Raw genomic sequence first — 72,089 nt, 5'->3', positions numbered from 1 at the left:
TCATCCAATTGCCATCCAAGGCGTAAGAAGAAATGGCACCCTTTTCACATTGGCCTATTATAGCGCCGCAACCTGACCTGCCCTGGTGGAGACCTGTGCCCCGAGGGGCACTGTATCTAGTTAATTCTCATTCATTCACACAGACCTTCACTGATACACATCGGGAAAGCATCACGCAGTAAACATGAACCACAGGCCAATTATAGGCAAGAGTGTAGAAGTGTAGAGAAGTGTAGTAAGTACAGAAGGTCATCTGCATTTGGATTTGACTTGTTTACAAAGCCGTAAAATGGCAAACAGAATAAAAAATTGTAATCATTATGTTCCAATGTCAAATACAATTATTTCTGAGACAATTATTCATCAACTTGTTGGAAAAAAATCATAATTGTGACTGCTGCTCTAATCATAATCCGATCAAACTGAAGGTGAAAGCCGTCTCTCCTGGCATGGAGGAGCGGGACTGACTTTCCTCCTAAAAAGTGCAGTGGAATTGTTCTGGCACACAAGCCGACGGCCATGGACAGAGTTTGCTGATTAAAGGAGACATCCCATCCCTCCCACTGACCAGTGCCAACCTCTGTGCACTGAGTTCTCCTACCATTCACTGTCATCAGCGTAATGCCACATGGCGCTGTCCAGCAGGTGCACACACACGGCAGGCTCTCTCATGAGTCATAGCATTACAGCATCCTGACTGATAACCAGCGAAAAACAACAACTTTATCTACAACTCCCAGCGACTTGTTCCGGGGATTATGATTCAGTGGCTGTGCCTGCCGAATCGATCAGCGGCAAAAGATAAACCATTTCAGAGACCGATGGAAGTTGTGAATGATTAGACAGAGAGGAGAGAGAGATATTGGGAGGCCCGAGGATTGAAATCCTGCCGAATCCTCCAGCAAAAAATGACCAATTACTGCAGTGCTCTGTTTTAAAACAGACATTCGTATGATTTATAATGTGAAAGGAGGCCCCTGGAGAAAGGCCAAGGCTTATACAATTAGACCAGCCTATTCGAGCCCAACCTTCTTCTCAGAACACTTGGCCACTTTTAAGTACATCAGTCAGAGAGAAATTTGCTCCACTTTAGTTTAGTGGGATAATTATTCATGCGCTGTCATAATTGCATCCGAGCATGCAGCCTCGACCTCACCACACTGCTTAAGCACACTTCAGCCATTTTAATTTAAATTTCACATTCTGGGTGACGGTTGGCATGCTAACCATTATGTACCAAAAAAAAAACATTTGATAGTGCAATTAGGATTATTCGCTTCCGCTTTTTGTGCATTCGAGAAAATAATTATCACTTTTGAAAAAGTTTTTGCCTCGGAATTAAACTTCCTCCACTCGATGCAAATGCCACACAGGCAACGGGGATGTGCTGTAATGAGTAGGACAGATTAATGTTCACGTTGAATTCGATTTTACATTCCACAGTATGAATTATAAGCGAAATGTGTAGGCCTATTGAATGCTGGAAATTGTAAGCTGTGAAATACATTTCCGCAACAAGAACAATTTAAGTTTCTAAACAAAACATTTCTAATACATTCCATTTCTACTGTAAATGGCCTACAGCTATATGCACTATATGTATATAATTCTGTTATGTTGATGTTATACATGACAAATTGACACATGAGTTAATGTCCTCAACTTCATTCAGTCTTTAAACACTTAACAAAGGAAACTAAACAACGGGCGATGTCTTTAAATCCTAAAGATCTCTGATGATGAAGAAAAGGAATAGACCTGTGGAAGGATCACAAAGAGGGGACCCCCTTCCAGGGGAGAGTGGGTTAAACCTGTGGAAGGATCACAAAGAGGGGACCCCCTTCCAGGGGAGAGTGGGTTAAACCTGTGGAAGGATCACAAAGAGGGGACCCCCTTCCAGGGGAGAGTGGGTTAAACCTGTGGAAGGATCACAAAGAGGGGACCCCCTTCCAGGGGAGAGTGGGTTAAACCTGTGGAAGGATCACAAAGAGGGGACCCCCTTCCAGGGGAGAGTGGGTTAACAACAACTAGGGGAGGCTGAACAAACAGCCATAAAGGACACATACATCTATACCTATATAGGCTGGGTGCTGGATAAAGATAGTCATAATAGAAGAAAAGATCCGCACACTTGATGCTCCCAAAAATTCTTTACTGAATGGTAACGTTTCGGGCCGCAGCCCTTCCTCAGACCTTCTTAACAACAACAACACTGAATACTAATGGGGAAGTGACAGTAAGTCTAAACAAATACTCCATAATATGATATAGCCTACTTCATACTGATAATAAAAACACATTATCCCCTAAATCGTTTTGGAAGTGCAACTTTTTTTTGCAGATGCACAAATATGATTTTGTTTTCTTACATTTACATTTTTTAAGGGGTACCACGGAAATACCAAGTCCGTTCTGCCACCCCAGCTGCACAGCTCAGACACCGAATGAATGAGAAAATGTATCCAGACCCCAGGAGAAGGAACAGGAGATGGGGGGAAAAATATATATATAATATTCTGATTCACATTATAACCTTCATTATGCTCCCAAAAGTCATCAAACTTTGACTGTCAGCTCAAATGCTGAAGGTTTCCATTAGTGTCCCGTATCACGGAGAAAAACCCGAGACCCACCGCCAACTGTGAGGCCGTTATGTTTATGTCAGTCACTCAAATCCAAAATGAATTAGGTCCTGCTAATCAGCAGATCTCATGCGATGCCAAACACATGCATAATGTTCTCCTCACAGACGTCAAGCTCAGGCAAAACAAAGTGAATGAGTTTATAGAGAGACAAGTGCACAGGCCTTTAGTGTGAAGACTGCATTATTTCTCTCTTGTCAGCAGAGGCTATTTAGAGACGGGGGAGGGTGGTGGGTGGTGGGGAGACCTTCAGGAGGACCTTCAGTCCACCAACTGAGACTGATGACAACCTTCATCAAAATATCAACAGCCGTTCTCTCTCTGGATACATTATGTAGCTTGTTGTTGGCTGTCATGTCTTGTGTACAATGTAAACTATAGCATAAAATAATACTGTGTGAGTGGGCACAGCAAACTGTTTCACGAAAATGTCACTGCTCGGTATGAGTAGCCTACCTACTATGCCGTGATAACAGATTATTACAGCATGATTTTAGATTTGGGGGAAAAAAACAGAAAGGTCATTTAGGATTTAGAAAGTGGTTTAGAACAGTGGCTCTCAAAAATAGCAGATTACAAGCTCACAACGCGTTACTTCGTCACAGTTTGTACATCTGCTATTTTAATAGCAGATGGGGGGGGAGGATATTGTTTGAAAACTACTGATTTAGAATGCATTTGTAGAATCCGCCTCAGGTCTTAAAAGGGTTACACAGCTATGGTTGAGCAAGACCTTGAGCTTTATTATGACATTCGCTTCTTATAATAAATTAATTGAAATCACACTGTGCATTGCTGGCCCTCTCTCGAACAGTCCCTCACACCGTTTTTAACTCAACCAATAAACTCTGAAACCACTGGTGCATTGAAATCGCACACCAGACAGACAGGGCTTCACATTCCACAGCACACCCACTTTTTGGGGCCGAACAGAATTGAACATCTCAGTTACGTGCTGTATGACTCGCCATCCTTCTCCTGCACGGTTCAGTTGGCCAGTGATAATAGGTCGGCAGAAAGACATTTCTCCGGGCCAACCTGAAGTCACCTGGCGTGAGCGGTCGCAATGATGAAGATGGAATTGCCAAGCGACGAACCGTAGGTTCTGAGAGGATTCTGATATGCACCTAAAACTGTCACTCATTACAGCATGTTGTGAGTGATGGAAATTGTTGTGCATGACTACAATTCTGAGGTACTGACCTTGAGTTTTTATTTTATTTTATTAATACTTTACACTTGTACTCCACTACATCTCAGAGGAAACTAGAAAAAGTGCCCTTCTGGGCACAGGTCTCTACCAGGAGGATAGGAGTGTGTGTGTGTGATGTTTGGCAAAATGTTTAGGAGCAATATAAACGTGTGTGTGTGTGTGTGTGTGTGTGTGTGTGTGTGTGTGTGTGTGTGTGTGTCGCGGCTTGGCCTGTTGTAGCGCCACCATGAGGCTGATTTGAAAACTGTCAAGTAGCATTTCTTCCAAAGCCTAGTGGGAATATGCATGCACAGTTTCACCACAATCGGACGCTGCGTTGAGTAGTTGTGGCGATTTGTACAAAACGGGTACAAAGCGGGCTACTCCTGAAAGGTTTAGAAGCCAATTGTAGCAAATGAGGGTGGATTATGAGAAATCAAACAAACCCGTCTTGATTGGCGCTATAAAGAGCAATGTGAAAAATTCCAGACAAAGGTTTTTCCTTGGCCTCTAGGGAGTTGGCATACAAAGTTATCCACAGATCCGTGCAGTTAGAGGTAAAAACACTTTTCGGCCAGTTATAGCGCCACCATGAGGCTGAGTTGAAAATGTTCATGTGGCATTTCTTCCTCGGCCTAGTGGGAATGTGCGTGCACAATTTCACGGAAATCACACGATTCTACAAGTCAAATAAATGCACCATGTCTCTGTACGTGTGTACTGCAATGCACGTAACTCAAGAACCGTTCGCCCCACGACTTCAAATTCGACACGCGTGTTCCACACCCCCACAGGGAGTGTAGTTCCCGATGTTGAGTCGGTCGAACCCACAGTTGTCCAGAACCGCCACAAAAGGGCTCTGGGCCCTGCACAGGCTCCATATCTGGCCTGCTTTGACACAGAACTCAATATGTACGCGTGTACGTAATCCACGTAACTCGAGAACCGTTCGTGAGACACACGTGTTCCACACCCAGGCTCCATATCTGGCCTGTTTTGACATCACAGAACTCCATATATAGGAATAAAGGACACAGAGAGACAGATACAGAAATGTCCATATATGTTCATAAAAGGACAGATGGGTGGAACCCTCACAGGGTGAGACGGGTACAACGGGTATTGCATAGCAGGGTGGGGCATGGAGCTCCAACTTCCATCGTTACTGACTCTGTGCTCTACAGCCGGGTACTGGTCTAGTTGCAATAATTGCTCCGACGTGGAGACTAGACGCCAGGATTCCCATTGTGCCACCAACGAGTTTGTCAGTCATCAAGTAAAATGGTAATTGGATAAAAGGGTTCAGCTCCCTTTAGGTTCATGAGAAATATTGGCACGACAATTAAACTGCCATTAAATTGTCATTTGCCAATTGTCAGCTGTCATTCATTAAATGAGCATTACGGCAATAACAGCGCATGCCACCTTCAATGTTATTTGTGTCATCTATCGTTTCACACAGACCTTTCAAGTTTACTTATGAATAATAATGGTATTAAGCTTCAAAGCTCGAATCCGTGCAACTAGTTTCAAAGGTTAGATATCAGTGGGCTGTGTAACGTGTGTTGCAAATTGCAACGAAAGCTTATGTATATCATTTTCAAATATAGCAGAAAGATATAGCTCGCTGTGGACCGACCCCCACAATGACCCATCTGTCTGTGAATGAGTGAGCATACACGCGTACGTACCCCTATTCCTTGCAAACACACAAAAAAACATACAGACATTGAGACATTCATCACGTATTGCCCCAGGAATGCTATTCAAAGTAAATGTTAAAAAGTCACACAGTGCAGGAGTCAGAGGTAGAGCCTCTTGTTGTTGATGCTGTTGCAGTTTTTTATGCCACTGTGTGTGCTCCCCTTGAAATGCACTTCAGTATCATCTGAGAAACCTGGCCATTGTAAACTAAATGTCAAGTAGCTTCAGGAAGGCCAGCATCATGTTGAGCTACAAGTATTATATGTACATTGCCTCTGAGGCAACACCATTATGTGGAGCACTTCAGTTTGATATTCCCTGCTTTGCACATTGTAACGCAAGGAATGCTCACAGTGCCTCTGATCAGTGGTGGAAGCAGCAGTGTACAACACACAATGTGACAGGTTGTGTAGATCAAGAAGTGAAATATCCCACGCCCCAAAATGTTGCTGCTTATGAGTAAGTGACAAATATAAACCCCTTCTTGATGGAAACTGTGTGGCCAGAAGTAGGGCTAAAACATTTCCCCATCACCGGCCATTAAAATGATAGAGCATGTGGGGTCGGGATATCAAACGCAGAGGCCAACTCTGTTTATACCAAATGGTAAGGTGTTTCTGACGGGCACCGACTGTTATCACCTAGAAATAATGTGGTACTACTCATACACAGGAACTGTAATGCCTTGAAGCACTGGCTCGCACACTTCAATGGCTTTCAAAGTGAACGGGATTATTTCCGGAAAATCATATTCATAAATCACGTTGTGATTTTAAAAATGACTCCGCTTATGAGCTGCATGGCCCAGCTGCTTTGGTGAGGGTGGCTTGAGCGCTCCTGTGCTGAAGCCAGACAATAACCCACTAAGACCTGAGGCCAATTCTACAAATGTTTTCGAAATCCTAAAAAACGTATGTTGCTATATCAGTGATACTCAAACCCTTTTAATGTCAAGGACCCCAAAAAATTGCATATTTGGCCACCGTCCCACCATCTAAACATGTTTTGTTCCAGGGACCGCAGAAGCATTTAGATTTCAGTAAAAGAAATGTCTGCTCAAAAATATAGTGTATATCTATTCAAAGATTTGCAAAAATATTCATGACTTTTCAAAAAAATAGCAGCTCTACAACGTGACGATATAAGCTATTTCATATCTGCACACTCCCGGTCTTAATGGGATAAGGGCCCCGGCATCAAAGTGCAAGTGAGATAAATGATTCATGAGCAGCTGCTGCCGCTTGGCCGTCCTCCTGTAACGCGGCTGGAGGGTAGAAGACACTTCCTGTGGTCAGGTCAGAGACGGAGGCATGCCAAAATATTTTTGCAACATCCATCCATTAACTGCCATGCTACACTACCGTCAACCTCCTGAATGTCAATTTAAACCAGCCTGAACCCTGTAGCACTAGCAGTGCATGGTTCTCAAACCTTTTTCAAATCAACGACCCCAAATTGATATTTATTTGGCAAGCGGAAAAACAGTGTAGACCCCTGGAGGACCCCGGTCAATGAAGTATAAATGGTTGACATTTTCATCTGAAGGACTCCCTAATTCAGGAAGAATTGTTTTTACGATTGACCGGGACCTAAATTAGTGAAAAGGGTTTGATTTGATTATTTTTTTATTCATAAGATACTTTAGAAAAATGTCAAATTGTTTTTAATTAATGCAAAGCCGGAACTTTCTTTGTTGGTGGTGAAAACACAAATAAAAGGGGAAATTTAGACGCAACCCATACAAATTCTGAATTAGTGCCCAAATTAACATGTATTAGTGCCCTAATTGATATAGTATTTGGCAGGGATTGTTTGACCGAGACACCCATAAAGAGAAGGACTTGACTGTGTAGTTGGTGGAACAGCATGGATGGATGGGTGGTGAAAGCATAATGTTTGGTATGCATCCATAAATGTCTTATGTTATGACCGCGTGCAGATCCATTTGTACACCCTCAGAAAAAAGGCAATGTTGCACGTCGATATTTGTGTGTGTTTGTGAGTACACACGTGGGTATGTGTGTGGATTAGCAATGTGTAGCTGCTCTAATGTATCGTATACTTGAGTGGATGTGGATGGATAGAGTAAACAGGTCAGTCTCCTTGGGGTGGAAACAATAGGCCATAAATCTTTCGGAAAAGAAGGTAATGGTGCCAGATATTTCAGAAAACTATAAAGGTCAGGTTCTAGTCCCCCAGCAGCTGCTGTTAATGCCACTCCCTCCAAACACGCACCACCGGAGACATTCATATTTCTCCCTCTGCAAAGCGTGTTGATTGCATTCCGTGTCTCGGCAGTCGTTTCGCAGGCACCGTCTCAGAAGTTGACAAAGTGATGCTGTCAGTTCTCTGCCGGGGACTTGATGTTGCACCCTGGCTCTTTTCCAGGGCAGTAAGTGCAATAGGTGAGAGCACATACAGCACACCAGTTCATTGACAGATGCACTTACTTAGAGCCTGTTGCCGTGCCAATTGACGATGGCTGTGAAACAAATCCTAGAACGCAGTCAATATCACTTTGATAAGGAACAGGCCTACTACCTGTGGTTTACTTATGAAGGCTGATCTGACAGAATACAGATGGCCCATGGTGTAGGAGCAGTACTAATGTTTCAGAAAGTAGGCCTAGAATTAATAGAACTAGTCCATACCCGTTAGGGCCCGGGATATGACATACTCAAAGTGTGTGCAGAGTTTGGGTTGTGTTGTTTGTACACTAAATACATGCATTGCATTTGTATTACTGAACATCCCAAAGTAGTAGTAGCAAATATTAGCGCCATTCAGGTGTATGATTTTCCAGCTTATCACAGCGCAGAATGACACACCTTCCAGCCAATCACAGTGCAGAACTAGAAAAAGTGCCCTTCTGGGCACAGGTCTCCACCAGGAGGATAGGAGTGTGTTTGTGATCTTTGGCAAAATGTTTAGGAGCATTATAAACGTGTGTGTGTGTGTGACGCGGCTTGGCCTGTTGTAGCGCCACCATGAGGCTGATTTGAAAACTGTCAAGTGGCATTTCTTCCAAAGCCTAGTGGGAATATGCATGCAGTTTCACCACAATCGGACGCTGTGTTGAGTAGTTGTGGCGATATGTACAAAACGGGTACTAAGCGGCCTACTCCTGAAAAGTTCAGAAGCCAATCGTAGCCAATGAGGGTGGATTATGAGAAATCAAACAAACCCGGCTTGATCACATGACTATGAAGAGCATGTGTACCGATTTGCGTGAAATTTGGCTAAAATCTGAAGGAGTAATATCAGAAAATGTGTTTTACATATGTCGGCCTCCTGGTGGCGCTATAAAGAGCAGATGTGAAAAATTCCAGGCAAAGGTTTTTCCTTGGCCTCTAGGGAGTTGGCATACAAAGTTATCCACAGATCCGTGCAGTTAGAGGTAAAAGCACTTTTCGGCCAGTTATAGCACCACCATGAGGCCGAGTTGAAAATGTTCATGTGGCATTTCTTCCTCTGCCTAGTGGGAATGTGTGTGCACAATTTCACGGAAATCACACGATGTGTTCATGATTTGCAGCATTTTGTTTGAGACTGAGCACTCCTGCGAACTTTGGAAGCCAATCTTAGCCAATCAGGATGGAGTCTGAGAAATCTAAAAGACCCGTTTCGTTGAATGGCTCTAGAGAGACTGTGTACCAATTTGCGTGATGTTTGGACAAAATCTGTAGGTGTACTGTCCAAAACCTTGTTTTGCACAAAGCGGCCTCCTGGTGGCGCTATAACAGGCCGTTCTGGATAATTTGGGGTAGAGGTTCATCGTTGGCATCCAGGGAGTGTGTGTGCAAAATGTGGCATCGACCGGGTTAACGGTGCCGGAGATTAGCTGTTCACAGACGGAAGGACGGACGGACAGACGGACGGACACACGGACGGACGGACGGAGTGCAAAACATACTCTCTCCCCAAGCCTTCGGCCTGGTGGAGACAATGACACTTTCCAGCCAATTACAGTGCACAATTTCTGAGGGCGCATTCTGAGAACACATTCTGAGGACGCAATCTCTAGAATTAGTAGTCATTAGATCATGCCCTTCTTTCAGAAGTGGACCTACACATTAGGCAAAATAGGCAAAGGGGCCCCAAGAGCCAGGGGCCCTGTGAGGGGTCTTTGATGGGGTTCCAGGGGGTCCCCCCAGCAAAATAACTTTTAGCATGAAAATCAATTTAACCATTTTCATGTTGTGCACTTATAGACAGAGCATATAAAACAATCGAAACATTTAAACACAAATCTTGTATAGGGGTTTCTGGCACAAATTATTTTCAGATTGAGATCCACGGCCAAATACATAATTAATCTGGGGGTCCTTGAAATGAAAACCACTTGAGGTGAGACCCACTGTTCTATTCCATACACCACTCCACGAGATGAGGATGTCACATGCCAGGTTAAGCAAGTTAATAGCACTGAATACATACATACAGTTGGTGAAAAGATTCCAGTCAGAAGCATAAAACAAAGCTATAAAAGCAGCACACAAAAAATAAGTAAAAATGTAAATAAAACTACCAACATTCTTCACTGCTCTGCTGATATTACCACAAACAAGGTATGTTAGCAAAATAACAAAACAAGGTCTTGGACTGAAACCCTGAAGTGTTTGTTTATTGGTGTGTGCCGATAAGAAAAGTGGAAGTGTGAGTACTTTGTCCTCGATTGATTTGAAATGTGTTTTGATTTGAAATGTACTGTATGTTAGCAGTGCCGTAATATCTAGTGCGGGTGGTGCCCAAAAGGTAGATCGCGATCTACCAGTAGATCACAAAGGCTGTGCAGGTAGATCACATGACATGCCCCTAAAGAGTATTTCATTTAAATATATTGAAGAAAAAAAGAAAAAAAAAACATTTCTCCCTCTCTATTTCCCATTCCAAGTGCATTTGTCTTATACTGTACAGAATGTAACACGAACTCTACTATTCCGAAGCCCCCTCAGGTACATATTTAAACTATTTTCAGCAATGGTATAATAATTGATTTGGTGGGTAGATCTTGCCGAGCTGGTCATTTTGAAAGTAGCTCTCAAGTCAAAAAGTGTGGGCACCCCTGGGGTGTAGGATGGGTGACAAATTCCAAATGTACTTTGTCAATGAATTTAGCTTTCTCTCTCCATTCTGTCATAAACTATAGTAAAACCAAACCAATATGTAATGTCAATGTTTAATTAGTTCCAAATGGGAAAAGAGTCAGTAACGCTTGGAGAGCTTCAACAAACTTTAATACCGTAATATAGCCAGTGCACATTTTGCCTGACAAAGCCATCATCAGGGTTACAGACCATTTAAAAAAAACTGTTTGATGTTACCGGAATCGATAAGCATAACCAGAATCTGTATCGGACTTGTAAAAATCCTAACGAGGCCATCCCTAGCCTCAGTAATACCTGATTTATACAAAAATATAGCCAACCTACAAGCTCACAACATGTCGCAGACAAATTGTGAGCTTTAGTCGACATTTACATTGATAAAATTAACACTAGTAAAGAAGCACAATGAAGAAAAGAGACAAGTCCAGGTGTCCTTCTGGATACAGTCGTTGTTGGATAAGTTCTTGTACCCATTATGGTGTGCAGGCTCTACCCTTTCTAAACTTCTGGATTTACCACACAAGTTTATATTCAGAGGTGTGGGAACCCAAAATGTGCAGACTTGAGACGTGGGGGGCAAAACTGGTCGGGCACTACCACAGGGTACTACCCACATCATTCACAGTAGCAGGGTACTATACCCACAGCATTCACAGTAGCAGGGTACTAGCCACATCATTCACAGTAGCAGGGTACTATACCCACATCATTCACAGTAGCAGGGTACTATACCCACAGCATTCACAGTAGCAGGGTACTATACCCACAGCATTCACAGTAGCAGGGTACTATACCCACATCATTCACAGTAGCAGGGTAGTACCCACATCATTCACAGTAGCAGGGTACTATACCCACATCATTCACAGTAGCAGGGTACTATACCCACATCATTCACAGTAGCAGGGTACTATACCCACATCATTCACAGTAGCAGGGTACTATACCCACATCATTCACAGTAGCAGGGTACTATACCCACATCATTCACAGTAGCAGGGTACTACCCACATCATTCACAGTAGAAGGGTACTATACCCACATCATTCACAGTAGCAGGGTACTACCCACATCATTCACAGTAGCAGGGTACTATACCCACATCATTCACAGTAGCAGGGTACTACCCACATCATTCACAGTAGAAGGGTACTATACCCACATCATTCACAGTAGCAGGGTACTACCCACATCATTCACAGTAGCAGGGTACTATACCCACATAATTCACAGTAGCAGGGTACTATACCCACATCATTCACAGTAGCAGGGTACTATACCCACATCATTCACAGTAGCAGGGTACTACCCACATCATTCACAGTAGCAGGGTACTATACCCACATCATTCACAGTAGCAGGGTACTATACCCACATCATTCACAGTAGCAGGGTACTACCCACATCATTCACAGTAGCAGGGTACTATACCCACATCATTCACAGTAGCAGAGTACTATACCCACATCATTCACAGTAGCAGGGTACTATACCCACATCATTCACAGTAGCAGGGTACTACCCACATCATTCACAGTATCAGGGTAGTACCCACATCATTCACAGTAGCAGGGTAGTACCCACATCATTCACAGTAGCAGGGTACTATACCCACATCATTCACAGTAGCAGGGTACTACCCACATCATTCACAGTAGCAGGGTACTACCCACATCATTCACAGTAGCAGGGTACTATACCCACATCATTCACAGTAGCAAAGTACTATACCCACATCATTCACAGTAGCAGGGTACTACCCACATCATTCACAGTAGCAGGGTACTACCCACATCATTCACAGTAGCAGGGTACTACCCACATCATTCACAGTAGCAGGGTACTACCCACATCATTCACAGTAGCAGGGTACTATACCCACATCATTCACAGTAGCAGGGTACTATACCCACATCATTCACAGTAGCAGGGTACTATACCCACATCATTCACAGTAGCAGGGTACTACCCACATCATTCACAGTAGCAGGGTACTATACCCACATCATTCACAGTAGCAGGGTACTATACCCACATCATTCACAGTAGCAGGGTACTACCCACATCATTCACAGTAGCAGGGTACTATACCCACATCATTCACAGTAGCAGAGTACTATACCCACATCATTCACAGTAGCAGGGTACTATACCCACATCATTCACAGTAGCAGGGTACTACCCACATCATTCACAGTATCAGGGTACTACCCACATCATTCACAGTAGCAGGGTAGTACCCACATCATTCACAGTAGCAGGGTACTATACCCACATCATTCACAGTAGCAGGGTACTATACCCACATCATTCACAGTAGCAGGGTACTATACCCACATCATTCACAGTAGCAGGGTACTATACCCACATCATTCACAGTAGCAGGGTACTACCCACATCATTCACAGTAGCAGGGTACTGCCCACATCATTCACAGTAGCAGGGTAGTACCCACATCATTCACAGTAGCAGGGTACTGCCCACATCATTCACAGTAGCAGGGTACTACCCACATCATTCACAGTAGCAGGGTACTACCCACATCATTCACAGTAGCAGGGTATTATACCCACATCATTCACAGTAGCAGGGTACTACCCACATCATTCACAGTAGCAGGGTACTATACCCACATCATTCACAGTAGCAGGGTACTACCCACATCATTCACAGTAGCAGGGTACTATACCCACATCATTCACAGTAGCAGGGTACTACCCACATCATTCACAGTAGAAGGGTAGTACCCACATCATTCACAGTAGCAGGGTACTACCCACATCATTCACAGTAGCAGGGTACTACCCACATCATTCACAGTAGCAGGGTACTACCCACATCATTCACAGTAGCAGGGTACTATACCCACATCATTCACAGTAGCAGGGTACTACCCACATCATTCACAGTAGCAGGGTACTATACCCACATCATTCACAGTAGCAGGGTACTACCCACATCATTCACAGTAGCAGGGTACTACCCACATCATTCACAGTAGCAGGGTACTAGGTAAGGTAAGGTAAGGTAATTGTATTTATAAAGCGCCTTTCAAAACAGTTACAAGGTGCTGTACAATAAAAATAATAGGAATAAAACAAGAACATCACAATCAAAGATAAACCAACAATGAACTAAAAAACAGAGCAGCAAAGACAGTACCTAGAAATAGATAAAAACAGAATACATAGAAATCAACAAAAGATTGAGACAATCACTGGAGCAAACCAAAATGTTTGCGGTACAAATGAGTTTTAAGTAGCTTCTTAAAAATCTCAACAGACACTGCATTTCTCAAGTAGAGTGGTAAGTCATTCCACAGCGTAGGAGCAACAAATGAGTAAGCTCGATCTCCTTTGGTTCGCAGCTTAGTGGCGGGGATAATGAGAAGACCTTTGTCTGAAGACCTAAGGTGTCTCATATTTACCTTAGGGTGCACCAGTTCACTTAAATAAATTGGGCCCAGCCCATGGAGAGATTTATAAGTAATTAATACAATTTTAAATTGAATTCTAGAGTCGATTGGTAACCAGTGCAAGGCCGCAAGCACAGGAGTAATGTGTGACCTTCTTTGTGTGTTGGTTAACAGTCTAGCAGCCGCATTCTGCACTAGTTGGAGGCGGTGTATAGAGGAGCGACTCAAAGTTGTAAACAAAGAATTACAATAGTCTAAGCGGGACGAAATAAAAGCGTGGATAAGTTGTTCCAGGTCTTGTGGTGTTAATAACGTCTTAATTTTGGCAATGTTTCTCAATTGGAAAAAACATGTTTGTACAACCTTTTTTACTACCCACATCATTCACAGTAGCAGGTATACTATACCCACATCATTCACAGTAGCAGGGTACTATACCCACATCATTCACAGTAGCAGGGTACTAGCCACATCATTCACAGTAGCAGGGTACTATACCCACATCATTCACAGTAGCAGGGTACTATACCCACATCATTCACAGTAGCAGGGTACTAGCCACATCATTCACAGTAGCAGGGTACTAGCCACATCATTCACAGTAGCAGGGTACTACCCACATCATTCAGGGTATTATCTACTTAAAAAAACTGAAGGCATAGAAGAACTCATTGTATTTGCATATATTATACAGGAACACATACATGTTCTCTTTGTTCATAAATAATTCTTACTGCACAGGATGCAACACACACATGAAAGACATGCATCGATTCATTTTTCATTTATTTAGCAGGGACAATACACATTAATTAACATGGCTATTCTGTGATATACTGTAAATATGGCAGAAGAACTTAGGCAAAAAGAACATATATTTATCCCCGCTTTGCAGCGGTTCGAATAGTGGCCCCGATCGATATAATCACAATATACCATGGCCTCTCTTGACGAATAGTTTAATTACAGCGTCAAATGCCTTCTGGGGGTCTATACAAAAGCTTACAATGTGTCATGAAGTGACGCGTTGTAGAGCTTGTAGATCTGCTATTTATGCAAAATAATTGCAATTATCTCAAATAATAGTGATTAGGCGATTATGTAATAACTGTGACCGGCCTACCAATGACCCTCTCGACCAAATGATTGATCTGTTCCAGGCTGAACCTGTCCATGGCAGCTGAGTCAGTGAAGCAGATGGTACTTTGGGCCGTCATTTTCTGCGAGGGGGTTGTAATTTCTTCTGCTGTCGCAGGAAGAACATCTCCTGACGGGCCCTCCAGGTGATGAAGGTGATCATTTTCTTCTTCCTCCCACTTGGAAGTCCTGTGACGTTTTTGTTCGTCAACTGGTGATTCACAGAGAGTGAAGGAGGCATAGACAGCAGCTACAGTTACTTCAGGTCCCTGTAAAATGACCGTCATCAAGCGATCTGTTTTGAGCAAGAGGACCACACAATATAGTCCTATACTTTTTCCTTGAAATGTTCTAAATGCAATGTTATTGCTTTTCAAATAAACTCAAACAAAAATGTATTAATGAATTACCAATTACTGCAATTTGTTACATTGAAATTAGTTCCAATTTTTAAATATGCAAATTAGCTCCCAATCTCAAATATGAGGATTGAGCAGGTGGCGTCTTCATGTATTCATTTTAGAGAAGTAGCCTACTAATTATTGATAATAATCCATTCCATTGCAGCTGGCTGCTACCAAACAGAGTGAGTGCACGCACGCACGCACGCACCAAGGTGACCAGACAGAAGTACAGAAGTAGAGAACCAATGCAGCAGAGCCGAGATAACAAGGTATTAGTTTACTAAATATGGAGGGTTTAAGTTGTTAAAACGTCCCACAAGACTCCAGATGTTGTATACAGACAGTAGCACCTCAATCTGGTCTTATAGAAAGTTTGGTTACACAAGTAGCCTACACACTCTGGGCCCATCACTGTAAATACAGGATTGTTCTGGTCACTCTCCTTTGCTTGCTGTAAGGACGTGATACACAAAAAGTATCCCTCACACACTTAACTTGTGGTGTGAAAGAAATGCAGGAGCAACCAGCAACGAAAGCATTGAATGTTAGTCAAGGCATTAAGGGCACAGTAGAGTATAATTACATCATGTCGAGATCAATAAACGGGAGGGGAAAAAAGCAATGTGCTTCTACAGTATTGCCACCTCTGCGCTTGGCTGCTCTATATGAGATTTAATGCATTCTGTCTTTCTCACCTCAGACTGGCGCTCTGCCCAGTACGCACATTATTACCCAGGGCCCTCTCAGGTGGTTGCTAATTGTAGAATATATATCTTTGACTTGGCAACTTCCAGGACAAAAGTTTGAATGCTATATACAGCCCAAAAGCATATCACATGGCTGCCAACAAAATGCTCAAAGGAGTATGACATGTCAACTTTGTCATTACGATGCATTACTACTGTACACTACATATCAAGTCACATTATTGTGATGAGTTGGAGCAACATCTGTGCAATGGAATCCGGTTTACAATTACAACACTCGCGGAAGACCCGACCACACTGGGAATTTGAAAGTTACTGTCTCACTCATATCATTTTTTTAAATGAATGATAAAGTATGGTTTGCTTCTAGGGCTTCTACTGGTTATACCAAGTGAAGTGAAGTGCAGCCCTCAATGTGGTTGCAGCCAATAGCAGTCCTTTCCGGTTCATTTTCGGGACCGGAAGTTCAAAGAAGGTTCAAGGTGATTTGGATTTGAAAATGGTGGGGCTCCCATTGTCCATATTTATTTACAGTCTATGGTCCTCGTTGACTGAAGTTTTCAACATTGAAGACAGTAGGTGTATGTATGGTCCCTTTTTTAGTTCACAGTGAATTTGTGAGTGATGTGTCATAGATAGATGAGGAAACACAGCTGAAGGTAATAGCATTCATTTTAGATCACAAGTTACCTGTGCAGATGGTATCCATGTTGATACACTGTGTCTTAATATGAACCATAACCAAGTTATTTCCCTCAGCTGCACTTACCCATCCATGCCCACGTCAAAACGTCTGTTGTTCAAAAGGTCCTTTGTTCTAGAAACCTACTCTAATACCTCAGGGAAGCTTGATAGATACAGTACCTTGGAGTGAAAGCTAAGCTGGTTCTCTGTATTATGCAGTGCACAGCGTCTGTTTCCTGCAAGCCCCAGGAAACAGGATAAAACAAAACAAAACAGACTGTGTTACAAAGGCCCCTGTTGGCCGTCCTCTGTATTTAGCCACGTGTGGATGCATTTGTCCATTGTTATATTTCCAAAATGACAACCGTATGAAGTACAACAGTGTTATTTGTATGCATGGCAGGCACACTGTTCAAAAGGTGAGATGCAGGCTATCAAGATTAGCATATTAACTGAGCTGCATATTTTAGAAAACATTTCCTTGGAATGTGACAACAAAACATTCAAGAGAGGTCACAACAAAAGGTCCCACTCGAGTAACAGATTACTCAAAGCCAACATTGACATTTAAAGCTGGGTTCATCACAAGCAACCCAAAATGAGGAGATCTCCTTTGAAACACAACAGGCAGACATAACTGACAGGTATGCATTATTCATGGCCCACATGAGCAGCCCCAAAAGCCTCCAACACAGATCAAATGCTGCTACAGTATGTTGTCGGTTGTCTTCAGCAGTGGACAAAGTACTCAGATTTTGGACTTAATTAAAAGTAGTAATACCACAGTGTAACAGATACTTACAAGTAAATGTCCTGCATTCAAAATCTTAGATTTGGTACAAAGGTATTAGCATAAAAATATACTCAAAAGTACTCATTATGCAGAATTCAATTGCATAATTCCAATGTTTGATGAATATTCAAAGTTTGTCTTCGCCATGAAAGGATAGTATGTCAAGTGGCTATAGTTATTCAAGCTAGCTACCAGTAGGGACGTGTGCAGCTGAAAGCCAAAATCATTCACTGTAATACGATATCCACTTGAACATTTGCTACTGAAGTGGATATTACAAGTAGACTAATCTGAAAAGAATCCCAACTCAGGTCCACAACCTTTAGCAAGCACACTGACGCACATTGTATCTGGTACTCAAAAGGTCAGTAGAGAATTTAGAGATAATATTATGTAACTCAAGAACAGTATACTTCCACCAGTGTTATTTTGTCTCGTCAATAATTTGCAATGGTTAAATTTCTATAAATCCCACAGACTTAAGGAAATTCACCGTAGCGACCATAATATGGCATATTAAAATAGGCCATTATTTTATGAAAACAGAAAAGCTGCAATATAGATAGATACAGGTTTCTGCCCGACTGTGACGATATGCACAGGAACACGACCATCAGATTAAATCTTCCTGAGTTATCTGTTTTGCTGAAGGCATGTCATGTCCTTTCATTAATTACATTCCGAGCCACAACAAGCAAACAATTCACCGCCCAATGGTGGTTTGCCAAGTCATCCCATTCATTTCCGAGAGGCTGTCACTTGCTAACTAATGGAGCAATGAGCGCACTCATCTGATGTCCCATTCCAGAACGAATTGAGCAGCTGTCCCACAAACGTCCTCCAGACAAATGCCAGTATTGTAAAATCGTACTCAAGTACAGTCAGCACTTGAGTAAATGTAAGGAAATTCCCCCACTGCCAACTACACCTCCCAGGCATCTGTGAAGATACAATCCAAAACACCTTTTCAGATGAACGCAACAACGTGCATGCATGCATTCTGCCTGATATCCACTATTTAAAGGACCACTTCACCACTTTTCAACCTATCTTCATATAATAGGTCCTCACTAATAATCATGAAAAAATGGTGCAATTTTTTTCTACTCTGTCTGTGTCTCATAGGAGGGCTGTGGGCAGTTCAGAAACCGTCTTCCAGTGACATCATCGATGGGGAATACAAGCTAATAAAAACTGCAGGCTTTCTAGTTCTGAAAAGTTGCAATGCGAGTTGTAAAACTGTTAAAAATATCAAAACCTCAACGTTCCAAGCATCCAAAAAGTGAAGGTTTTAACACACGCATACTCTGCAATTTGTGAAAGCTAGTCTTGTTTTGAGGACTTTAACATAGTAACAATGTGCCATAACTAAGTTTTTTGAACATTGTGGCATGCATCTCTTGTGAGCATTGTATTGTACCACTTCTCATTTAAATGATGACCGTTTGAGTTTATACTCACTTTGTAATAAAACAGCAAAATAAGCTTTTGTTTTATCTGTAAATTCAATCCACGGTTACATTAAAAGCAAAATAACCTGAATACACAGGTGAAAGGAGCTACTCCTTACTGACTGAACAAAATCCTCAGAGGATGAAGAAATTCAGGAGTTCTTTCATCCTAGCCGCCCGCCAGTGCTGCACTTTGTGAATGATAAAACACATTAATGTGCTTCAGATAGACGCTGCCACGATGCTCTCAGGAATTGTGTTTATCTCAGCAGGCGTGGACGGTCCCATGCTTTTTCACCTCCTCACATCATTGCCTATCATATTTCTTCGTTTCAAACCCTCTGCGGAAACTTTGATGTTAGGGAAAGCATAGCCTAAAAAGAGGCACTTGCTTCTCGGGATGTTTAAGGTGTGCCACTGGCAGAAAACTAATGAATGAGAATCTTTCCGTTGTAATACTTACAGTTGGGTGCCACCGATATTGTCCCTTATCATTTGACCCATTTAGGCCTGACCTCAAAATTTAAAAAAATCCTTCTAAATCCTCCAGTTGTCTGAAATAAATATTTTCACGATTTTTCAAAAATAGCAGACCTACAAGCTCGTAGCGCGCCACTCGGTGGCGCGCTATGAGCTTGTAGATCTGCTATTTTTCAATAGCTAAATTATAACATGTTTAAAACACCAAAAGGGATTCCCGCCCAAAATGGGTTAACTGTCCTTTTGTGCAGATCACGCAAACCTCAGCAAAAAGAAAAGGACAATATCGATGGCCTCCAACTGTATGCATCGTCTAACTTCAAGACCAAAGATCTTCCTCTGTAAAAAAAAGATTACAAAAAATAAAAGAGTAGGCCTACTTTATTTTGTTTCTTCACACATTTAACAGCAGTAAAACAAAACAAGAATTGATTAAATCAATGAATTACCAGCTGCATTAATATCATCTGCAGGGGTCCGCTATAACTGCCTCTGTGTCCGTTTCAGCTCAGTAGTTTAGGTAGGAACCAAGATTCTCTAAGGCGGAACTATTGTGTTCCGAGTCGTTCGTTTCTGCCCGGACATATTTGCGGTGCACATATAAATCAGCCAATGAGAAAACAGGCTGGACTAGGGGGCGGTAATGCAACTATTTGGAGGCCAACCGCCATAAAACCCCACAAAGAAGAAGCAGGCTGGACTAGAGGAATAAACAATTACTTGCACATATTCACAGTTTGGTCTAAAAACGAGCAACACAAGGTGGGAATAGGAGTTTATATACCAGAGTTCAATGTCACTATAGCAAAGAGGATACCAGATCACTTATCAGTATATACAGCAGAGGCTGCGGCAATCATCACTGGGTTACAATGGGTGGAGGTGGTCAGACCAGAGCGGGTGGTGCACAGACTCACTAGCGCTGTTGAAAAGCCTTCAGTCAGAAAAGTCAGTAAGTTAGAGAAGACCTAGTTACTGAAATTAACCATTACTTGTTAGGACTACACAGGTGGTCTGGATGGATGTTCAGTTTTGTTGGGTGACAGCACATAAGGGGTTGGCAGGGAACGAGAGGGCGGACAAGCTTGCCAAAAGGGCAACTCAGCAGGAGACTAGAAAAAGTGCCCTTCTGGGCACAGGTCTCCACCAGGAGGATAGGACTGTGTGAGATGTTTGGCAAAATGTTTAGGAGTAATATAAACATGTTTGCCTTTGATGGCAATTGGATGATTTGAGGCATTTTGTTCAAAAAATGTGTTTTGCAAAAATCAACCTGTTGGTGGCGCTATAACAGGCCAATGTGAAAAGGGTGGGATATATTCCTCAGCCTAGTAAGAAAATGTGTGAAAGATTTCACGTAAATTGCATGCTGCGTTCATGATTTGAGGCTTTTGTTCAAAACGGGGCAATCTTGCAAACTGTGAAAGCCAATTATAGCCAATTAGGATGGAATATGAAATATCGGACAGATCCGACTTGAGCACATGACCATAGAGATACTGTGTAACGATTTGTGAGATTTTTGGACAGAATCTGGAGGAGTAATATCAAAAAATGTGTTTTACAAAAGTCGGCCTCCTGGTGGCGCTATAAAAGGCAGATGCAGAAAATGCAGGTCAAAGGTTTGTCCTTGGCCTCTAGGGAGTGTGCATGCAACGTTTCACGCAGATGGGTGCAGTTTTAGGTAAAAAATGTGAAAAGCTGCCTCATGGTGGCGCTATAACAGGCCGTTCTGGAAATTGCGGGGCAGAGGTTCATCGTTGGCATCCAGGGAGTGTGTGTGCAAAGTTTGGCATCGACCGGGTTAACGGTACCGGAGATTAGCTGTTCACAGACGGACGGACGGACGGACACACACACACGGACGGAGTGCAAAACATACTCTCTCCCCATGCCTTCGGCCTGGTGGAGACAATAACAATACAAGTGTTGCTAGGAAAGGGTGAAGGGAAAGCAATGATCAAAAAGAAAGGGATGGAAATATGGCAGAGAAGGTGGGATGAAGACCAGAAAGGACGAGGGTATTACAAAATACAAAAAACAGTAACAGTATAATGAAAGGAATAGAAGGGAAGAAAGAATCATTACTTAGGCTTAGGGTGGGCCACACTGGGTTAAATAGTACACTTTTTACTATGGGTAAGGTAGAGAGCAATAAATGTGAAAATTGTGGGGAAACAGAAAATGTAGAGCACATTTTATTGAACTGTGACTGAGACTCCGCTTGCCATTTCATAGCAGCTGGTAAAAAACTAAGATATAACAATTAAGGTAGAACTGAGCAATCGTACATGTCAAGTTTGTCTAAGATAAATGGTAAATGGTACATTTATATAGCGCCTTGGCTTTACATATTGTGCATTACATTCACACACCGATGACAGAGAAACTAGAAAAAGTGCCATTCTGGGCACAGCTCTCCACCAGGAGGATAGGAGAGTGTGTTTGGCAAAATGTTTAGGAGTAATATAAACATGTTTTTGTGTTTGTTTTTTGTTTTGTGCAACAATTTTCTTCATTTTGTTGAGGAAATGCAGAGCCAGATCACTCATAGCATCTCTGACTAGTGACTCATAGGAATAGACTATGTGACAACCAGGTATAGTCTGGTGACCACCGGAGAGACGGGTGACAGCCGGAATGTAGACGGCCCCCCGGGAGCAGTATGGGTTAGTGCCCCAGCCTGCATCCTCCGTGAGGAGGAAGCCCTTCAATGAGGCCTTTAGGAGGGCCATTCGAGCCTCAAGTGGAGCCTGCAGTGCTACCGTTGCCCAGGTGGAGCCTGCAGAACCATTGCGGCTCAAGAATCCACCACTCCTGAATGTGTCTGGTCCTGGGAGTCTGGTACAACGCACAGGTCCTCGCTGTACTCCTGGTGAGAGCAGGAGTGGACCTGGTGAGACGTAGGAGGGGCCCGGACAGGAGGCAACCCACAGAGCCTAGTCCCTCCACATGCCAGAATTGTACCTCTCAGTTCCGGCATAGTAGTTCCGGAGTGGTTCCAACGGATTGTGTGGCCCTGGTCTTTCCCTAGTGGGTCTGGTCGAGGGTAGCTACTGGGACGTAAGTCGGGACTTGATCACCCCGGCTGGGTCACCTGAGTGAGGGGTATGATGTTCGCGAGACCCGAAACCCCGATGACCTTGGGATACATCACTGAGGATACGTCCCAGTTGCATCCATGCGATGTATTTTTGTTCTGAGGATAGAATTCTGGGAGCAGGACATTTGCAGCATTTTGTACAAAACGGGCCACTCCTGAAAACTTTGGAAGGCAATCTTAGCCAATCAGTGTAGAATCTGAGAAATCCAACAGACTCGTCGTGATCACATGACTATAGAGATCATGTGTACCGATTTGCGTGGGATTTGGATGAAATCTGTGCGACTAATATAAACAAATGTGTTTAGCAGAAATCGGCCTCATGGTGGTGCTATAACTGGGAGATGCAGGGATTTCTTTTGCCAAGGCCTCTAGGGAGTGCGCATATAAAGTTGTACACATATCGATGCAGTTATAGGTAAAACAGGAATTGCCCTGTTATAGCGCCACCGTGAGGCTGATTTGGAAAAAAATTGTGGCATGTCGTCCTCGGCCTAGTGGAAATGTACGTGTATAATTTCACGGAAATTGCACATTATGATTTGTGGCATTTTGTTCGAAACGGACGAATCATGCAACCATTGGAAGCCAATCTTAGCCAATCAGGATGGAATATGGGAAATGGTGCAGAGCCACGTTGATCACATGACTATGGAGATAGTGTATACCGAATTGTGTGATGTATGGATAAAATGTGTACGAGTAATGTACAGAAATGTGTTTTGCCTAAATCGGCCTCATGGTGGCGCTATAACAGGCCATTTGGGGCAGAGGTTTGTCTTTGGCATCCAGGGAGTGTGTGTGCAAAGTTTGGCATCGACCAGGTTAACGGTGCCAGAGATTAGCTGGTAACGGACGGACGGACGGACAGACGGACGGACAGACGGACGGACAGACACACAGGGAAGGACGGACGTGCAAAACATACTCTCTCCCATGCCCTCTCCTGGTGGATACAATCATGCAAGGCAACAACCAGCACATCGGGAACAATTAGGGGTTCAGTGTCTTACGGTGACCATCCGGCCACTCTACCCCTGACCCACCGCCGCCCGGAGATGTCAAAGTTTGTTCTCACGCTTTGAGGAGCATGGTTCGTACTTTGCACCCTCCTTTAGCATCTGTTTTCACTAGGATCCAAGTAGAGAGCCTGCGTGGGAACTCAAACATACTCCCCAAAGCTGTGCAGCTGTCAGACATGATGATGAGAGCAGAATCAGTCTGTCCTCACTCACCAAGTATACATGTATAATATATGAACTCATCATAGTCAAGGACACAAACTTTCATCTTCCATTCTGACTCAACATGGCACAAGTACAGGCACTGACAGGGCAGTGTAATGAGTCAATATCAATAAAACAGAGAAAACGTTCTATGAGCTATGATTGCAGGCAGAATCTTGATGAGTATATTTCCAGGGCTAAACCAGTTAAAGTTATATACAGTAAGATGCGTGCATGTTACAGAGTACAGTTCATGGCTATAAGCTACTGTACTTTAACCCATTCAATCCAGGAACGCATCTGTCATTTTAGATTTTAGATACAGTATGAGTGTATGTAATTGTTTGTCACTTTGTGCCGTACTAGACTATATATTTTTTAAAGGTGAAAATGTGAGAAAATCTTTGAATAATTATATAGACTAGTCCTTAGTACCCGTTCAAATATATGAACACCAAGAACAATTTCTTCAAATTAATTTATTTTCCTTTTTTGCACCAGATTGAGTTGGATATTTTTCTCCTGCAATAAAGAAGTTGAATCATAATGTCTAATAATCCGAATAATGGTGTAATGTGCAGCTGCATAAAGACATCATAAAAGGTGATCGTTCTAAGCAAACTTAACTCTGTCAAAATGAGATACAGTTTAACCACATTAAGCACATTTCATTATTTGGCTAATTTCAAAACATTTTGAAAAATTGTGAAATAAATTGAATTTTGCATGAACATGAACTGGTACCAGCTAGGTGCTCATGCTAGTCTTTGATGAGGCTTTTATTGGGTGACATCACACCACACAAACACCCTCTGTTTATGTGCACTCAGTCAAACTTCTTTTCAGTGACTGCTCATCTTTGATTGTAACAAAGATATGCAGACTATGCAAACCCACCAGGGTTTTCATGTTTAAGCTTAAAAAACACATCAACCACACAAAACATGGATTCTTTTATGGGGCCCCTGCCAACAAATATTTTCAAATGTACAGTAGAGATACTTAATCAAACCTCTACAAGTGCCAACTTGTGTGAGATTGGAGTTGATATTAATCCCCATGGAATCCACTGATCTGTTAATGAGAAAATGACAGAAATCCCAGCTTGACTAGTGCAAACCCCACTGGGTCTGAATATATTACAACTTATTTCACACTCACACATCCATATTGGCGTGTGCTGTGCAACAGATGCAGTCTCAACAGTGGAGATTAAAAAACTATTTGCAGAGTTTGCATTTTCCATATAGCCTTGATGGCATCATCTGGTAGATGAAGATCGTGAAGAAGGGAGAGTCAAATAGGGGTGAGTACTTTACTGTATACAAAATGCTGGCGATAGATAGACCTGTATTAATCCAGAGGGAAATGTAGCTGTCATAAGCACAGCGCCGCAGCAAGGATTAAACAAAGATACAGGCTGACTGCACTAGGCAGAGGCTGCCTGGGGTGCATTTTGGGGTCCCCAAGGGATGGCAATTGCCACCCCCTAGATTTAACCTCAAAAGTTTTGCATGCATAATATTTACTCCAGCATTTAGGTTCTTTTATGCACCGCATAGCTCCCAGAAAACTGCAGGTCTGCTGCCACTCTTATTTTAAAACAACCTTTCTGTTTGCCGCAGCTTTTGATCGAGTTACTTTTCTTTTTTTATGTTTATCTCTCTTCTGCACGGCAACTGTTATTTTTTGTACTTGTAAATATCATTGTATTGTATATTTGTGTCTCTCCTTTACTTGATGTTCTGTGTAGAAGTTGTAAAGCACACTGAATTGCCTTGCTGTTGAAATTTATACAAATACAACTGCCTTGCTACCTCAGAATATTTTAGCTTTTGTGGGGGAGGATTAATCAGATTTTAATCTGCATGCATCGCAACCCCCCCATACTGTACATGTGACATGTTATAGACACAAGTTTTCATTGCTGCAGCCATACGTTGTTTTTTTTTGCGGCTTTTCGCCTTTATTTTACATTTTTTTATAGGAGGGACAGACAGTAGGCTGACAGGAAATGGGGGAGAGAGATGGGGGAGTGACATGCAGTAAAGGCCGTTGGGATCAGGAGTCGAACCCGCGGCACACTGCCAGACTTGGACTACCGGCCAAGGTGCCTGGACCGCTGAGCCACGGCCCAGGCCGCTGCAGCCATACTTACTGCACATTGATTATATTCATTCGTCAATTTTAATGTGGCTATCAAACACAGTGACACACTGTAATGCTGTGTGAGGAGTGAAACAATAGATACAAAATACAAGTTAACACCCAAATATAGATTATAATTAGCATTTGAAGTATACAGCAAGACATGTTATTGAGAACAGGTACATTAGTTATTTGTATGCACATATAAAATAAAAGTGAATCTTAAATATTCACTTCACAATTTTTTGAGGTTTCATTTATCAGGTTGCAGTATAACTGGCTTAATGTGCACGCTCGCCTCAGGCAAGAAATGCTGAGACTTTATTTGTCATTTGTCATATTGGTGGACAGAAATTAATTTGTAGGAGGGCCTGGAAATGATTGGGTGAACACAATAGGTGCTCATACACAAGCCTGAACGAAAATGATTGTTTATTTAATCGATTATCATATTATTTGTACAATTAGAGCAGACAGTGCTACAGAAGATGGCCAGCAGCAATGTGCATGGCCTCTGCCACCTGCTAGCAGCATGGATGGAGGATCACTTTTCATTGAGTGTGTGTGCTGTAAATCCTGCTGAGATGCAGGTGAACGTACGCCATGTCTTAGTTAGTATGCTGTTGGCATCGATTATGTGCATGTGCGCAGTAAATCCTGTGGAGGAACAGGTGAATTTAATTAAAGTATTGTGCTGTTGGCTCATAGGCAAACCGCCACGGGGGGATCTCATACGACCAAGCCCAGGGGCCCATTCTCACATAAGCTGCACATGTTCGGGTTTATCCTCGATAAGTCTAGTTTCTCTAAGCAGGCGGCAGAGTTTACTCTGGCATGAGTGTAATGATTTCCGCAAGGGATGCACATTATATCGTTCATTGTGGCTGTATCATCTAATCATTACTTAAAAATGCATTTTACGTATCGAACCAATATAAAAAATAATCCAGACATTTTATCTATAAAATCCAGGTTTAATGTGAAACTGAAAAGTCCTTTTGTGATGACTGAAGGCAACAGAGTTAATCAGGGTTTCCGGGGAAGCTTCCATAAGGGTCAAGATTATGAATACAAATATAATACAAATACAAGCAAAGATTGAAAAATTTTAATCTTTACTACATTTGTTTATTTGTTTTTGTTTATTATGTGCTCAGTAGTGAAAGTAGTTACTTGGAAACAAAGGGTAATGTTCAGTCGGACTAATACATCAGGTTATTATTATCAGTGCATTGCTACTTAAAATAATTGACATTGTCCCCCAAAATTGACAGAAATTACAGAAATTCCAAACAAACAGTGAAATTAGCAGATCTAGTGTTGCATCGTGATGTGTTGTGAGCTTGTAGATCTGCTATTTTAACTGTATTTGAAACAGGGCTTACAACTGTACATTTTTGTTTCCTAGAAATGTAGCAGAGTAAAAATGTTGTCTTTGAAATGTAGTGGAGTGAAAGTCATGAGTATAAAACAAAAGAGAAAAGGAAGTCAACGTTTTGAACGCTCCCAAAAATATATATTCATTACCAAAACAGAAAAAAAAAACAATGTTTTGCCTCTGTGGCCTTCGTCAGGTCCTGACCACTATAAAACAAAAGAGCAAATACCGGTACACAGGTAAAGTATGGATACTTCAGTAGCAGTACTCAAGTACTCAATGTATTTACTGTTCACCACTGGTTATTGGATATGGGCTAAAATGTTAATATTGTGCACCTAGGCTCCAATTTCCTCATATTGCAGAGATGATGGCCTCTGGCGAATCTTAATTCTGTTGACTGTGGAAAATAGTGTCCCCAGGCCATGCTGCAGGTGGTGGCTGGCACTTAAACAATTCATTCAGGGAGAAATGTGTTTCAGAGGATGCCGACGGAACAACATATTGTCTTTTCCCACAACGTTCAATAAACACATTGTTAATAACAATAGCATAATAATTATTTACGATTATTTACGAATGGTAAACATAAATAAACATACAGTAGCCTATGGAAGATATGCTACAAGTAGCATTATTCTGCAAACTTTGAAATACAGAGGTGCGGTTTAGACTTTAGAGCATTGGTTCTCAAAGTACCTAAATTGGATTTTTGTTTTTTAAACATTAATATTTTCTTCTGGACGGGGTCCCTGGCAAAACACCTTGGGTGTCCGCTGCCAAATACATGTCAATGTTAGGGGCCTTGACATGAAAAAGTTTGACAGCCACTGGTTTAGAGGGCAGAGGTCAAGGCACACTCGTTCTCTAACTGTTGAGAACAGGTACATTACATACTGTAGTCTAACCTATAAGCCGAAATGTATCCACCTGAAACCCCCGTCTACAGTAACAATAAATAATAGTATAGTATAGAAATGATAATATATTATTAAGCTGACAGAAGAAAAACACTAGATTATCACCAACCTTTGAATGATACATTTCAATAAAATGTGGTTCTCTCACATTTTGGAAATAAATCAACAAACACTTGCATGGATTTTTGTGTCAAGGCTTTCTAAGAGTACAAAACTGTGCTGTGACTGATAGGCGGCTGAAAAGATACAGCATTTCCCAAGGGAGGAAGCCCTTGTTTACAACAACGATGGTCTCTCTCTCTCTCTCTCTCTCTCTCTCTCTCTCTGATTATTATTGTTGTTCAAAGAGGTTCATTGTCATCAGGGTTTTGCGAGTTTGATCACATCAGGACATCAAAGGGAGATGACGGGTCTCCGAACATTTTTGTGATTATGCATGCCTTCTCGGGGACACTAGCTTATTCTTATGGGACGGAGCGACTGAGTTGAGGAGCCCACTTGAGGCTATTTTCGTTTTTTCCTCTTTGGGATTGGTTTCCTCCTCATTTATTTCAAGCTATCTTGTTTCAAGCTGTGTCATTCTCTGCAATAGAGAATCCAAGTCAAACTTCTCACTCTGAAGTATGAAAAGTTACACAATGCACTTTTTGTATGCATGTTCTTGTTGGCAAGTGCACATCAATAATAAATTAGACGCCCGAACACTGTCAATCTGCCTAACCGGCTCATGGTGTTTTTCATTGGATTGCCTCAAGTCAAGACGCTATGATTTCATGATGCATGCCCCAATACGTCACTCATTTATTAATTCTGCCCAAACATTTGGACGGTTTCAACTCAATTTCAATTAGAAACTGAATTCAAACTTTAAAATATTCTGTTTGTTCATTGGGAACCTTAGGCTTCTATTATACAATTTTGTATTATATTTAGTAGGTTGTGAAATACAGTTTGTACTGTAAAAAGTGGCAGGACTTTGTTAGTTTTCTGTAAACATTTTCAAGGTTTGTTTCCTAAATACATTACATACATTTGTATGTGTATTATGTTGTACATGTAATCTTTGTTACAACTCATAAAAGCACTAATCATTGCTGTCAGCAACGTTGCGTTTTTCCATAACTTAATGCCCTACCTACTTGATCATACTACAACTACAGCATCACAAAAGTATCAGATATTCAAGCTTGAATATACGGCGCCGAGCTTGTGTGCTACTTTTCATGCTTTTGAATTTGAATCCTGAAAAGTAACAGTTTTGGACATATGAGGTTAACCACCCGACAGACAATATGGATTTTCTTTTGGTGCTTTGTAAAAACGAAACCTTTCAGAAATGCGCCATGACCTTTTCCATTTAACATCTGTTGTAACAACAAGGTCAAACTCTCAAAGTTGCCAATGTCTGTGTGTGACCCTCAGCTGTTCTAAAAATAAAGTTCTATAGCGTGTATAATATGTGAGATTTCAAACTCCATCTCAAGCTGACCTTGGTTAATATTATGGTTTACTCTAGAGGGAAAGAGAACACGGAGTTTTACAGGTCTGTGTTCATGCATTAAACATTAAAGCCCATAACAAAGCGTGAAACATACCAAAAAAGGAGAAAAAAATGGTAAAAATACAGGGTCAGAGTCAGCCCCTCACTCACATCACATATTATGGCTGCTTTATTGTTATAACTGGAAAAAGGAGAGCAACTCCTGCATTTATTTTAAAATATCGTTTTGATTCTTTAGTCTCCTCGGTCACACATCAAGGACAGCTGCCTCCTCATTCTTTTCCAAAACAAAAATAAATGAAAAACCACGCCCCCCTCACGTATTAGTCACCAGAAAAAAAGACGGGTGTTTTCTATGAATCTATCATGGTTAAAATGGAGTTTGAAGTTACAATGGGTTCGTATAGGGAGGGGTGGGACAGCTAAAATCAATATAAAATATGTAAATATTGAATCGAGCGACTTAAAAACTGCCTGGGGTGTTCACAAAAAGTTTTTTTGAAAGTGAAATATCCCTTTAATCCGTCTTTTGGATTATGTTCTAAATGTCGGAAAAGCTAGATTTCATTGGGACGCCCTTAAACGCAGAGCCTCGGTTTCGATGGGCGCTGATGGGAAGCTTGTTTTACAGCGCTGGTTACTACCGAACGACAACCTACCTCAAACCCGAACCTAACCATAACCGCAAGCACAGAGCAGCGCATCCCTCAACAACCTTAATCCGGTCGTTTTAACGGACCCCTCACCAACCTTAATCCGGTCGTTTTAACGGACCCCTCACTGACCTTAATCCGGTCGTTTTAACGGACCCCTCACCAACCTTAATCCGGTCGTTTTAACCTTAATCCGGTCGTTTTAACGGACTCCTCACCAACCTTAATCCTGTCGCCTGTAAAACAAGCGCCCGGGACCTCAGTGACCATCGACTCCCAGGCTCTGCGTAAAAGGTCATCCCAGATTTCATCAGCCGTTTCCTCATCAAATGGTAAGACTTATTAGGTTATTCTGTGTGTGGCGTTCATGTGATCAATATACAGTAGCCTACATTATTATAAATTAATGCCACAACACAATGGAGCAGGATTTGTACCCAGCGACATTAAAGCATGATAGTTCTTTTAATCATTATGTGAAACTTTGGCTGAGTGTCAATAATTCAGCTCTGAATGCAATTAGCCTACAAAATACAAACCGGTGGAATTTGCATCATGTCTATTATGCATAACATAAGCTACAAGCAATACATCGTTTGACAATTTTTTTCTTTTATATATGTGTGGTGACAAAATGTTGGCTACATACATATTTTATTTGAGGTTTGGGGACTATTAATTGATTCAGCATGAAGACTAAAGCATTGTAAATACATAGTGTATACACAAGCCTGGATCCCTGTAAGTCAGGCTCGGACTTGACTTGAGAATGGACGTAGTTTACGGCCAAAGTCACGGCCAAAAAAAAAAGATTAATTCCACACGTAACGTAGAAATGGTCGGAAATCACGGTACGCTCAGAATATGAATGTAAACTGAGTAGTGAATCTGGCCCACTGTTTGGTTAAAGGTTGCACCCCTAGTTGAGAAGAGACAATAAAGTTTATGTACAAAGTGGAGTCGGAGGACCTCCAGGGATTCTTGGAGGGTTCCAGGGGGTCCCCAGCAAAATGTGTTACCGTGGCTATTTATTTTCTTTGTTTATTCTCTTCTTGGGTTCCCTGGCACAAAACATCCTGAAAATGAATGAACTACTGATCCAAAATAGGATCAGCAAAGGATCCAAAATACAGAACAGAAAATAGAGACATGCAATGCTTCACAGAATGCTTTTGAGGACAGCTGTGTTTTCAGCAGACTCGCTCCACTGCTCCATCCGGGCAGTTCCTTGAGGACAAGTAAATTCAATTCTCATTGCGTTTTCTGAATAAATAAGTATACGAGTAAAGGATGGATTTAAAAAGGGGATGCACAAAATATCGCCCAGCAATTGTCATTGCCAACCAAGAATGCCCAAGTAATAATATATCCTCGCTGTTTTTATATACTTATGTAAATTAATGCCCTACATCATGCATGCACAAAACTAGTGAAAACTGCAAACTCACATGTCACATCGCAACATTTTTTATATTTTAACAATAAGGGACATACAAGGTTTGTAATATGTTTTCCTCCGTACGTTGACAGCTCAGAGCACAGCTTGAAATCCTGTTTGATTTGATTTTCTCATCTTTTTCAATCTATTCCTTACTCCACCAAAGCGAGATTTAATGCATATATAATTACAAGAATCGTTGTCTTTTCTTTCATGCTTCATACCTAAACAGATCAAATTTGTAACTGGCCTTGAATGGATTAATGAAAGTCATTGTCCCTTGCAAAGAAGCTTTAAATGTCATTAGGTACTCTGGCACTAATAACTATTCCCGCCTGGTCCGTGTCACCTGACCAAGAGTGCCGCTGCTCACTCCAGCATGGCGGGTCATTACAGAATTAATGTGTGTTTTGGCTGCCTGCGGACATCTCTAATCTGATACCTCACCACACGCAATATATTCATGGTGGACAGAGGGGAGCAAAAGCAGTATCCGTGCAGGGGATGGTGTTTCTTGCTCTACATTACTGCTACTGTGAGAGAGAACCAATAATAACCAGAGCCATTTACAGTAGACAAACTGCAACAACCAAGTGTGATTCTGCACAGCCATATAGACGCGTCAACACCGATTTCCTGCACTCGCCTGTTTCTTTGTCTGAAACGGATAACCACACATGAACAGGAAACATCTCACCACGGTGACCTTGTCACCCAAGAGACCCCGCAACAAGCCCACACATGCTGTTTTACTTTATGTGAGCCTTCAGTTACAGTAACACACGCTACATCAAAGTCAAAGGATACACTAGCAACGATGGAGTCAACGCTGGAGGTTCTTTTTATGTTGCTTCTTCTAACAAAAGGTGAGCCTCTCTCTGCAGCAGCATATGTTTTGATAACTCATCATCACTTGTGATTAACACCTGTTAGTATCATCATGAATTGTTTGTTTATACTTTGTATTGTTGTGTGTTGCACCGTTTGACCAGTTTGAGTGTTCACGGCTTAATGGACCACAATGGAAACAAGCCTTTAGCTTTTTTGTGTCTCATCCATTTGGCATTTCCGTCATCATACTACTGTAAGAAAATAAATACAATAAAATATTCAATCAAAACCACTTACTACCTACAGTATGTTGACCAGAGTCCTAGGGCTGGGTATTGCCTACAACCTCACGATCAGAGGCCTCGATACGATATATAAATACAAATGGAAATAAATGTTTGTATGTCACTAGAATTTCGCGGGCCTTCGGCCCGCTCATCCTAGCTCCCTGCGCGTCGCAAATCGGAGGAAGGAAATTGTGAGAGCAAAGGTAGACAAAGTCACAACATTTCAAAATGTAGTTCTCAGTGTATTTTTAATGGAGTCTGAGTGTTTTTTTAGGAAAGAATGTTAATGTTAACAGTGAATGTGTAGTAAAAGAAGCTGCAGTGCCATGAGGTTGCCCAGATTTGGCCAGTAGAGCCTGCAGAATGGGATCATCATCATCTTCAGTGATGTAGTTCAATCAGAAATGGGATTTGTGAGAATGCAACAGCCTATACATTGCAGAGGCTGTAGAATTGGGGAAACAGAGAAGGTAGGGATAAAGTATACATTGAGACATCTCCACCAGGTATGTTGTGAATGGAATGACAATGCTATGTCTATGTTTGATTATCAGTTATGTAGACTAATCAACAATGAGACTTGTAAGAATGCAACAGCCTTACGTTGATGGGGATGGTTTGGGGAAGACGCAGTTGTCGTGGAAAGGCCAACTTAGCAAAGGAACAATTGTATTTGGCAGCTGATCCAGAGGAGGGCGTGGAGGAGTGGGGTGATGTGGAAGGGGTGTTTGTGTTTCTGGTTCCAGAGATTGTCATGGTTGAGCCTGCAGAAAAGGAGACACAGATAAGGGATGAATCAACCACACAATGTGACATGTCCACCACAGATCATGTGAAAGGTAGTGATATTTCTGGAAAGTGTTAATCAATGTTACTTCCTTTTGTGTGGCTGCAAGTTTGCACAGCAGCAGTTTGTTGTTGAGGGTTCTGAGGAAAAACAGTTTGGTGCCATTGCAGAGTCCGTCTTTGGGGCTGATGTTGCGCAGTAGCATCAAGGGCATTCCTGGCTTGAGGGTGATGAGGTGCCTGGGAAATCCATTGGGGCAGAGGGTGTTGAGGTATTCCACGTTGAACCGCATTCTGTCTTGATAGTTCTCCAGGGTGTATGTGTAGTGGGACAATGTGATAGTTGTATTAGAGTTATTGAGGTGAAAGTGTAGATGTGAGTGTAGTGCGTTGGTTACCTGTGGTTTCTGCTGTGGCCATTGGCTGTGTTGTAGCCATCATGTGCTGCTGTTTGTCCAGGTTATGCTGAGCTGAGAAATTAAGATGGGAGTGTATGTGACTATATATTCAGTACATGTAGGTATAACATACACACATATGCGTAATGCATTGAGGCAGAGGGCAACATATCTGAGGCCTTACCTCTGGTCCGTCTCACTCTGTCACGTGTTTGCTCCCGCCTGCGCTGACCTGGGTATGGATGTCAGTAGTGTGTGTAGACACAGAGGTACAAAATGTTATCGACATGTTATGCAGAGATATGTAGATAGATGTCTCTATACAGTGTGTCAGGATGCTCGGTACCAAGCAGTAAGGTTATCTGAATAACAGAAGTCAGTACCTCTGGCCTCAGCCACGTCCAATGAAGGTGTGTTGGCCATTTGTGGAGGAGTGCTGCCCTGGTGTTGAGCTGTGAAGTGATGTGTAGAGAGTTATAGAGCACAGGGTGTGAGTGTAGTGTACACAATTAATGTAGGTTATGTGATGAAGATACTGCAGTATCTGTGGAGAAAGAAACAGCAGTGTATTGCATTGTGCAATGTGCTGTGCAAAGTGTAGTTTTGAGCAAGTGTACCTGGTACATGTTGTGCTGCAGCTGCTGGAACCAAGCGTTGTGTTGGGGCTGTTGGCGTGTGAGTGGCATGGGAGGGTCCATGTAGTAGTTCAGCTGCTTGATGCATGCATTTGCGTGTAGCTGTTGGCGATGGATGTTTTGCAGACTATACATTGCAGAGGCTGCAGAATTGGGGAAACAGAGAAGGTAGGGATAAAGTATACATTGAGACATCTCCACCAGGTATGTTGTGAATGGAATGACAATGCTATGTTTATGTTTGATTATCAGTTATGTAGACTAATCAACAATGAGACTTGTAAGAATGCAACAGCCTTACGTTGATGGGGATGGTTTGGGGAAGACGCAGTTGTCGTGGAAAGGCCAACTTAGCAAAGGAACAATTGTATTTGGCAGCTGATCCAGAGGAGGGCGTGGAGGAGTGGGGTGATGTGGAAGGGGTGTTTGTGTTTCTGGTTCCAGAGATTGTCATGGTTGAGCCTGCAGAAAAGGAGACACAGATAAGGGATGAATCAACCACACAATGTGACATGTCCACCACAGATCATGTGAAAGGTAGTGATATTTCTGGAAAGTGTTAATCAGTGTTAGCAGCAGTTATGTATTATTCAGAAATGACATATGTAGAAATGACATGTAGCAATGCAACAGCCTTACCTCAATGGGGATTGTAGGGCCAGGAAGAACAGCGCGAAGCAAGTCTCGAAAAACCACATTGGCAGTATGATGTTCCGGCTGTCCTTCTTTCTGCTTTATGGCATAGGTGAGAGCTTCTGGGTTACCTGTCCTTGAGCTGGCAACATAAAGCTGTCCGTGACTGAAGACAGGGGACGAAAGCCAGACCCCCACTCTTGTAAGTGTCTGGCCTTGGGATTTATTGATGGTGGTGGCAAAAGCGGTGCGGACTGGAAACTGTCGTCTGGCCCACTCAAAGTAGGAATGTCTAGGATCAGGAATGAACTTGATTCGAGGGATCAGGACTTCCTTTTGTGTGGCTGCAAGTTTGCACAGCAGCAGTTTGTTGTTGAGGGTTCTCAGGAAAAACAGTTTGGTGCCATTGCAGAGTCCGTCTTTGGGGCTGATGTTGCGCAGTAGCATCAAGGGCATTCCTGGCTTGAGGGTGATGAGGTGCCTGGGAAATCCATTGGGGCAGAGGGTGTTGAGGTATTCCACGTTAAACCGCATTCTGTCTTGGTAGTTCTCCAGGGTGTCAGCACTGCTCAGGTTGGTTGACAGACCTGGTACCCAGGTCTCCATTAGGTCGTTGATGGCGTCCACGTCCTTGTTGGTAGGGGCAAGTACTGATCGGCCATCCAGCCAGCCGGTAGTAGTGAAGTTGTTGGACATATCTGGAAATATAGTTTGGCAAAACATCTTCATGGAGCACTCCTCCGCTGTGTGGTCATTGTCTGTGTTGCTTTGAATGTGGAAATACCGGTCATCTGGGATGAAGATGAAGTCGTTTGCATCGTTGGCTGTACCATCACCAATGCGGAGTGTCCATTGGTCAAAGGCCTTCAGGTCTTGGTTTTCACTGGCCCTGACTCGCATGTTCTCTGTGAGGCTGGAGACTTGGAAGTGTTGCCAGAGGCCTGAGTTATTGAGGCAGCTGTTGACAATTTGGGCAGGATTAGCCCCTTGAACCACTGGAAGACACTGGCGGAAGTCGCCGGCCAAGATGATGATTTTCCCACCAAATGGACAGTCTGGCTTGTTCATCAGGTCTTTCAGAGTGTAGTCAAGTCCCTCTAGCAAGAAGCGGTGCAGCATGGTTGCCTCATCAATGAGCAGGAGGCGTGCCCGTCGCACCAGCTTGGCTAGGCTGCTTTGAGCTGTGATGTGGAAGGGTGTGTGTTCTGTTGGGTGGAGAGGTGCTTTCATCCGCGAATGGAATGTTCTGCCTAGGTGTAGGAGTTGTGCAGCAATGCCAGTAGTTGCCATGGCAAGGGCAATACAGCCACCAGGTTCCAGACTGCGCACAGCGTCCAGTAGTGCATTGAGTAGGAAGGTCTTACCACAACCGCCACGTGCTGATATGAAGAGTTGTAAGTTGGCCTGTTGCTGGACTGCCGTCATGACAGTGTCGTAAATCTGTTGTTGTGCAGCAGTGAATTGTGGAATTGTTGCCTGTACATTGGCTTTCAGCTGGGCCACATCATAGTCCAGCTCCTCACGGATAAGAGGCTCTTCGATGTTGACCAGCCCATGGACAGTGGCCTTTTCCTCATCTGTCATTTTTTCCAGGAGGAAGTCTTGGAGGTCATGTTCATGTGACTGGAGGCGGACTTGCAGATCCAGTCTCACCATGGTTTTGAGTTGCTGGTCAGTGAAGGTCGTTGCACTCTGCTGTGCTCTCCGCTTGAAGTCATCTGTCCAGTCTGGCCAGAAGTCGTTAAACAGGCTTGCAGGGTTCGCTGGTTGGCAGAAGATGAGGATGATGACGAATAGGGCACGAATCTGGGGGCAGAGGTGAGTGGCAGCAGCCTCAGTAAGGACAGTGGACCACTCTTGGTCATCATCCAACAGGCCAAGCTCCCTGCACACTGCCTGGTAGGTGTCAAGGCGGCTGCCATTGACTGAGTAGAGGTCCTCAAAACTTGTTTTCCCTTTGGAGTGGTCATTGTGGAGGAGCAGTCTCAGGTAGAACACATCTCCAGCTAGGCGGCTGATGGTGTGGACACGGCCAACGGAGAAAGCGTTGTTTTTTCTGAGTTGCCACTTGTTGTTTGTGTAGGTGTATTTGTGAGGCATGTCAACATAGCGCTGCATGGTCATAGGGTTGTAATCTGGACCTTTGGCTGTCTTCTGTTGAGCATTCAGTTTGAAGAAAGCAGTCAACTCTGTCTGTCTGCCCTGCTCCACCACATTCTCCTCATCACCCTCGGCGAAAACGACGTATTGCTCGTGTTCCAGATGCAAGCGGAGGACTTGAACAGGAGGCTTGTTGGCGGATATGGGGAATGCGAAGAGTTTCCAGCAGGCCTCACTTGAGCCAACAGAACGCATGTCTTCATAGTCCCTAATCTCATCACGGGCAGCCTGGGCGCCCTCAACTTCAACACAAACCATTGCACGGTCCGGCCCCTTGGTCACATATTTGTAGAGATATTTGGCCGCAAGTGCAGAGATGCATACTTCTACGTTGATGTGGCAGTTGTATCGGAGGCTGAGGTAGGGGTTGTAGGGCACTACCCAACTGTTGTTGATGTGGTTCCCATTTTTTTGTGCAGTTCGGCCACCATTATCTGGAGAGCGACGGCGGTAGATAGGATAACTTGTTTCGTCACCAACTGTTGTTCTGGGCTGGAAGGGTTTGGGGAAGTTCTTCTTGCAGGCTTTGCAGTTGGAGCCGGCTTTCTTCTCCATGCAGGGATTGTTGGGATGCTCTTGTCCACAGGGACCGTGGATCATGTTAGCAAGTACAATGTCCCACAGTGGCTGGCGCCTTGCTTTTTCTTGGGCAGAGATCCCATTTTCATGCGGGTCAGGGGGAAGTTCTGCACAGACAATTTGGTCCACTTGGGCTGGTGTCTTGGGTTTGTCCTGCTCTGCTAGAATGAGGAGGATGTGCGAGTGAGGCAAGCCGCGTTTTTGAAATTCTATGACCCAGAGGTGGGCAATGGCTAGGCCAAAGATGTGTCTTTTGATGAGGTCATCCATGATCTGATCTTTCTTTAGTTTGAATACCCGGGCCACCAGGTCAGGTCGGTCTTGGGGTGTCTGGCCAGGGGTGAGGGCAGCTACGATCTCTGGCCAGTGAGGATTGCAGGTGACCGTGATGAAAAGGTCTGGCTTTCGCATGTGGCGGACTATGGCCATAGCGTCCTGGAACTTGCTGTGGTACCAGCGTGGACTGCCATGGAAAGAGCTAGCAAGGATGACTCTACCCACAGCATGTTCCTGCTCATTGTGGTGGACAGAGTGAGATGGAGCACTCCGTTCCCGTCTACGCACAGCCACAACCTGTTGTAGTTGTTTGAAGCTGTCAGCCCGTAATGTCTTCTGGTTATGGCGCTGCCAAGTCAGCCTCTGGTTCTCGCATGTTATCCAGGCATTGAGGATCCATTCTTGGAACAGTCTGCCTGCCTGGAAAAGGTAGTCGCTCGCAGTGTGACGACTGTTCATGTGATAGGCAAAGAACTCACGGGCTGTGAGCCTTTTTTCATCACCCACATGCTTGAGAGCACAGTGCCAGCCAGATGTCCCTTCAATGAAGAGGAGGGTGAAGTGGAGGGGCATGGCTTTGGGATGGCGGTCAGATATGATTTTCAGACCTCCACCACGTAAGTGGATGACCAGATCATGTGCCTGTTCGTTGGTGACAATGCAAAGTTCTTGGAGATTGGAGGGGGCATTGTAAACACCGGAATGTCCTCCCTGTGGCCTGGCTGCAGCACTTATGACAATAGTGCCTCGCTGTAGTTGTTCTTCTGGGGTTTCAAGGATTTGCTTGAAATCTTGGACAAATATATTGTGCAGGTGAATAACTTGCTGCACAGTGTGCAGCAGCTGCGCCATTGTGTCCTTGTCAGCAGTGGATGTTCTGGCGGGGAGTGTCATGTTTGCAAATCTGGTGGTGTTTTCCAGACTTGGGTCGAGGACATAAAGTTGGGCAAACACAGCAACAGCACCAGGTTCTGGTTGGAGTGGCCCGATGCGCTGGATTACCTTTCCTTGGAAAATGACAGTGGGAGTGAAGCGTGTGAATGTTTTCTCTTTGACCGCAATACTGGAGAGGCAGACAGCGTTGTTGATGACACGGCTGTGTTTCCGAAACAGTTTTGCCTGAGGGGTATCGTCAAACCACAGATCATTGATGGCCTGTGGGGGCCTAGGGAAGGCTGGTAGGCAAACCTTTCCATTCAAGCAGCAGATACTGGAGGTCTCGTTTTTGAATGTGAATGCGTGACAGTGGTCACACACACAGTTGAGCTGGCCAATACTCTGTGGTGTGTCGGAGAGTTGGTTGATAGTTAGTTGGCCGCTGAGAATCTGCGCAGTGCAAGTTGCAATTTTGGCAGCAACTTGTGATTGTCGTCTTGCTGGCTGATGGGAACTGCCTGTGAAGGTAAATGGAAAGTATGGTGTGAAGTTAATTTCATGAGAGTCATGCAATAAGTAGATTGTGGTCAGTATGTGAATGTGATGTTTTTGTTGAGGCAGGCAATGGAAATGTGTGGAGGCATTAAATTGAACTGTGTGTATGTGTAGTGGGACAATGTGATAGTTGTATTAAGAGTTATTGAGGTGAAAGTGTAGATGTGAGTGTAGTGCGTTGGTTACCTGTGGTTTCTGCTGTGGCCATTGGCTGTGTTGTAGCCATCATGTGCTGCTGTTTGTCCAGGTTATGCTGAGCTGAGAAATTAAGATGGGAGTGTATGTGACTATATATTCAGTACATGTAGGTATAACATACACACATATGCGTAATGCATTGCGGCAGAGGGCAACATATCTGAGGCCTTACCTCTGGTCCGTCTCATTCTGTCACGTGTTTGCTCCCGCCTGCGCTGAACTGGGTATGGATGTCAGTAGTGTGTGTAGACACAGAGGTACAAAATGTTATCGACATGTTATGCAGAGATATGTAGATAGATGTCTCTATACAGTGTGTCAGGATGCTCGGTACCAAGCAGTAAGGTTATGTGAATAACAGAAGTCAGTACCTCTGGCCTCAGCCACGTCCAATGAAGGTGTGTTGGCCATTTGTGGAGGAGTGCTGCCCTGGTGTTGAGCTGTGAAGTGATGTGTAGAGAGATAGTATGAGTTAAGTAGAGCACAGGGTGTGAGTGTAGTGTACACAATTAATGTAGGTTATGTGATGAAGATACTGCAGTATCTGTGGAGAAAGAAACAGCAGTGTATTGCATTGTGCAATGTGCTGTGCAAAGTGTAGTTTTGAGCAAGTTTACCTGGTACATGTTGTGCTGCAGCTGCTGGAACCAAGCGTTGTGTTGGGGCTGTTGGCGTGTGAGTGGCGTGGGAGGGTCCATGTAGTAGTTCAGCTGCTTGATGCATGCATTTGCGTGTAGCTGTTGGCGATGGATGTTTTGCACAGTATGTGAGTGTAGTGGACACAATGCAGTAGGGGTAAATTTGAGTGCAACATATGTGAATGCATTACCTCTGGTGTCATGCAGGTGCAAAGTAGGGGTGTGGAGCAGTCGTGGTGTAGTCGCGTCATCAAGGCGTTCTGCTGTGAAGTGAGACAATCATCATCAAGTTGTGCTGCTATGACATGGTGCTGTGTGATGGGTCCCTGCCGCCACACAGTAAATAGAAAGGTGTCAGTGTACTGGGTACCTGTGGGCTGGGTGTCTTCCAATGAGCGGGTGTGTGTGTGGCCACGTAGAGTGTCGCGAGCAGGGTTGTGGTGGAAGTTTGGATCCTCATTGCGTTGTTCTGTGGAGTGTGATTGGACAGCATGCATGAGTTAGTGTAAACTGGTCACGTGTGGGAAACTGGTTACGTGTGGTACGATGTTAGTAAATGGTGGTCCACACACAGTGAAGGAGTACGTGTGTGCACAGTGTGCACAGACGCACACATGTATTGTGCAGTGCAAGTGTTTGTGGAAGGTTGTTAGAGCACATGTACCTTGTGCGGATGGTGCTGTACCTTGTGCGGATGGTGCGTGGTGTTGTCTGGCAGCTGTGTGCAAGCGTATTTGGGTGGCGTTTGCCGTTCGGTATCCAAGGGATGATGTGCGTTTCTTCGGCATGGCTTTGTATGTAGCTGAAGTGGTTGAAAGAAGTGTTTTATGCATTGACGACAAATTATGAAATTATAGTTATGGTATGAGGCAAATAATGGCATTTTTGGCAACAGCGGAATTGTTAGCAGCCCTCATTTTCAGCATTGACAACATGAAGACAGAATTGGGTGGCAATAGCTGTTGTACATGAGACATGGCGGCGTGTTATTATGCTTGTAATGATGCTAGTGTTATTATTAATATTGTTATTGTCATGCTATTTGTAAGAGCATAATTGGCAACAGCCCAATTGTTAGCAGCCTGTATTGTTAGCAGGCGTTATTTTCAGCATTGCCAACATAAATGGAGAATTGTGTGGCAATAGCTGTTGTACATGAGACATGGCATTATCAGCTGTTGATGCTGTTGATGCATCAACAGAATCATAACGTGGCTCTGATTCAGGAAGCTTATCTGCTTTTTTTTGTTTGTTTTTAACGTCGTATAAAAGCATATAAGTATGCGGACGTCTCTGAGGTTTATAACAAACCAAACCGTTTGAAATTCGGTTGTAAATTGAGCAAGTTATGGTCATTTAAGAGTACATCATAGACACAATGTTATGTGGGCCGAGGTAAGATGGCCGCCACGTAACGACGTCGCTCTTTTTTTTTTTTTTTAAGGTCGTATAAAAGCATATAAGTATGCGGACGTCTCTGAGGTTTATAACAAACCAAACCGTTTGAAATTCGGTTGTAAATTGAGCAAGTTATGGTCATTTAAGAGTACATCATAGACACAATGTTATGTGGGCCGAGGTAAGATGGGCGCCACGTAACGACGTCGCTCTTTGTTTGTTTTTTTAACGTCGTATAAAAGCATATAAGTATGCGGACGTCTCTGAGGTTTATAACAAACCAAACCGTTTGAAATTCGGTTGTAAATTGAGCAAGTTATGGTCATTTAAGAGTACATCATAGACCCAATGTTATGTGGGCCGAGGTAAGATGGGCGCCACGTAACGACGTCGCTCTCCATTGTTTAACAGCGCGGGTGAGCTATGTAGAGTTGATATATATCTATATCTATGGTTATGATGCTATTAATAATAGCATTAGCAGCTGTTTATGTAGTTGTTATGCTATTAATAATAGCATTAGCAGCTGTGTTTCAGTATCGACACACGTAGCAAGCACACACAATACACACACACGCGCACGCACCCTTAAATTGTAGTTAACTTACCTGTAATGGTGGAAAGAGGCGTAGTGGTCGTGTCCAAGTGAGTAGTGAAAGTGCTGTGAAGAAGGGTGTCGTGGTCGAGGGGGACAGCGATACGCAATTCAATGCAATGCGAGAGTCCGTCCCGCGCGCAATTGTCGTCTTTTCATGAATTAAACTGTGTATGTAATCGCGCCGATCTCCAGCCAAGTTAGAATCAGTGTGTGTGAGGGTGTGTGTGTGCGCTCGCGGTGTGTGTGTGTGTGTAACTTGTGGCGGTCCAACCGGATGTGAAATCCGTAACCAAAGCTGTCGGGGGTCACGTGGTTGGCTGTGAGCAAATGGGAGAGGGAATGTAGTGTTGCCAGCAGGGCTCGACGCTTAGCATTTTTCCAAGTAGCACGTGTGCGACTAAGTTGAAAAATCTAGTAGCACACAAATTATTTTAGGAGCACGATGAAAAGTTATCAAATAATGTGTTTATCCTATATACAGCTGTAGTCCCCACACGTCTCAATATCTTGACAATGAAAGGAGAAATTAGGTCAAAATTCCGCTAAATATGACGTAAATTAAACATCAAAACGCCATTGACATTGAAAGGACAATGTATGTCATATGTAAACGAGCAAATCAGCTAACCAATCACAAGCAACAGACATTCTGATTGGCCAATATGAGATGATTCATGATGATGTATGATGATAAGAGCACCCCTCACTTCACACAGGTGTGATTTTTCTTTAATACAGTGATATGAGGTAGGGGGCGGGCAATATGAAAAGTCTTTCAGAAATGATCACAATATTGATATTCATCTGGATTTGTTTGTTTTTATATCATCTATATAATCAATTTGTTTTTATGCTGATAGTCTATTAGTTTTTTATGCAAATAGATAGAGGGATAGATGGATAGATAGATGGATAATCAATTAATTTTATGTTGCTCATGTATGGATGGATGGACAGACAGACTTTCTATCCGTTTTTATCCTGCTGTTCTATCGTGTGAGATTCGGTGCAGGGCGCAGGCTACTCCATGGTGAATTAGTATTGTAACATTCTCCTCGTCTTTGACTGCTTCAGTTCAGACCATCGTATATATATCTTTGCCTTTTTTCCGTCGCTCGTTATGCAGGCTACTGACTAATATGTACCCAGCCAAGTCGGTCATTCGTATTATCATTTGCGCTGCGCACACGATTTTGTAAGCGAGGTGCTGAGCGATGGTTGTTTTGGTAGAATCCGTGCACACGTGCACTCTTTGCGTGCACGGCCGCACGCTGTTTCACCCACGTTTGGTTAAAAGTTATCGAGTGATGTTTGAACATTAAACTTTCCAAATAACTTTAGTATTCAACGTGTCGGGGTCCTAGCAACTCCTTCTGTGCTATCCTGCTGCGTTCGCTGCTGACAGGGAAGAGAAGTACTGAGCAGCAACACATGGAGGGGCGGGGCGGTGGGAGCAAAAGGGACAGATCTTCAAATGAACGCCGCATTGAGTCTCGACACGTTGTTAGCTTGTAGATCTGTTCTTTTTGGCGAACGACACCGCCGTACTATATAAATATAAATGTAGGTATAGAACCGCGACTATAGACTGTGCACTTGCTGTAGAGCCTTGTCTTTATCACGATTGAACGGTCAAATTCTGTAGTCGCACGGGTGCTACAAAGTGAATTTGACAACTCGCACGGTGATATTTTAACTCGCAAATGCGAGTACCTAGTCGCACTGTCGAGCCCTGGTTGCCAGGTCCTTTGCCAGTTCCGCGTATTGTAAGCGAGTGGTAGTGTGTGTAAGTAGCGTGTTGAATGGCATTGTTGTGTGCTTGTTTTCATAGACGTGGCAACAAATTAGTAAGAGTAGGCAATGGGAAAAAAGGATGCAGTGTTGCCAGGTCCGCGAGTTTTAAGCGTGTTGTAGTGTGTGTGAGGAGCGTGTTGTTTTCTGGGCTTGTTTGCATAGACCTGGCAACAGTGGGCCGTGTGTGAGTGGGGGGGTGTCGGTGCTTGTGGCGTGTTTGTGTTTATTATTGATATTGATGTTGTTTGTGAGTGTGGACGGGAGGCGGCTCTAGTGGCAGTGCAATGACAGTTTTGACGCGGGTGTTGTTGAGTGTGGCCGTGCGGCGCGACATGAGGAGATAGCCGTGGATCGACGCGGAGGGTAAGGCTGTGTCGTGTTAGTGTGTTGTTGCAGTGTGTGTTGCAGCGTGTTGCAGCGTGTCAGTGACGTAGTAGCTGGTGACTTTATTTTCCTACTTGGGCACACCTTCTCAAATGTATAATAGATAATTGTCGGGCAAAAACTGATGCCGATTTAAAAGAAATAATGGTAGCTTCGGTATGGATACGATTTTTAGGGTCCCCCCAGGCTCTATACTAGGTCCACTACCCTCTGCACCTAATCTGTTCACCTCAGAATAGGGACGCTAGGGTGCATGTGGTTTTTGTCATGCGATGGTGTCTCACTGCGGAAATAGCCCATGCACAATCTGCTTTTCTTTAGCTTTTTGTTTTGAACATGTTTGAACATGTTTGCCTACAGTATATTTTGATCCCCAAAATAGGGGCCACATGTAGGAAAAAGGAAATGATTAATTTATTCATGATTTTTCTTTTCTTCCTTTAGTTACATCATGTATGACCGGGCCTATGGAAGTGACCAGCGGCGTTGGTGAAAATGTTCTGATCTCCTGCCAGTACGCCCAGTTCTACAGGGATAAAGTCAAGTATTGGTGCCGGGGCTACCACTGGTACTATTGCACTGTTGTGGTCCGATCGGATCAGCCGCAAAGCCCAGCTCAGTCCGTGCTTCTGTCAGATAATAAACAGCTAGGAGAGCTCACTGTGCACATGCACCGCGTCAGAGAGGAGGACAGTGACTGGTACTGGTGTGCAATAGAAACAGCCAGCAGAGGAGTGGGAGTGAGAGTTAAATTGCAGGTCTCTAAAAGTAAGTATGCAGTATTTCTGAGTTTCACCTGTATGGAAGCCACTTGTATTAGTAATTTTTTTCACCGGTGGGGATGTGTTTTATCCTTGCTTCTGGTCACACTGAATTAAATACAAGCTTTAATATTTGGGAAATGTAGAATGATATAGATCTGCTACAATAAAAATATCAGATCTGCAAGCTCACAACAGGTCTTATTTCGACGCATTGTGAGCTTGTAGATTGGCTATTTTCGCTATTTGTTGGACAACGAGGCACAGTACAAACTAAGTGGTTAAGAAAATGCCCCCCACCACCCTTTTTTGTTTGTATGTTTTCATACACTTCAAACCCTTTGGGAGGCATTAATCAGTTCTCTCATAAACAAACTGGATGGGAATGCTTTGATATGGAATAGCATGTTCTGATTCTAATTCCAGTCGCATCTATTCGATTTCATTAAATTCAACTTAACCACTTTCAACATGGTGGGCATGTCACAGGCAAAGTGTTCAAAAGACCATGACCCCCGGCCCCCACCCCCCCCCCCCCCTTCCCCCCTCTCGAGCTATCTATTTTAGCCATTTATTTAAAAAAAGACGTGAGTGGTTAAGATCTTTTATCCGTGTACCTTACATCAGTGCACAGTGAAACAGCATCCACTGGGCTGTAGTTGAAATGGACAGCATAGGAAACACAGCAGTGTTTGTTTAGTTTTAGTCAATAGTTTTTTTTTGCCACATTATTTAGCAATCCAGACGTGTCTGCAGTGTGTACAGTGTACAGTGCAAGGAACCTATCGTCTGTTCAGTGAACAACAAAACATAATGCTGGCAAAGACCAATATTTGATAATACTCAAAGTACATTGTGAAAGATCATGACTTCTTGTTCCTGGAAATAATGTTTGTGCTGAAAGCCAAGACACCAGCACAGCTGTGCGTTCGTGCTCTGGCAATTAAAAGGGTCTTAGTTGTCAGTTGCCTTATCTCGCATTCCACTGTTTGTCTCCGTGTTTATGACAGCTTGCCACGGTGGGCGTTGCCTGGTTATGCATCACTGTCACATCTGCATCGTGGCAGCTCATTGTACATACCGTTGCTGTCGGCAACGTATCTCCATATTTCCATACATAGTTTGTAGATGTGAATCTGTAGATGTGCTACTACACTAGATCCATTGGAACACAGCTTTTTTGAGTGGTGCTAGCCACTCCTATAGACAGCAATGTGTGTCCTTGGCTGTGTCCCTGGGTCTGAGCATGGAAATAGCATATAAGTGTCACTGTTGCGCAGCCTAACACACGGACACAGAGGCGAGAGAGGAGAGCTTGTACAGTACAGTACAGTACAGTACAGTACAGTACAGTACAGTACAGTACAGTACAGTACAGTACAGTACAGTACAGTACAGTACAGTACAGTACAGTACAGTACAGTACCACTTACTTCAGACTGGTCTGATCTTTTTTTTTTTCATTTCATAAAAAGTTATATTTTTGGACATACATACAAGGTTTCCACCCAACAGTGACAATGTGAGTGGTTCAGCGATGTACCGATACAAAAATACATTTATCTCGGATTCTTTTCCCTGTTCTTGGCCAAAACCAGATTTATTCAATGGCCCATAACTAAAGAACCGATGATCGCGGTTACACAATGTACAGTGCAGTCTGCTGTCACCCAGGCGGATATGTTGATCTGACCCCCTGTTCCAAAGCGCCAGCGCTCGCCCAGCAGTCTGGTGTCACCCAAGCGGATGCACGCAACCTTGCCCTTTAGGGCGAAGTCTTACGCCCTCACGCGTCTTACTGGTTAGTAGATGGTATCTATTTACTACAGTATAATATAATAGTATATAAGAGTAGTTTAGCATTAATGTGTGAGATTTAATATTGATTTCCTTTTAGTTTCACACCAAGCTGGATGTTAGGCTGGAACACTGTAATGAAAAACAAGAGAAAAATCGAGTTACACTGAATAAATTAATGGGAAAACTATTTCAGTTCCATCTTCTGCTAAACAATGCAGCAATGACAGTAATTTCTTCTTTTTTTTATCCCATGATTTTGCAACCCATTTTTTCACCCAGTGTCAATTATCTAATGTAATCTCGGGCACTACACTTCCTCTGCCAACCTGGGGGGACAGCGGACTGACCTCATGCTTCCTTCTATGCATGAGGAGTCCAAGCTGCTTCTTTTCACCTGACAGGGGAGAGTTTCCCCGGCCGGACGTAGCGCGTTCTTCCGACCAGTTCCTTTCCCCTCCATCAGGCACCCCGGCCCCGGCCGGATCTAAGTATCTTAAAATAATGTATCATTAAATTAAAGTTTGAACAGACAGCAGGGTACTAATTAATTACTTCACAATACTGATTAGATTTTTGTTTAATGATGGAATGCCGTGATTTTCCCTCCCAGAACATGAACGTCAGTTACTATGATTATTACTAGGAGAAAGTTTATAAAAATAAAGTGTACAGAAAGTGTTAAAATTATGTTTTTATGTGGCCACACACACCAGTTCATTAGGTATGCGTGTGGTTTTCAGGTGGGTGGAGCCTGAAGCCACATGCACAACTGTTGTTGTATTTTGATTGGGCCTTTTGACTCAAAAGGGGGCGTGTTCTATCCTCCGCATTTCAGGAAGAAACCAAAAATACACAGGGAAGACATATTTCAATATACTAACCACACCTGGAGGTGACTGGTGAAGTCTATAAATGTATAATGGCAGTATACTGTGTGTGTGTGTGTGTGTGTGTGTGTGTGTGTGTGTGTGTGTGTGTGTGTGTGTGGCGGGTGTGGCGGGTGTGCGTGCGTGCGTGCGTGCGTGCGTGCGTGCAGAGAAGCAGGGATATAGGCCTTAATTAAATTAAGAAATAAAGTACTGCCGAAGCTCAGCCTTGATTAAATTAACACAATGTATCATGGTGGCGCAGGCGGTAGCGCTGTCACCTCACAGATAGAAGAATTCTCACCGGGGACGCTGGGGGCGTGTTCTATCCTCAACATCATCCTCATCAGCATCATCAACCATACCCTAGGTGGCGTTGGCGAAAGGGCCTTTCTGTGTGCAGTTTGCATGTTCTCTGCGTGTTCTCCGTAGGTACCCTCACAAAAAACATGCAGTAATCCTGGTCTCTATACTGGCTCCCCTGGTCAGCCCGAGCCCTTGATGGAGGGGAAAGGAAATGGTTGGAATAACATGTTCCTTCCACACGCTACGGGCCTGCTCACTCCTCATGCATTGAAGGAAGCATGAGCTCAGTTCAGGGCTCTCCCCAGGTTGGCAGAGGAGAGTAGCGCCCAGGATTACAGTTTAGGCAATTGGCACCGGGTGAAAAATAGGTTACAAAATCGTGGAATAAAAACAATTAAACAATACAAAATTATATTAATTTCATGGCAACAGAAATATTGGTATAGTCATAGTCACTATTAATAGTGGTGCTGGAGCCGTTTGAAATCAATATCTACTTTGCATATTATCATGATTCATAATTCTTTCCACAAATGAAAAACAAAGGAATTGAAACTGATCTAAGTGCAGCACCAGTGAAGGATTGCGGTGATTCAGTGTTAGAGAGAGTAGTGTTTCCTGAATCCCAATGATCTTTAAGAGACATGCTAATCAATACTAACCAAAAGACTGAGTAATCACCCTCATCCCATGAGGCATTTCACTCCTGATGAAAGCAGAGTCATGACATTGTTGGTCAGAACAAGACACATGGGTAGGTGGACGTCGTCCAGTGGTTTGCAAGGTGCCTTCTAATTATTACTATTATTACTAGAACTCAACCGATATATTGTCTGTTGAGTGGAAACCTCCAAAACGTTGTTTGTGTGATGAAAAAAAAATGGAGATAGGATGTTGCCCGACAGCAACAATATATAGTTGTTGTATTGACCGTTTTGTTGACATTGTTATTGCATTCAACCTGGGGCCTGTTTCACGAAACTTGGATTAGAGATTTAACAGCTTTCCTGGCTTAATATATCCTGGATCAGCGATTAACCGGTTTCATGAAAGCTGGTTAATCTTGCCAGATTAATTTACCCAGTTAACCTGGATATGTTGAGGCTTGTTTCATGGTTTCATGAAAGCAATGCCACACTAGTTACCATGGAAACTAATGCTGTGTACTTCGCCTGCTCTGGACAAGGACAGGTTTAACCTAATACGATGTCTTTACTGTTCATTAAGCAGTCAATTACAAGACATGAAGACAACTAAGAGCAATGGCCACTGCCTAGATTACCCCATGGCTACTACACTACTATTATTACACTACTATGGCTACTATTTTTGAAATGTTTGAATATCCTGTATGGCTTAAGTGGATAAATAAAATGTTCAGATTATGTGTAATTAAATTTGCCATTTGTCAAATAGAAAGCTTTAGTCAAATCTATCATTTGATTTTTTTTTCTTTTACAAAATATTGGTCAAAACATAGGTAATCTGGTGATCTAGGACCCATCACAATGGGGATCGGCCTCAGACCAACCATCTAGCATCAGTCGGGCTATAGCACAGTCCTATTCCATTTACCAGTCCTATTCCAATTACCAGTGGAGAGCTCACATCAATCTCTTCATCAAAGTGGCCAGATTCGTTGTGAGAAGTAAGCAATCAGGTCTATGAAAACAAGGCCAAAACAAGCAAATATCGACCACATGAGAACTTTAAACCTTATACATCAGCTCATGATGCATTGCGACACGGTGTGAGCTCATAAAACTGTGTATGTCCATGGCAAACATTTTTAGATGGGGGGCGAGGGGAATGCAATTAATTTGGGGGTCCTTGACATTAAAATATTTGAGAACCACTGGTCTAAACAACATTTAGAAAACAAGCCCAAATAATAACTACACTTTAGAAACAAGCCCAAAAACCTGCAACCCACAACGAATACTGGACAACTCACCCCGGTGAGTTGTCTTCACTTTCTGACATGGCGGGGTGAGTTGTCTGTACTTTCCGCTGGGGCAAGTTGGGCGAGTTGGTAAAGGGAAAAGACGGACAGCTTACCCCGAAAGTCCGGACAACTCACTTCACTTTCTGACATTGCGGGGTGAGTTGTCTGTACTTTCCGTGGTAACTATCGGTTCTAACTATCGGTTCCTACAGACGTGCGCAGTCACGCGCTACTTATTTATTTAACAGTAAAATCCGGTGAAACACTGTTGTAAGTAAGGAGTAGAGCGTCTCTCTCAGTCTCTCTCTCTCACTCTCTCTCTATGCAGCATTGAGGGGGACGTGGGGGGTGGGGGGATTGTTTGGGGATAATGTTTGCGCTTCAAAGGCAGAGTCTCACAGCTGTACAAAGTTGCTAATTAAGACTGCACTCCCAACGAACAGTTCTAATAGGCCTACTTTTGATGAATTGAACTAGGTGAACCCTCTTGTAAACAAGTGTAATGCTTTATTGGGTCGTCCACTCACAGTTAACAGTCTTTGTATTGAAGATTGTAATTCTGCAAACTGTTAATAAATATTTCAATCAATCAATCAAACTTACTGACTGAATTACATCTGAATAGCAAAGCAATATTGACTGAATTAGCTCAAAGTAAAAAATGTGCATCTTAACTCCATATTGTGCTTAAGTCCATATATTGAGTGTGGGTCAATGCCCATGAGCCATTTCAGATTGAAAGAGAAATAAATGGATGAAGACAAAATGAAAAGACAGTTTTCTTCATTTTATAGTAAGATTACAGTGTACATGATAACAGCAAGTGATTCTGGTCTGTATTGTATTACATAGGTCATGTGTCACAGTTATCAACCACAACTACTTCGGGGGAGTTGATAGAAACCACTTCCCCCTGGCCTCATCATCTGACAACATCATCATCATCATCGTCGTCACATCTCAAAACATCTTCAGCCACCACTGCCACAACTGCAACTCATTTCCTGCTGTTGTTATCCAACTCGACAAACAGTGCAACAAGGTACAGTACGAGTACAGAATACTGTAGAAGTGAGCAAAACTGTATTTTAAGCTGTTGAATGTTTAATTTAGCTAAACTGTCATCATAACTCTCTACAGTGGCCAGAGCCAGCTGGTGTGGAAGGTTTGGGGGATCCTTCGCTGGGTGCTTGCTATGGCTCTGTTTTTCGTGGCAATGATCGGTGCAGTACTTTACAATTTTACAATTTACAATTTAGGCATTTAGCAGACGCTCTTAATCCAGAGCGACTTACATTAAGCAAGAACAAAAAGCATGGGAATACATCACATATATAAAAAGCATTTATCAAGAAACATGCGTAAGCTAAGAACGTAGCTAGAACATATCTATATAATGACACTGTACATATAAACTATACATATATACTATACTATGCTGTACATATATACTATGAAGTGCTATGACTACATACAATGCAATTATTGTGCTGTCTACACAAGTAAGACGCGCGAACGCGGGAAGCGAACGCAGCTCGTGAATTGCAAAAACAACAATTAGAATAAATTACGTAATTTTTTAAGGTTTTTTTAAGTTCTATTTTTTTTGTGTTTAAGATTTTTCTTAAGTTAAGTTTTTTTTTAAGTTAAGTTTTTTTCAAGTTTTTCCTTAAAGCTTTTCCTTTTTAAGTTTTTTTTTTTTTTTTTTAAGTTAATTTTTTTTTTAAGTGAAGTTTTTTTTTAAGTTTTTCCTTAAAGCTTTTCCTTTTTAAGTTTTTTTTTTTTTTTTTAAGTTAAGTTTTTTTTTAAGTTAAGTTTTTTGTGTGTGCGTTTTTCCTTTAAGTTTTTTTTTTAAGTTAAGTTTTTTTTTAAGTTAAGGTTTTTTTTAAGTTAAGTTTTTTGTGTGCGTTTTTCCTTTTTAAGTTTTTTTTTTAAGTTAAGTTTTTTTTTAAGTTAAGTTTTTTTTTAAGTTAAGTTTTTTTTGTGTGTGTGTGTGTGCGTGCGTGCGTGCGTGCGTGCGTGCGTGTGTGTGTGTGCGTGCGTGCATGTGTGTGTGTGTGTTTTTGTGTGTGATACAGCTGCGCCCTCTGGTGGTGGGCGGGTGGTGTTACAGCGTGACACACAGACACACAGACACACACACACACACACACACAGACGTGATCTGCTGGGTCTCATAGTAAATGCTCACTGCGTTCGCAATCACTGCGTTCGCAATAACATGCTATAAGTCTGTATCAAATGCTATCTAAGTCTAAAAGTGCTGTCTAAGGGGGTAGGTTAAGCACCGTGTCGAGACTACTTACTCCGCCACGAAAATGTGGAAAGCCCTGACACCATCCATTAAAAGGATGTGTATCACTGACTTTTTTCAAATTCCCCCGAAAAACATCTAACAGGAAAAAGGGAGGAAAATGTAAATTCCCCATCTCATTTGATGACATGTATTGTGTTGTTTTTTATACTATGAAATGAATTGAAGTTCCCCATTACTTGTTTGCGTTATCCTTTAAGCCTAAATGTCTTCAGTCAATCAAAGTTGTTGCAAAAAATGAATCATTATTTTATTTTTTTTGTAATTGTTTGCTTTGTCAGTGCAGATTATGGGTATTATTATTAAATAAAACATTAGCCTTTTCAGTTTCGTTTATACATTTAAATGAACTGCTCCTGTTCAAATGTGTTTTGGGGGCAGTGTTGTTTTTGGCAGCAAATTTTGATTTTAGTTTTAGTCATAGTCTCTTGAACAGTTTTCATTTAGTTTTCACCTGAAATGTTTTAGTGTTAGTCTACTTTTAGTCCACTAAATGTCATACGATTTTAGTCCACTAAATCCACAGTTGATGTAGTCAACTAAAATGTATTTTGGCAGGCCTTGATGCTGTCGTAATGACTGATTTTACTGTTGCTGAAAATAGCCTATCTACAAGCTCACAACACGTCGCAGCGCAACGTGTTGTGTGCTTGTAGATCTGCTATTTTCAGCATGCAACCAAGTGTAAAATGACTTATACTGGATCTCTTGTCCACTAGTCCCTTCCTAACATTTTAGTCTAGTTTTTATCTGTTGACGAAATTGTCAATACATTTAGTCGTAGTTTTAGTCATCATAGCTTAGTTTTCATTTAGTTTCCATTTAGTTTGTCAGTGAAAAAAGGTAGTCGAACATTTTTCGTCTTAGTTTTAGTCGACAAAAACAACACTGTTTGGGGGGAGGGTCTGTTTAGTGTTTATCTATTTCAGTTAATTCCATTTGATGATTGTCTACAGTAGATAATAAATCAGCACAATACTATTACTATCTGATTTTGATAAAGCTGTCACCTGAAGGATTTTTAACCAATAACAAACCTAAAACCTAAGCAAGCCAGAGCGGTCATTTCACTTTCACACACTCTCTGCATGTGGTTTGGGTCATTTTTCATCCAATGGCCTGATAATGGTGACACATGCTGATTGCTGAGGGGTCGAGATGACCTTGTTGCTGATGACCATGGTGACACAAAGAGCACTGGATCTGGACAATACATCCTGATGTACTTCTCCAACTGAGAGACATTAAGATGAAGGAAGTACGCAGGGGTCCTCCGATAGTGGTTTGCCAATTATTTGGGGGTCCACTTGCAATATCATCACGGCCCACCAGAGGGCCTAGACCCACATGTTTGGAATTGCTGAAATCGCTTCAGTTGGGGGTCAAATATACTTTAAAACACTTCTGTTTGGGTTGCATACCAGGATTGGAATCAGTTAGATTATATTTCCAAATCACATTATTTGACAATTAAAGTATGTGGGCATGGAGGGTATTGAAGGCAAAGCCGAAACAATACAATCCCATTTTGTAACCCTGCCTTCTACCCTGAGCCATCCCAGACTAACAGTATGTGTTAGATTTGGGAGGTCTGAAGCTTGGTCTTTAGCGACATTGGGATGGTGGTGTTGGTGTGTTGACATGCTCATGCTGCACCACAATATTAGTTTGCAGCCTTATACAAGATGCAGTGCTTTACGTTTTAGCTTTTGTTAGGTTCAACTGAAGGCTAGCCCTAACTGAAGCCGAGTGCAACAATTCATTTCGACAAATGACCACAAAGCAAAAAAGGCCTTAGGGCTAACTTGACTGATAAGTACATTAGCATAATTTTACATTCAAGTGAAACTGTTTTACCCACAAAAGAAAATAAATCATGGGTGCTCCCTGCAAACTTCCCAACATGGTTCTATGGGAACTCTATATGGCAGCTAATATTTTAGCTTCATTTTTACTGTCTCCATTGTTATGCAGCACACATGTGCTGTACTTTTCAATTGAGCCTTTTTCCATTATAATTCCTCCGTCCCTATTTGAGGACTGGGAAGAAAGGTCAGTGTAAGTTCACTCTGCCGATGGCGGAGCTACAGTACAAAAGCCTCACGCGGAGGCCGATTTACAATGAAGTCCTCGGCCATCAAAGTGCTCTGTTGTGGATTTAATTGAGAGGGGGGCTAAGCTCCCTACTGGGAGTTCCACACAAGAGCCCGCCTGACACTGACAAATCATAGTACCTCTTCATAATTGAACCTCAGTATCCTTTTTTTGCTGAGACAAAATAACAGGAGTTTGTACTTACCGTTTTTGTGCTCCCTCATCACCAAGATAATTACTCTCTGCTTAATGTCTCAGAAACTGCTACGCTATGATGAACTGTGCTGATATTACATGGTGTTGCTGAGAAGGTGTGACTTTTGAAAAGGGAATGTCAATTTTGTTCCGTCGGCAAGAAAGCTGCCAAAGCGAGCCATCACAAAGACAATTAGAAAGTAAATTGACTTGCTCAGGAGGACATCAGCTATGATGAGGCGAGATGTTAATTGGTTGTGTTATTTATATATATATATATGAGTGAGTGACCTTGCTTAGCAATCAGATTTTCAGAGTTAAAGTCAACCTGAAGTTGAGGTGGAAGAAAAATGATACGATTGAAAATGTGATCAGTTGATTAGGGTGCCGATTTTTCTGACAAAATAATCTTGAGGGAAAACATAATAGTAAAGGCTGTGGAATCTGATTCTATTCTACAGTATAGGACAGAGGCCTCAAGAAACCAACCCTTGACCCCTCAGATGTCAAGAACTACAGACCGGTATCACTCCTTTCATTTCTATCAAAAAGCATTGAACGTGTTGTCTCCAACCAGCTCTCTCTCCATCTCTCACATAACAACCTGCTGGATCCCAACCAGTCCGGATTCAAAAAGGCCCACTCCACAGAAACTGCCCTGCTGGCAGTCACAGAAGCACTACATGCTGCCCAGGCTGCTTCCCACTCCGCAGTCCTGATTCTCCTAGACCTATCAGCAGCATTTGACACAGTGAACCACCAGCTGCTCCTAGACACCCTAGCGGATCTAGGCATCGGCGGGACGGCACTAAAGTGGTTCTCCTCTTACCTCACCGACCGGACCTACCAGGTCTCCTGGAAAGGTCTGTTATCATCCCCCCGAACCCTCCAAACTGGGGTCCCACAGGGATCTGTACTTGGTCCCCTCCTTTTCTCACTGTACACAAAATCCCTTGGCACTATCATCTCTGCTCACAATATATCCTATCACTGTTATGCCGATGACACACAACTGTTTCTATCCTTCCCCCCCTCTGCCACCCAGGTGGAAGAGCGCATCACTGCTTGCCTGGCTGACATCTCACAGTGGATGTCCTCCAACCACCTCAAGCTGAACCCAGACAAGACTGAGCTTCTCTTCTTCCCAGCTAAGTCCTGCCCGATGCGGGAGCTAACTATTTCCGTAGACAACGCCCTGGTAACGTCTGTCCCAACTGCCAGGAACCTTGGTGTTGTCCTGGACAGTCAGCTCTCGTTCAAAACTCACATCACAGCTGTCACTCGATCCTGTAGGTTCACACTCTATAACATACGACGAATTAGACCGTTCCTCACCCAGGAATCATCCCAGCTCCTAATCCAGACAACAGTCCTGTCAAAACTTGACTATTGTAACTCTCTCCTTACTGGCCTACCGGCATGTGCACTGAAGCCTCTCCAACTGATCCAAAATGCCGCAGCTCGCTTGGTCTTCAACCAGCCAAAATTCTCACATGTCTCCCCCCTGCTCCGCTCCCTGCACTGGCTCCCGGTCGCTGCCCGCACAGAATACAAAACTCTGATGTTGGCATTTAAAGCAACCAAAGGTATGGCTCCCCCATATCTTGCCAGCATGATTGAACCCTACAAACCCTCCCGCGCACTCAGATCAGCCAACGCAGGGAAGCTGGAAGTACCCTCACTAAAAACGCCGGGACAACGCTCCACACGTCCCAAACTCTTCTCCCTTCTGGCCCCAAAACTGTGGAATGCACTTCCCGTTGCAATCAGAACTGCAGCATCACTCCCGATCTTCCGCCGTAGTCTGAAAACCCACCTTTTCAGACTCCATCATGGCCCATAGCACTTACCCTACCCCCCTTAGACAGCACTTCTTAGACTTATATAGCATTTGAAACAGACTTATAGCATGTCATGTAGACAGCACAATAAGTGCATTGTATGTAGTCATAGCACTTCATAGTATATAGTGTATAGTAGTCATAGCACTTCATAGTATATATGTACAGCATAGTATAGCATATATGTGTAGTTTATATGTATAGTGTCATTATATAGATATGTTCTAGTTATAGTTTATATGTATAGTGTCATTATATAGATATGTTCTAGTTATAGTTTATATGTATAGTGTCATTATATAGATATGTTCTAGTCACGTTCTTAGCTTACGCATGTTTCGCGATAAATGCTTTTTACATATGTGATGTATTCCCATGCTTTTGTTCTTGCTTATTGTAAGTCGCTCTGGATTAAGAGCGTCTGCTAAATGCCTAAATTGTAAATTGTAATTGTTATCACTGTCCTGATAGAGGTCTGAGCCACCTAATCACTGCGTTTTAAACCGGCCCTATTCTGGGGGCCAACATTCAACAAAAATTGCAGATACAAGCTCACGATGCCGACTATTTTTGGCAAGGACATTTGGTGTAGAGGATATAAAGGAACGTTGGAATACTTTAGTATATTTCCAAAAGCAAGCACTCCAGTAGTTTAACTCCAGTACAAATTTGACCAAGACAAGAGTATCTATAGTTTAACTCAAGTACTGAGGTTGGGTACTTAATTTGTCCACCACTGTCTGTAAAAATGTTCATGATACATTAGTGACAGCATATCACCCAGAGGTTACATCATGTGTATTGGCCTGAGAGGAGTGCTGGGGTGGCATGGGTGGTTTATAGAGAAGCTAGATTAGCTCATTATAATGCAGCATCACTTCTCTTAAGTGGAATGATCAAGTGTTTCTCTAAGAGCAACAGCTCTGACTCATTCTTCATTTGTTTGTTGCCCTCCTCCACTTCCTCTAGAATGAAAGCACAGTGACACTATACTCGCACGCAAACACATGGTGGGCGACGTGGGCGTTCAGTTAAGTAAGACATAACGAGATGTGGATGGTATTAGAGGTTCAACAGTTAATCTAATCGGTTAGACAGAGTTTCTGATCCAGTTGGAAGCGGATATTATATTATTCAACTCGTAGCGACTGACTAGACTAAACTAGTAGTTATACTCGGATTACACGGGCGAGTTTAGAACGAATACCATGGCTTTCCTTGGCGGTGGAAATCTGGTGATGCGAGGTTAGTGGTTACTCAACCCCAGTACATGAATAAAAGTACAGATACTTCTGGTCACTAAACACCAAGGACCAGTATAAAACACTTGGTGTCTTTATTTGACTCTATAGCCTAAAATGTCAGGCCCATCACATCACAAAGGTTTGAGAAATATTGTTAGTTTGCTGTGTTTTCTCTCCCAGGTAGACACAGAAAGGCTAATGCATGCTTTTATCACTAGCAGAATAGACTTAACTGATTACCTAGCAACAGCCACAACACTAGAGGGAGCGTAAATAATGATCTGGTGCCACCCACTTTTAGAACAAATATGGGTAAATTCACCTTCCACAACACTGCCACTCAGTGTGGAATGCCTTGCCCCCTTCCTTCAAAACTAGCAAATCACTGGTTTCCTTTAAGAAAAGGACTGAAATTTCACCTTCCACCATCATCCGGTCAATAGAAGAGAAGATGATTGCCCCACAACACATAGATTTGATGTTTTTTGAGATATTTAAATTGTTATTATTGTGAATGAATGCATGGGACCCGATTGGAAACAAGACCGCAAGGTCTTTCTTCGGTGCCGTCCTTTTGGACCAAATGTGCTTTACTGTACCATGTACTGTTTGCATCTTATTGTCTAATAAAATTATCAATCAAAACTACTGTAATGCTCTCCTGTCCGGTGTGCGGAAAAAATAAGTTGTCCGGTTACAACTAGCTGCAGAACGCATGTGCTATATGAATAAAGTGAGAGATATGCATGTGTGTGCGTACATACTGTAGCCACACAATCTGAACAATATCTCACATTTCCAAAGGTCAAGTGTTTTGTACCTTGTCAAGAGGTGGTGGGGAGTCTTGATTTTCTGCCAAACATCTACAGTACCATGGTGACATTCTGGGGTTTTGCTGCAGCATAACAGCCCCAACCAGGACGTCTCTACAATATCTCTTTAAACATGTAATTGCCTTCACAAAACGACAAAGTACAAGGTACATATTCGCGAATGTCTATGCACAGTACCTGTCTATGCACAGTACCTGTCTATGCACAGTACCTGTCTATCCACAGTAAGTCTGGACAGTGCATTTCATCTGATGTACAGTATCCTTTGAGGTCAGTGTGAATATTAGAATGAGATGATTTGGGATCCTCCAAAGTAAGATATGTATTAGGTCTGCCAGAATTCCAGTTGTGCTGTACAGTAACAAATTACTTTTACTTGAGTATTGTACTTAAGTACATTTAGTTCTCTGTACTTCGAAGGGATCCCTTGATACTTGATTTTTGTGTTTTATTTTAAGAGACCACACAGTGAAAGCACCATGTACCACCCAAGGTTTGACAAATGAAGACATGAGGGCTCTGGAACACGGCAGAGGTGTCAGGCTAAAATACCTCAGCATCTGCTAAATTCACTGGTGTCAGCTCTTTGTTTCCAACAAGACACTGATTTCAGAGTGTTTTAAAGGTGCGCTGTGTAGCATTTTACCACTTGTTGCCAGTAAAAGCAACTAATGCTAAGAGCTGCGTTTACAAGCAACATTGTTCCCATTAACCAGATGGAATTGTTGGCTATTAAGATCCCATAACCCAGAGGGATGGGTGTTGTAATTAGCTGTTAAACAACTCAAGTCATCATTTAGTAGTATAATTTTAAGATTATGTTTATGCGACAACTCAAGTCATCATTTAGTAGTATAATTTTAAGATTGTTTATTCGACACCAAAGGGGAAAATCACAGTCAGTATACATTTAAGCTGAAATGCAAAATTGTTTCATTTGTTGCATTTCCAAGGCAAATATTCCAAAGAAGGGGAAAAGTACATTATGAATGAAGACTTAAGCACTATCTCAACAAACTACATCAAACGTGAGGTAGACTCGTGCAAATACTGTGGCATGGTCATGCTGGACCTCCAAAAGGCGTTCAACACGGTAAATCATTCAATTCTACTGGACAAACTGAAGGCGATCAGATTTGATAGCTCATCAATAAACTGGATGAAATCCTATACCTGGAAGGAAGAGAACAATTAAGTGGTTGACATCAATGGAACCATATCCTCGTCCCTTCCAGTGAACTGCAGGGTTCCCCAAGGAAGCATACTGTGGCGGTCCGCCCCTACTTAATTTATTCACGTCACCTTCATTCACGTCACGTCACTTCATTCATCCGTCCCTCTCATCCATTCACAAACCCTGTCAGCCAATCACACCACGTAATTTTCCTCACGTTACCTACCCCGCGTCAGTCGAATATCCAGTCAGGAAATCACCCCGCTGTCACAGTTCCACCACCAGCGTTATACTGCAGAAGCCATAGCACTGTCTGTCCGTGTATTCCGTGTAGAGCCCGTGCCAGTCCCTGGCCCCGTGTGTTCAGTCCGCGTCGGCAGGCGATAGTGGGACGGAGGCGCGCTACTTCATGAACACAACGCTCGGCGAGCCGAACAAGCTGATAGCGAACCCAGTCATCAACAACGGCGGACCCGGCCATTTAACTCCGGAGGATCTGCCGCTCCATATGGTACTGAGGTAACGGGGAGAGCCTCACAAACCGACAACGGTCTTTTGAAGAGGAGGATCTGAGCGATTATTTTGATTATTTATTTATTATTTGGGAGGGGCCTGTTTATTAAACAGTGGATTTAAGTTGCCTTTGCTGAACTGACCCATTTATGTTGTTTTTCACCTGACGGAACTATACAAATAAACCTTGTGAGGTATTATTTTCATGTAATAAGGACTCGTGTGTGTTTACTGTGGAACCTATTGCTTTACTGAAGGTGAATATTATAATTGTGTTGGGTTAATTCATTCCATTGTCGAATTTACTGGATATTATTTGGTGTTGTTTGTACATTAATGGGTGCATGTTTTAATACATGTGCCCATGTGGGTTTTGCTCGTGAGGTTAAAAATATTTAACCCCCGATAAATTGTCGGATGAAAAGCCGACTGGCACCCCAAGCACATTTAAAGGGCAATCCGCTACAATACTTGGGAAATGAATTCTGCCTGTAATTGCAAATTGTTCTTGTTCGGATGACTCGGCACTCCTGATCTCGGGCAAGAACAAGATGCAAGTCGAGGAGGCCCTCAGTTCCGAACTCACCAAAACCCGCACATGGTTTACCGATAACAAACTCTCACTACACCTTGGTAAAAACAGAATCTATTCTATTCGGATCCAAACATTCCCTCAATAAGGTCAAAATAAATGATTTCATGGTAAAAGTCGGTGACATAATCTCCAGCAAAGAAGAGATTACATATTTGGGCTGTATTCTTGACAACAAACTGTCAGGCAAAACCATGGCAACAAAGGTGACTCAAAGAACAAGATTCCTGGGCAGAATTTCCTCTTTTGTCAACAAAAGTGCTATCAAGACTCTTGTGGGTGCCCCTTATAAAGCACCGAAGTCTGACGTCAATATCGGTAGAGGGCGAAAATCCACAGGTTCATGTACTTTTTATTTGCATTGTAATCCCCACAGGGGGATTTTAGATCACCTCGTATAAGAACTGTGTTTGAAAAAAAAAAAATCATCCAGGCCTCTTCACTCATATGGATATGAAGAATCAACTGACAGAGAAAACGCTAAATTGTTACCGCTACTGAATTAGTTAAATTTTCGCTAGAAACAGACTATCATACATGAGTGACTGACTGTCGCAAACGATACAGGCACCTCCCTGACAATAACGCAGAGACAGCTTGTTTATTTTTGGACCACAATAAGATCACCCCATGTTATTCTCCATAGAGAAATTACTTTCGCGAACCAGGGGAATCGAGGGGATGAGCAAGTGACGTCAGGACTTCGGCGCTCTATTCAGCCCTCCTTTGACTATGCTTCCATCTCCCGGTTCTCCAGCATCCCAATATTTCTTCCACTCATTTTCAACATTTTACCATGTCATTAACATACCTTAGAGCTTTTGTGTGGAAATAATAAAAAAGTCCCCCCATTATGTGTTTCCTAGTATGAAAAGTATGAAAGTGGACCTCTATGGGGACCTACCACGGGTCATGGACAAAGTCAGAGAGAGAAGGATGAGGCTGGCAGGGCACTGCGTCAGGCACCCAGAACTTGAGGCAAGTAAATTGACCCTATGGGAGCCAACCCAGGGCAAAGCCAGGAGGGGAAAGAAGCGTACCACCTATGTAGACGTGCTGCGGCGCGACAGCTTGGCTGACAACACCGCAGAGCTAAAGAACCTGATGTTGGATAGGAATTTGTGGAGGGCAGCGATCCAGGAATCCTGAGTTGGTGTTGGCTAGACCTCACTCTCGCAGTATTACTCAGACCTCCAGTTCTAGGAAACATAGAATGGGGGGACTTTTATATTATTTCCACACAGCTCTAAGGTATATTAATGACATAGTAAAATGTTGAAAATGAGTGGAATGCCCCTTTAAAACTAAGCTTCAGACCTCCGAAAACAAACTAATTTGACTACTTCTCAGCCTGGGGCCAATGACCCACCTCTTACCAACCCATTTTGCTAGTTTAAACTGGCAACTCCGGTAGAAGACAGGGTTAAGCAATTGAAAATGGGCCTGACCTTCAAAATTGTAAATGCAACCTTGCCCTCAATGCCCGCATTACCGCATACCTGACTAACTACCTAAAAAAAAGTGAGCAACACCCACAATACTAGAGGGAGCTAGAACAACAATCTGGTACCACTCATTTTCAAATCAAATATGGGTAAATTCTCCTTCTACAGCACCGCCACCCAAGTGTGGAATGCCCTGACCCCCTCCCTCAAGAAATGCAAAACACTTGCATATTTTAAAACAGACCTGAATATCCACCTTTCAACAGGCCTAAGGGAGAGGAAATTATCACCCCCCCCCCCCCCTCCCCTTTTTTTATTTTTTCAGCACTTTGTATATACAGTGTTTTTATTGTCTCCACCAGGCCAAAGGCATGGGGAGAGAGTATGTTTTGCACACACACTGCCTGGATGTCAACGATGAACCTCTGCTCCAAATCTTCCAGAACGGCCAATTATAGCACCACCAGGAGGCCGACTTTTGAAAAGGACATTTTTTTATATTACTCCTCCAGATTCTGTCCAAAAATCCCGCAAATTGTTACACACCAGTCATGTGCTCTAAAGTGTATCTGTCCGATATTTCAGATTCCATCCTAATTGGCTTTCAAAGTTTGCAGGATTGGCCTGTTTTGAACAAAAAGCCTCAAATCATGAACGGAGCGTGCAATTTACATGAAATCTTTCACAGACTTTCCTCCTATGCTGAGGAATATATCACACCCTTTTCACATTGGCCTGCCACCAACAGGTGGATTTTTGCAAAACACATTTTTGGAAGAAAATCATCCAATTGCTATCCAAGGCAGAAATGTCACTCTTTTCACATTGGCTTATTATAGCGCCACCAGGAGGCCACAACCTGACCTGCCCTGGTGGAGACCTGCGCCCCGAGGGACACTTTCTAGTTTACTGTTTTTTTGTTGTTTTTTACCTAAATGATGATATTTTCTGTTATTGTTCATGTCATGAATTGATTGCGTAGGGCCTAAATTGAAACGAGACCGCAAGGACTTTCTTTGGTGCTATCCCTTTTGGAGTGTTTGACTGTACTCTGTTGCTGTTTATACATTTCTGTCTAATAAACTATTCAATCAATCAAATATAGTGAAATAACAGATCTACAAGCTCAGATGGTGCTGTGGTGTAACACGATTTGAGCTAGAATCTGCTAGTTTTCACTATTCACAAATTATGTTTATTGAAATATTCGGGAAGGTCTTTGAAAAGTGATCTATGTTGGAAGATAAGTATATCCCTAGAAGTGACATGACACGTTTTGAGCTGATTTATATAGGCCTACTGTATTTCTGCATTTTGGTATTTAGAACTACCATTTACACAAGCCAAAACATTACTACTTCTTCTGCCACTGCTTTTCCCCAACAAGCAGTCCCTATCAAATCAGTTTGTTATGTTGCACAAACGCTGATTTGACCAATTGGTTTCTCTTAATGTTAATGAGATTTGATGCAAAATAGCTTTTGTTTTCTTTCCTCACAAAGACCTCAATAGCATAATCGTAAAAATGTGAGGGTCATCGACTGAATCATTATAAATATTCATAAAGTACTGCCAAGTAAGACAGACACTCACATTTGCAAGAAGCATTGAAATAAAACGGCAGCATGCTGCTCTAGGTTGGCAAGACCTCAGGAAAAAGAAAGAGCTTAAAACCAGGCAGGGGAGCGCTAACGCTGCATGAGGCCAGTGGTGGACAGTAATCAAGTACATTTACTTAGAGTACTGTACATAACTTTAGTATTAACTAGGCTTTAGCTCCCACTGAGTTAGTGAGTCCTCAGGCTACAGTTAATAACCAATGGCTAGGTTAACAAGCACCGGTTAACAAGCACCAATTAACCGCACGCACGCACGCACGCACGCACGCACGCACGCACGCACGCACAGCAGACTGCCGACTCTGCCGACCACATACTCAACACCTGTCCTCCTGTACAGCCCACCTTCAGAGGGCCTCTTCCTAATGGGACCAGAGACGAGGGCATAGCTGCACGACATTTGATGCAGATACACGAATACGAAGACATATACACACAACCTCTTTTTCTTGGGGTCTCCCTTCTTATCTCTGACACAAGTTGAGACCACCGCACATGTATGCGCATTCTTGCACGCACAGACGCACATGTGCGCATGCACACAGACACACACAATATAGTTCCTGCAAGACATATCAGAAATAAGCTGATGTGGAGGGACCAGCTATTTGAAGAAAATAAATGAATAAATAAAAGCATATTACGAACACAACATCCAATCAGTCTACAGAGCGCGCCTCCAAAAGTGATTTCACTTCTGCCCATAGGGGATACCACAAATGTCAGAATTTTTGGGTCAGAATTTATTGAGAGCATAGCCCCTTGAGATGGAGCATCTCATTTTAGAAGGAGTCCTATATACATAAATAAAACATTACATATACACTACAAATACACTACACTACAAATACATATACTTATACATACACCCTCTCACACCCACATCCAGGCCCCAGACAGCCCTCAACTCAGTTTCACATTACAAATGTGAAAAGTAGAACCCCATAATATGGAGTTCCTTCCTTGTGGCTTCCTCGGGTCGTGACAACTGCGTCATGGGTTGAGTTGGGGCGTCGTGCAAAAGGTCTTCCCGCCAGCCGATTCCCTCTTAAACCAATTTAAATAAGGATTGTCTCATTTGTATTACTTTCATAGTCTGACTGATAAGCTGCTGGTTGCCGTGTTCTGCAACAACATGATTATATTTCATGTCAATCTAGAAAGGCAAGGTGGCCGCTGTCATTTAAATTCCTGCCCTGATGTGTGTTGTTCCCAGTCTGCTCTCGTACATAATTGACACAAGGCATTAACGATTAGCATCCTACAGGATATGCTGTACATCCTGCTTTATATTATAGCCTCTTCCCAGTAGGGATATCAGAATTAATTGCATATTCATTATAGAAATGCCATTGAATTTTGAACCCATCTTTAATATAAAATAAATGATGTATTCTGTAAAACACCTTTCTCGCTCATTCATATAGTATATAAAATTCTATAGCATCCCGTTTTAATAAGGTTAGCTAATATATTGGTTTAAAAAATTGATGGAAAGATCTTTGCCTTGACATGAAATTGAAAATTATAAACATAACCCATCTATTCAGTCAGACTCAGTATACCGTAGCCTACACTTTATGTAATAGATTGCTTAAATAAAATGAAGGGACATGAGATAAGTGACAACAAGGCCGAGTTACCCAGAGGGACAATTCCAAGCAGAGTTATTAAATTGCTTTCTTCGGTCGAGTCTGGTTGTGAACTTGTCTGCCATCATTACCAGATGGATCAGCCGTTTCAGCTTGACCTACATTATCATCCTGAATCTATTAAAATGATGTTGAGTGATTCCCGTGTGCATTCAGTAGTCAGTGCAGCGGTTCTAGCCAGTCTGGGTTGTCTGTCTGTGGACAGCCATGGAGGGAGTTTAACTTGAGTTGTATCTTGCAGTCTGCAAACAGATGGCCCTGTGATCTCGTGCGGCCAGCTGCTATGAAAGGCTACAATGACCCAGGGCCACGTGAGAACGCAAACCTTCATTTTCAGATTTGAACGTTTGTTTATTAATAATATTCAAATATCAGTTTGTTTGGCATAGTCATTGACAGCCCTACCAGCAAATTAATGTCATCACCTGCCCCACACACAGTTCAGGAAATGGCCGTGGAAACAAATCGCTCCTGTTTTATGCTGCGTTATATTCACACCTGTTCTTTTTTATTTATGATGATCTATTTTATGATGATCTTAGGTGATGATCTTTTAACCTCGAGTGCCCGGATCTCCCATTTATTTTTTAATATATTTACTGTGATGAATACCTTTTGGAGATCCAACATAACCATGCCGCTGAAACTGAAATTCAAACAGTACATTGTGTCCAGACTCCATACACAACCATTTCTATTACCTTCAATGCTGAACACAAAACACAGATAGTCGATAGTTGCAGGGGTCTAATTTGCTTCCAGGGGTCGCTCTTGCCAATTTCAATTCATGGGGAAATTGTCCTCGCTGGATGGAGAGGTTTGTTAAATAGGTTATGCAGGGAGTGATGACTTCAGCTGCATCTCTTACAAATCAGATAGGACCGTTGTCATGACACACTGCTTTGTATTGTGAGGATTCAGGGCTTTGAGCGGTTCCTGGTACATCATCCTCATGCAAACACTGCATTACCCTGGACTCCTTTCTGCTGGTAACAACAACTCTGTGGCCTCTGTCAGGTGGAAAGTGGAAGGCTCATGTCCAAAACTGTTACTTTTTAGGATTCAAATTCAAAAGCAGCAAAAGATCTACAAACTCAAAATGCGTTATGCATGTACTACTTTTGATGCTCAGTGGTTCTACATAGCAGTGGTCCCCAGCAAAGCAGTGGCTCTTCGTAACAGTGCAGCCAAATTATTAAATGTAACATCGCAATCAAGTTTAAATTCAGTTGTAGGACTAACTCTAAAACCTTTTTTTAAACCATAAAATGTGAGGACCAGGAAAATTGTCCCCACAACAATGCTTTCTCGAATTCTAATATAGCCTACCTGGGTATACATTTTGGTCAGTACCACGGACGGACGGACACGGACGCGCACACACACATACACCACACACACACACACACACACACACACACACACACTGACCACACCACAGGGCCATTGCAGACACTGCCTGCTCAGCCCAGTGATTTCCAGCCAAGGACTTTTTGTTCCTCTCTCAGTAAATGTGAGATGGTTGGAGAGTCCAAGCATGACGGAGGGTATATTTCTCCGTATTTGACAGGGAGAGCCGGTGGTGAGTAAAGGCTTTCACAATGGGGGAATGCATTTGGCCGACTCGGGTATTATGACAAATCTCCCTCAAAATGAGAGTATCCCGGCCATATATCAGATTGTTGGATTGGAGCGGCGTCACCCGGCGCTGACTGATTCCGGCACCTGCAGCCTCCCCCACTGCCTCTTTCCTTATCATTTTGAGAAATGTAATGCAGTGTTTCCCAACCTGAGGTCCTAGCACCCCCATCGGGAGGTAGGGGCGCATAAAAGTTCATGAGGGGACAAGGCCTTTTGTTTGTTTGGAGGTATGTAAAAAGTTTCAAAAATAGCGCAAATAGCAACTCACAACGTGCCACATTGCTGCACGTTGTGAGTGAGCTTGTAGATCGGCTATTTGCTGTGCATTTGTGTGTGGCCGTGTGTGTGTGTTGGGGGGGGGGGGGGGTCCTCAGCTGTGTCAGATGTAAGCAGGGGGGTCTCCAAGGAAAAAACGGTTGTGGGGGGGGGGGGGGGGGGGTCATACTACAGGACAAGGCAGAAATCCATATGTCCTTGCTTCCAACGAGCCATACAGTGCATCCAGCCTCAAAATAATCTACTGCGCAAGAGTGTGCCATTGATTATGACCTGGAAACAGGCTAATTTGTATTTGTAATCAAATATCTGGTCCCAGGTGGGAGCATTATATGCGAGTGAACGCATTGCTCCATTATTTTTGCCTCTAACCATTTCCAATAATCCACTAAGATGCTGTTTACTGTGTATATGTTCAACACTTCCTCTCCCAAAACCAAAACACATGTCTGTATAGAGGGTATGCGCGTGACATCATCATCAAACCAGGAAGTTATGCAGGAATGCCTACTGAGTGGCAAAAAACTACTTTCTGGCCTCGACAGCCCATACATCCACACAGAAAAGTCATATCTGATTGCATTAAACAATGTTAAACAATGTTAAACTCACTTTGCATGTTGCTTTGCCACTCGATTTGCCACTCGATGTGCCATTCACTTTAAGCATGCGCATACCCTCTATTGTGTGTGTGTGTGTGTGTGTGTGTGTGTGTGTGTGTGTGTGTGTGTGTGTGTACTGTATATGTGTATATTTGCGTATCCATGCATGTGTGCGACTGACAGTGACTAAGCTAAGGTCCAATGCGTATATTAATAATATTATACTGACACCACAACATGTGTAGGCAATTATAACAAACACAAATGTCTCCCTTTTACAGCCCGCGTGATTAGCTTCAAGGGCAAACAATTATGATTTCAGGAGTGGAACGTTCAAGCGGCCTCATTTCCAAATCGGGATCAGATCAAGCAGCTTAATAGCTCAAAAAAATCTCCCGTTTAAAGTTTTGAAATTGATTTTCTTATGGCCACCTCTCAGCTCTCACTTGGGAAACAAAAACAAATTAATTTAACGCTTTTGCTCCATGATTTTGCCCCAAACCATTTACAATAACAATCAATCCTTCCTCCGGTTATATGCTGTGGTGAACAATACTCTCACTATTCTTATGCACAATCCTGTTACAGCTCCTGCCTTTAGTCTCTTAAGCGGTGTACTGCATAGGGTAAACTTTGTCGGACGATGCATGGCTACAGTGCAACTTCACAACGTGTCAGGATGCGACGCGCTTTTGTGAGCTTGTACTGTACGTTGGCTATTTTTTTGTTTTGTTTTCACACTGTATAATGACAGCCACGTGAGTTAAAGTGTAACTGTGTACTGTGACCATTTCTGAAAGCATGTACGAGTTGTGTGTGCATGTGGAAAGACAAAAAAACAATCAAAAAAGCACTTGTCTGTCGCATTTCACAACCATCCCCATAGAGTGCGTGTCATGTGTTGACATACTGTACACCGTTGCTGTCTGGCTAAAACCTCTCATCTCCTAAAATTTTGCGTTTTTCCGTAAATTATTATCGCCCTACTTGAGCATACTACAGCGTTACACGAAAATATAAAAAATAGCAGATCTGCAAGCTCTAAACTTTTGTCGATCTACTATTTTTATATTCTGAAAAGTAACCATTTTGGACATATGAGGTTTCCACGCGACAGAGACCATACGCTATCTTCTGAAAACCTCTTACAGAAATACATGGCACAACCACTCCTAAGCAGCCAAGCGCTGCTACTCTACTGGTCTCTTTTCTATGCCTGCTATACAACCTCTGAAGTTTTAAAGTTCTCACCGTTCTGTAGACGGTGGTGTCAGTTGCATCTTTTAGCAGGGAGGGAGATAACGTTACAATAGGCTGTTTCGTTTATACAGTGGCAGTGCATGTATCTGGCTGTAGCTCATGCCCACTTTTAGCAATGAGAGAAGGGAAGCAAATGAGCAAAGCTGTCTGAACTGCCAGTTGCTACGGCAGTGCAGAGGTTTTAGTAACAACAAAGTACTCAAATATTGACATACACAAAGTAGCGAGTGTACGGTTGTACACCTTCCTAGTACTGGATAATTATGTAGCTTGTAAGACGCCATTGTGCACACACTGACAGTGCAGTGCACATCAATGTTGTATTGGCGCGTTTGTGGCCTGCTTTACAGTAGCTGCACGATTCTTTGATTTGCCTTTTGACTCATCTGTCAACGTCATGATGGTCACTGATGGAGTATTGTTAATGGTTCTAAATAACTAAAGACTAAAGAGTGCAGACATTTCTGAAACTAATGCATACAGTATGTACTGTACAGAATAGGCAATTCATTTTGACTTTGTCAACCAATGCCTTGTTCTGAATTCCTCTGCCTTACAGATAAAAAAAGAAAGAAAAAATAAATCTATGGTTATGTTCAAACCGGTGTCTCAAATCCTATTTTTGGCTTATATCCAGATTGGAATGAGATATATTTATTTAGAATTAATTTGTCGCTGTCTGGAGGAAACCACCTAACTCAATATTTGAGGTTTTTGATTTTTTTTCTCTCCATAAATCAATGCTATTGAACACCTTTTACGTCTGTGTTGGATAAAAAAAATGGAACCAATGAAAAGTATTAAAAAGCGCTTCAGACAAAACCTCTTAACTCCATTGGACCCTCAAATTGTCTGCTAAAGCAGATAACTTTGTACTTTGTAGCTACAGTATACGACTGAATCATTTATAGGCTATACTAGGCCGACCAGCCGGATGGTCGGACAGGACAGTCCTCGAGATCATGAAGTGAACCACAGGCTCACATACAGAGAGATTTCGCACATGTATAGTAGGACAGCACCTACAGCAGCAAACTGTCTTTGCAGGTCAGGTGAATGTAAAAAAAATACACGTCTATTTATTGGAGTGAATTAATGTGGCGCTTGAGACACATGGGAGACAGCGAAAACCCACTGCCACTGAATAGTTCAGTCTCCTAATGTTGCTGGCTTGATTACTTTTAATTGCCACCCCTCACTTGGGATTCAATCGCAGGGAAACACGACTTTGTTTGAGCAAATAACACACTCCATATCTAATTGTAATTCTTGTACAAGTTTAAAGATAGGCTTTTGGGGAGGGAAAGCAACACACTTGTGAATTACAAATAGGACTGCCAGACTGCATTTCTGTGCGTTGAGGCGCGATGGGCCTCTAGTCCAGAGGGAAACTGCATTGTAGACCATCTCCCCAGCATTATTCAGTCTATTGATTTTACACTTAAGCCTCGCCTTCTGTCTACATGCAGTGGTGTGATGCTGTGTGTCTTTTCCTGCTCTGCAGATCTGAATAAAAATGTGTTGATATGAATGACAAATATGAATGAAAGGAATAACCTAATTATGTACCTAACTATTATAAGCATTAACTCATTACTCACAAGCATGACCAGCTGGCCAGTGTTAACAGATGCCACCAGTTAAGTTGACGAGGAGGACAAGTCTGCATAATAAAATTTTGTGAGCAACGTCATTCTGTGTTGCCACACGGTGACACATCTGCGTTCCAATATGCACCATTTGCACTTGAATACATCACAAGTAAAGAGTAGACATGGTGACAACATAGCAGTGGCTTATGGATCTGAATGTGCAACTCTCTTTTTGACTCATCACATTTAAGCCACCTATATACTTTGTCCTAATAGAAATTGCTAAAATAGCCGGTCTACAAGCTCACAAAACAACACATTGTAACATCTTGTGAGCTTATAGATCTGTATTTTTTGCTATTTTTGAAAACATTTTGCATACAAATAAAACAATGTTTTTTTTTATGTCTTAGT

General features: G+C 42.7%; 1 protein-coding gene across 1 annotated transcript; it reads right to left on the bottom strand.

The window, feature by feature from the left end:
- Positions 1-34,215: 34,215 nt before the first annotated feature.
- On the bottom strand, positions 34,216-43,051 carry LOC306935818 (uncharacterized protein). Its single transcript, XM_079519045.1, has 15 exons — positions 42,943-43,051; positions 41,622-41,738; positions 41,307-41,405; positions 41,128-41,199; positions 40,916-41,035; positions 40,670-40,738; positions 40,471-40,518; positions 40,287-40,358; positions 35,661-40,063; positions 35,323-35,483; positions 35,004-35,164; positions 34,770-34,838; positions 34,571-34,618; positions 34,387-34,458; positions 34,216-34,228 (listed from the first exon to the last, which is right to left on the bottom strand). Exons 2-10 carry the CDS (start codon positions 41,722-41,724, stop codon positions 35,472-35,474), a joined length of 4,998 nt encoding a protein of 1,665 aa, XP_079375171.1. The 5' UTR covers positions 41,725-41,738; positions 42,943-43,051; the 3' UTR covers positions 34,216-34,228; positions 34,387-34,458; positions 34,571-34,618; positions 34,770-34,838; positions 35,004-35,164; positions 35,323-35,471.
- Positions 43,052-72,089: the final 29,038 nt, after the last annotated feature.

This window comes from Electrona antarctica (assembly GCF_951216825.1).
Source record: "Electrona antarctica genome assembly, chromosome: 13".
NCBI classification, from domain to species: domain Eukaryota; kingdom Metazoa; phylum Chordata; class Actinopteri; order Myctophiformes; family Myctophidae; genus Electrona; species Electrona antarctica.
Note: the sequence above shows the minus strand (reverse complement) of the source record. Positions and strands in the feature narration are given on the sequence as shown.

Bases quoted from the DNA above. Each gene is read 5' to 3' on its own strand.
- LOC306935818 (XM_079519045.1), bottom strand. From the start codon at position 41,724: ATGCCGAAGAAACGCACATCATCCCTTGGATACCGAACGGCAAACGCC. The intron at 41,036-41,127 runs GTAATGCATTCA...CATCGCCAACAG, and splicing joins GCACCTGCATGACACCAGAG to CTACACGCAAATGCATGCAT. The intron at 40,739-40,915 runs GTAAACTTGCTC...ATCACTTCACAG, and splicing joins TGCAGCACAACATGTACCAG to CTCAACACCAGGGCAGCACT.